The following is a 71,867-nucleotide window of genomic DNA, read 5'->3' as shown; positions in this document are numbered from 1 at the left end:
GAAGGAAGGACGACGCCCAGAGCCGGAACCCCTCACACTTCAGCCGACTCCCTGAGTCCGAGGACAGGGGAGGAGAACTGCACCCCACACCCCGCCTGGACACCCTCGGAGGTGATGGTGGTTACCCTCAGTCGTTTCTCAGGTTCGCAACGTGACTCCTGGCTGAGCCGGGCCGTCCTGCCGCACTCCTGAAGGCGCTCTCTTCACTTAGCTCTTGACCTCTGCAGTCCGCCCCCTCGAGCCGGAAGTCAGTCGAGATCACTTCCAGTTGGGACCCCAGGACTTTCGGGCGAATTGAGATGATTTCTGAGGGGCCTCCCTGCTCTCTCTTGCCATCACCTTGACTCCGGAAGGGATGTTCCTGCCCACTGCCACTCAGTCTGCTCCTCTCCGAACCCAGTCTCTGAACCCCTGAGTTCAGAGGTTTTGAGGGAAGGGAATGTGAAACCCCAGAACCATACCTGAGCCCTTCGGGAAACAAATGGGCTCAGTATCTCTCATCTCTGTGGAACAGGTGCCCGTCACCTTCCCACACAGGAGACTCCCATCCAACCCTCGTGGAAAGGGCTGAGTCTCAGGAGGAGTCCTGAAAGAATTGCTACACCAATGATCAAAGTAGCTGAGAGAAGAAACAATCATCTTTTGGACGGAGGAGGGGGAGGGGGGAAGACTTGCATTTATCAGGGAACACAGGTTGGACACATCCTGTTCTAAGGATCTGAAGAAGCAACAGTCTGACCTCTTAAGCCTTGTATCTTCTTGTTCCATCCATGTTCTGGCAAACTTCATGATTTCCTTCTTAGAGCTGCATCATATATACCATGCTTTCTTATGGGTGTGCTGTTGGAATTATGTATGTGGGAAATCATCACTAGCAATATGGCAAATGACAATCCACAAAAAATGTAAAACTTAAAAGATTTTATTGTGCTTAATTGTCTTTGATGGGGCCTGGAATCACATATATCAAGGCTGTCAAGTTCAAACAGCATAACTGACAGAATCACATTCTGTGCACATGTGAGCCCAGCAGTTTGAATTCAGGACTGTAAGTCTGCAGGGTAGCAAGGCAGGCTCTTTATGCCACCGCTGTTTCTCTGGACTCGTATTGTATTCTTAATGAAATTTCAAGGCAAAGTGTTTAATAATTCAAACTGTACTTTCTTTTGTAGTTCCCCTTATGCATTTTATTCATTACTTTTGTATATTCAAAATTATTTGTTGAGTGTATATATTGCTAGAATTAAAATGACAGTACTTTTTCAGATCATTAGTTTTATTTTTTAATTTACTTTAAAATTTAAATTTATTTTTTAATTGAATCACAGTGAGATACACAGTTACAAAGTTTTTCATGGCTGAGTTTCAGTCTCATAATGTTCCAACACCTATCCCTTTACCAGTGTACATTTCCTGCCACCAATGTCCCTTGATTCCCTCCCACCCCCCACCCCCCACTCCCGCTGCCTCCGTGGCAGGCAATTTCCTTCTCTCTCTCCTTTTGGACATTATCGTTTGCAATACATATAGTGAAAGGTTATCAGGTATTGCCTTTTACCTACTGTCAACACTCAGCAGTTCCTGTCCAATGTGATCATATCCAGCTTAAAATGAGATTTCTAAAGGCAGACAAATTTGATCCCTTCATGATCTCAAAAACACACCAAACCTTTGAACTTGTGAATTTGAACCATTACAATTTAGGACCATTATTGAAATACCCATTTTTTTGTTAAAGTTTGCTATTTCAGTACCATGGTTTGCAAAATTCTTAATAAGCTTTCAGGCATACAGTGTTCGAACACTACATCCCCTATCAAAGTGCCAGCTTCCCTCCGCTGATATCTCACTTTGTTTTTCTTCCATTCTGTATAAAGGCTTTCAGATTGGCGCCATGAATCCCCATTCAGTGGTGGCTGGTCACAGAGAATGAGACGCATCATAAGGAGACAGGCAAACACACATGGCCTATCCAAGCTTTCTGTTGCATGGGCAGCCATGAGTGGTCTCACAGAAGCCATTTATACAGAACAATGCTACATACCCACCCAGATGACATTGTTTAAATAGACAGAGACATTAACATAAAATAGGTACATAAAGAGCAGAGGCTAGAGTATTACACTTGGCAAATGAGCATGCAAAGTATAAAAACAGGCCAATTTCCTATTCTGTGTTTCCTTTGAAATGCCTACATCTAGATGTATTTTATATTTGTGTGGTACTTTTTTGTTGCAGGTAGCTTCTTTAATATATTCTCTCTATTCCTGCTTTATTATTCTTCCCCGGATGCATTTTTTGCAGGCTTTTAGCATTCTGATACTCAACCTAAAGGTGTATCCTATCCCTAGGAGGTTTTGTTGTCTCATTTGTATCACTTGTCATCCCGTTGCTCATTGATTTGCTTGAGCAGATGCCAGTAAACTCTCCATTTGTCCTAGCCCTGAGATTATAGCAGCCTCTCTTTACTCATCCTCCCAACAATGCCGCATTGGAGGCTCTTTCAGGGTCAAGGAAATGAGACCCATCATTGTTACTGTTTTTGGCATATCGAATATGCCACAGGGAGCTTGCCAGGCTCTGCCGTGCGGGCAGGATACTCTCCATAGCTTGCTGGGTTCTCTGAGAAGGAGAACTAGACAAAAAGAGGTCTTCCAGGAGCTTTGTTTTATACTGTCTGTATCTTGGCTTCAGCCCTGTTAAGTCCAGAGACTTATAACCAAGCTCCTGGAAGAGAGCGATGCAGAGTCTCTTGCCAAGCACCTGGATGTCTTCCCCGGGGCCCCTTCCCTTCCTGTCCCAAGCAGAGCTCCCAAGGCTGAAGACCTCCGGAGCCTAGCCACAGCCATGCTCAAGGCCCCTCTCCACACATTTGGATGAGCCTCACGCATGAAGGTACCGGCAGAGGAACCCAGGTGTGTGGGACTCAGGGCTGAGAACTCCAAGCCTCCTCAGTTTGGGCATCTTCCACCCAGATTTCGCATTTTCCAGTAGTTAGGTGGTCACACCCAGGGACTGGCCCTGGCGCCGTGTAATCCCACCAATAGCCAACATCCAGAGACTTAAAACCAAACTCCCAGGAGCACACGGCCGATTTGTGACAGTGCGACATCTATAGCCTACTTCTCAATCTGGGAGAACTTAGCAAATTACCAAGAGTTTTCTGCCCACATGGGAGAGCCTCGCAAACTTCCCATGGTGTATTAATATGCCAAAACCAGTAACAATGCTGGGTCTCATTCCCCTGACCCTGAAAGAGCCTCCAATGTGGCCTTGTTGGGAAGGACGAGTAAAGAGAGGCTTCTAAAATCTCAGGGCTAGGATGAATGGAGACATTACAGAGACCACTCGAGAAATTCGACGATCAACGGGATGATGATGATGATGATGATGATGATGATGATGATGATGATGATGATGATGATGATGATGATGATGATGATGATGGATCTTGGCCATTGATGGGATTACACGGCCAGGGACAGTTTGTGGGTGTGGCTGCCTAGCTACTGGAAAAAGGGGAATCTGGGTGGAGAAGGCCCAGTCCCGATCTGAGCAGGCTTGGAAATCTCAGCTCCGGATCCTGCACACTTGGGTTCTTCTGCAGGTTCCTTCATGGGTGAGGCTTGTCTGAGCATGTGGAGAGTGGCCTTGAGCATGGCTGTGGCTGGATTCTGGAGGCCTTCCGCTGCCAAGGTTCTGCTCGGGGTGGGGAGGGAAACTCCACCCGCCCTCCTACGAGGGGCCCCTGTGAAGACAACCAGGTGTGGGGGCAGAATACATATATATGTATATGTACATATATATATTTTTTCATAACCCCTGCTCCTTCTTACCACTGTTGCAAACACTAGTACCAGATCAAACATGCTCCACTCTTGCAGGGATCTCATTTTCACATTTTAGATATTGGTATTTATTGTATTTGCTGTGTATTTCATATTTGAGAGAATTAATTTGTTTCCCAGAACATTGTAGAAGCTCCACAGGCATCTAGCTCCTGCCCCCACCTATTACTGTGACCCATTATGAACAATCTCTGTAATAGTGGTACTTTGTTTACAATTGATGACTCTACATTGCTGCATCATACCCTTTCAAATGTCATACAAATGGAGACGTTACTGGTGCTCGTTGAAGCAATCGATGAGCAATAGCGATGACAGTGATACAGTTATACTCTATTTTGATCTGGGTCTTGCTTTTGTTTCTGGTTTTGTATTTTGGGCCATAGCTGGTGGTGTTATTGCCTAAATCCTGGGCCTGCATTCAGGGATCGCTGTGCTGGTACACAGTGAACCCTATGATTTTATGGGCCTCAAGACAGGGTGGGTCACATGAAAGCAAGTAATTTAACATTTGTAATAGTTCTACAGCCCACATTATGTATTAATGCATTAAATAATACTTTGTACTTATGTATTAATACAAATTATTACATTTTTATCAATTGTTTGGGCTGGACTGGAGCAATAGCATAGCAGGTGGGGCATTTGCCTTGCACACGGCTAACCCAGGATTGATTCCTTCGTCCTTCTTGGAGAGCACGGCAAGCTACCAAGAGTATCCCGCCCGCATAGCAGAGCCTGGCAAGCTACCCATGACGTATTCAATATTCCAAAAACAGTAACAACAAGTCTCACAATGGAGACGTTACTGGTACCCGCTTGAGCAAATCAATGAACAACAGGATGACAGTGCTACAGTGCTACAGTTTGGCCCCCAAATCTATAATAGTTTTTTAGGGATCACACTGATGGTGTAATTTTATTAGTTTTGACTAGTGTAGTATGACATGAGCCCATCCCTGTAGATTGTATGGACTATTTTCATTGCACTAAGAATTTTGCCCTTTGCCTATCTTCTCTTTACCCACAAATCCTGCCAGCCACTGAACATCATACATTGGACATGGATTAGCCTTTAACACTCTTATGATTTCATGATCCTGCAGTAAGAGTATGTTCAGTTTTATGGGAAACTGGAAAACTGCTCTGCAAAGTGGCCATATTTTTGGGCCTTCCCACCAACAGTGAGGGAGATTTTCAGAGTTTCATGCCAGCTTATGGTGTTGTCAGTGAACCTGACTTTGGTCTTTCACCTAAGAGGGTGGTTTTGTATGTTTTCATTTAATTTTGCTCTCAATTTTCTAATTTTACATTGTTGAATGTATAATTGAAAGTGGAAGGCTGAAAATCCAGGTTTGAACGTCACTAGGTAGCTCCGGGAAGAGTGAACTCCTTGAGGTGCATTCCTGAGGATCTTGTAGAGTTTGGTCTGCTTCTTCTATGTTAATATTTTGAGTTTCTTAGGGAAATTGATTATTTTTTTAGATTTTGGATTTGCTTTACAAGCCTCTTTGTTTTATTCTGGTGCTTGTGGATGTTATCTATTTTAAAAAAATGATTGAGGTTCTGGGATAAATAATGCTGATATAGTACACAATTACTGCACCTCAGCCATAAGCAACTATAATCTTCTAGAATCACATTTGATGTATATGGTACATGGGGTATTTAAGTTTATGATTCTATGCTTAGAAGGTTGCAAGAGTACAGGAACTCTAGACATGACCTATTATTCTGGGTCCTCAGGGGATCCCTAATGAAGTCATTATAACAAAAAGTTTTATGGGGCGCGGAGTAATAGTACAGCCCATAGGGTATTTGCCTTACATGTTGCCAACCCTGGTTCTAGCACCCCACACCGTCCCCCAAGTAGGACTAGGAATAATTCCTGAGTGCAGAGCTAGGAGTGTGGCCCTCAATTTTTTTAAATTTCTTTTTATTTTATAAATTAATTCACAATATTTGATTACATTTGATATTCAGACACCAATCACACCACCATACACTTTTCCACTACCATATCTTTGGTGTTTCCATCCCGTATCCCAATCCTTGCCCCAAAGCAGAACCGAAATAATGTGATATTTCCCTCTAAGTTTGGCTGTCTCCTACTTTGAATCCCATTAAATGTGGTTTGGTACTCTTGGAGTATGGGTAGGGTGTATCCTATGAAGTGGTATGGCTGTAAAAAAATTACAAGGTCGCATGCGCGCTCGGGAGGGGGAGATGTGTGTGTTGTGTTCTGTTGTCAGCGGGCACTCCTGGGCGGTTCTTTCTCACGCGCAACGCTCTCTGTAGTCTCTCCTCTAGACTAGTCCAACCTCTCTCTGTCTCTGTCTCTGCTTCTGTGTCTTCTCTTTTGCTTCTGTGTCTTCTCACGTGCTTCTGTCTTGCCTCTGTCCTCTCCTTGCTGTGTCTTCTTCTGTCTGTTTCCTGCTGCTTTTTCTTCTGTCTCTGCTGTCTCCTTCACTTCTGTGTCTTCTGCCCTCGCTTCTGTGTCTTCTCTGTGTCCGTGTCTCTCCGTGTCCATGTCTCTTGTGTCCGTGTCTCTCCTGTTACTGTCTTAGTTTATATGGCAATCACATAGGGCGGTAACACAAACAACATTAACAAACCAACAAAGAAGGGTAAGACCATTGCTCCAGGAGGTTAACAAAATCTCACCTAAGGAGATTACTCCAGATCACTAGAAGATCCGCTCAAGGGTGGGGTCCAAATAAGGGTGTGTCCCTTTCTTCCTTCCTCAGCAAGTAATCCGCTTAGTTATAGTATATTTACTTCAAATATTTCTAGCAACATCATTCTGTATGAGCACAGTAAGAGATGTATCAAACTTAAAGTTTGGTTCTTTCTGAGGACATCTCACTAAATTTTCTAGACCACACTCCTCAGGTCAGGTTATCTTCCCAATGCCAGCAGGGTCCTAGTCTCATTGTTACTTTTGGATCATGACAGCATTTGTCTATAACTATGCTCTCAACTTATAGTTGAGTAATGTGGCTCTTTGGCCTGGCCCATTTCGATGCCAGGGTAGCTCACAGCTTGCCCTGGGTCCATTGTGTCCCTCGTCGGGACCCTGCTTTTGGGGTGCTAGGAATGAAGGGCAACTGAGTTGAGAAAGCAGATGCCCAGGAGTAAATATTATTGGAGTCAATAAGCTCCCAAGTTACAAAGCATAATATTAACTGTCTTCCTATATCCATACAGAAAGGCCATTGCTCTAAGGTAAACTAAGTTTCCTGAAGCAAAGCTAAAAGAACAAAACCGATGTTATCCTACATACAGCCACACTTTTGAATGTACGGTCCAGGAAAACGTTCACTTGTGGGTGAAGCTTGGCTTGAGTGTGTGGAGAGTGGCTGTGAACAAGGCAGTGGTTGAGTTCTGTAGGTTTTCGGCTGCTGGGGATGAGTCCCTTGGGGTGGGGACCGCATTTTTTTAAACTTTTCTATAATGCTAAGTTGCATTTCCTTGTGTTCACCACATCCTGCTCATTTTATTCAATATTCTGCTGAAATTGTGTCATTTACTTAAGATGTTTGATGGTAGAATTTAAATGAGGATTCGGAGGACAACAGAAAATTTAATCTCTTTAGGATCCACTCAAAAACGCTGAATTATTTTTCGTAGTTGAAATTTGACCTGTCCCAGCTTTCTCTCTGGTGGTCCCATGATCCCACAGCATGCTCAAAGCAAATGCCTATTATAGAACTTTCACCTCAGAAACACTCATGACTGACCCTAAATCCTCCGATTCAATTTAATCACCAATCACTGAAATTGTGGAAGAGTCCAGGGCCCCCAACTAGCCTGACATAGGCATTTTAACCCAATTTGCTCATGGAGCCCCAATATTTACCACTTCTCTCATTTTTTGTGTGGGTTTAAGGGAACTACTAATCATGTCCGTTGAAATGATAGGCCTCTGCACTGCTGCTGAGTTTGCTGGGCTGCATCATCACTGTCACTATCATCACTGTCATCCCATTGTTCATCGATTTGCTCGAGCGGACACCAGTAACGTCTCCATTGTGAGACTTGTTGTTTCTGTTTTTGGCATATAAAATATGCCACGGGTAGCTTGCCAGGCTCTGCCGGGTGGCAGGATACTCTCGGTAGCTTGCCGGACTCTCTGAGAGGGATGGAGGAATCGAACCTGGGTCGGCCGCATGCAAGGCAAACGCCCTATCCGCTGTGCTATTGCTCCAGTCCAGTAGCAGGACTCAAACCTAGGGCTTCCACATGAGGCATGTGCCCCAGTCCTCTGAACCAACTCCCTCACCCAAAGAGCATCCTTACATCTTCTCTAAGAGTGTGTAAGTCTAATGTGCAATGTCTAAGGTTACATTAGTAACCCTTGGAACCTACCCAGAAGTATGTGTTAGATATCTGGGTTTTGGCTCCATCTTCAAGCCCGTACTCTTCCCCTGAACATGTATTCCACTTGCTTGTCTCTCCATCTCTTTGCTTATTTCCACTCTGGAGTAGCCCGTATCTTTTATTGACTACATTTCTTTTCACTCCTCTCACATTTTTGCAAGCAAGTTTTGTTCATCTCATTTTGGGGTGACATTTTTAGCCAATCTGACTGCTTTCACCTGGTCGAGCTGCTCAGGGAACAAAGTGATGCTGGCAACTGAACCCAGCCTCCTGCAAGCAAAGTATGTGCACTAGTTCTCTGAACCATCTCTCCTGTCTTAGTTTTCTTGCTTTATTAATATGGCAAGATGAGATCATTCTTATTCCAGTTTATCTATTTAGTAATTTGATACTTAAGCATTACCCATCTGTTACTCAATTATTCTTATTTAGTACTTCTCTTTTTACTGTTTTTTTTTTTAGTTTCGGAAAACTGCAACAAGTCAGAGTAATTGCCACTTATATGGTTCTGCTCTTTCTTGGTTTGCTACTTGTTAAAGTAAGTCCACATGTAGAGAAAAAACACTAAAGTGCAGGGGAGCCAGAGACAGTCCTGCAGAGTAGGTGCTTGACTTGCAGGCAGCCAAACAGAGTTAATCCCCAGCACTGCACATGGTCCCTTAAGCACCTCTTGAAGTGTTTAAGCAGGAGTAAATGTGAACATAGTGAGTATGCATCACTCCTCCCACCCCCCACCAATAAAAAAAGAAAAACAAGGTGCAAATTTTAAAAAAACTTAAGCTGCATAATATTCATCTTAATATTACCACAAGTAGCTCAGGTCCTTCCAGACATCATTAATGCCTGGGAAATGAGCTCTTCATTGAAGGCTTCTTCATGAAGATTGAATTGTTCCTCCTCATGTGCATGAGAAACCAATATTAATAACATTGTAAACTAAAGGGTCTCAAACAATGGCAAATTATTTAAAAGAAAAATTAATTTTTCTTCTTAAATAACACAAGCATGACCAAATGCACATATACAGTACTGTTATTAAAGGGCACAAGAAGTGAAAATGATGACATTGTTTACTTTTATTTTTCCATTTGTGATACCATCCACTGGAATGCTCACTTCCATTACATTTTCAAGAAAATTTCTAATGCAATACCATGTTGTCAAATTCTCTGTCCCCAAGGAAAATGACTTTATCAAAATCTATTAAAACAAAGTGTCCAAAAATCTCCCCTTGCATATCAAAATACAAACACAGGAGTGAACACAGTCATAAAAAACTTCAGAGGCTACAGTCATTTCACCTTCTACTAATAGGGAAAAAATGCAAAACCCGGGAAAGCAAGAGCAATTCCCAAGACACCACAGAGAAGTGGAAGCCAAGGACACCCTGGATGGGACACCTGCTCCCCAGGCATCAGCTGCTAATCCCGCCCTGCTCTCTCAACGCTCTGCAACCCCAGCTCAGGCGACTCCTCCTGCTCAGTCTCATCGAGCAGGTGGAAAGAGTCCTGAGCCCTGCTCCTGGCACTAATCAAGAACTCTAGGACTTTCACCTTGTGTGTGGCAGCATGGGCGCTGGGGCCCAACAGAAACACAGAGCGTGGGGGATCACTGCCCAGCACCTGCCTGCACTCCAGGTACTGCTCCTGCACCCATACTTTGCTGAGGAGCTCCCTGGGATCCCCAAAGATGGCGTGCTGCTCCCCAGCCTGCAAGCCAAGCATACTGAGTGCACTCCAGATGGCCTCCTCCGAGGCGCAGTCACCCTCCTGAATGATGACGCCCAAAATGAAAAGCAGCAGGCAGCTCTGCAGCAGGCCAGAGTCGGAGCATGCAGCCTCGGCGTGGCGAAAGCCCACGGCAGTGACCAGGACATAGGTGTGCTGCTGGGGATCCACTTCCACCACCTCAATGCCAAAGGTGAGCTGCAAACACTCACGGGCCTGCGGGAAGAGGACGGGCAAGAGCTCGGGCTCATCAGGGCACACGACACTCAGCATGTCTGCCTCGGAGAGGAGCTCCTGAGAGATATACTTGAGCATCAGGAGCCCCACCATCTCAGCCACCTTCCCATACAACACCTCAAGGCCACATGGCTCAGAGACTTCTGCCCCCTGCACGCTACTCGGCCCCTCTCCAGCGTGGCTGGAGCTCTCCCCCTGGGCCTGCATCTCTGCAGTGTTGTCCCCAGAGCAGGGAGAGGGGACTGGACTGGAGATGTTTGGGGGAACGATGAGTTCCCCAGAAACCTCCTCTTCAGTAACTTCCAGATCCGAGAGAGAGGAGGGAGAGAGCGAGGAATAGAACAAGGAGAGGTTAGAGGAGGAGGATGACAAGACATCCGATGAGGACCAGGAGGAGCAGGAGCAGGATGAGGACAAGGAGCTGGAGTCTTCCTCATCATTCCAGTTCAGCTGTCCAAATTCCGGGACAGGTTCATCTCTTTCATCTCTTGGTGCCTGATGTTCTTCCTCAGGCTTCATCAAGCCACTGATGTGACAGCCAGGCATGATGACACGTTTCACAGGAAACAAGTGAGTGGATGATACTGCAGGCCTGGGGGAGAGAGGAGGTGTGAATGGCCTCAGTTTACAGAGGTGCCCTTGGCGACAATGACCAAGGTGACTCACCTAGATCCTCGAAAGGGGTGCTCTTACTCTCACACACTCTGTTCTCTTGGGCAGACCTGTCCCGCAAAAACCTGAAGGAGGAAGATGATTGTCAGAGTAGCAGCAACCACAGCCTAAATCTGAGTCCTAGCAGCATGCTGGATACCATTGGTGCTGTGGGGATCCCTCTGCCCTTTGGTGGAAGACTCCTGGCTATGCATTCAGGTGGCCCATTCAGGTAGCCCCCTCACCTTGACCTGCTTCATCGTACTGGGCAACCTATACTCTCACCTGATATGGGGCTTAGAGTAGGTGTCTCCATGCAGTTCCTATAGTCGCTCTACCAGAAAAGCACACCAAGCACCTCTGCACTGCTGACGCCGGGAGGCTGTGCTGACCCACGCCAGTCACTCCCAGGTGACGGCAGTGCAGAGCAGGGCTCCATGCAGACCCACTGTGTGCTGGGGGTCCCCTCCTGCTTCAAGCTGCCATACTTAGTCCCAGCACGGAATATTCTCAGGCCTATGTACTCCCCAGAGGGAGGATCCTACAGAGCAAGGCCACTCCTGCACTAATCTTAGGAGGCAGGGAGGCCTCCCTTCCTGACAGCTCGCCTCGCCTCCAAAAGTTCATGCGTGGGTTTTTCTGTCAACGCCTCTGCCAGGGCTCAAGGCCTTTTTAGTCTCCTTCCATGGCCCAGAACTTTACCCGCTACTGAGCTGAGCAACTTTCCTCACAGCAGAACCCTCACCACTCCATGGCCCCAGGGGCAGAAGTCAGGACACATTTCACCTCACCCTCATGGCGAAACAAAGACACAATACGGTGGCACAAGTCCCACCCTTGAGGGGCTCAAAATCCCAGTCACCTTACCTCAGTTGGGCTTCCACAGAGCTCCAAGTGCTCCCCTGTGTACCACAGGGTCCATATTATAAATGGAATCCCAGTTCCCCAGACTCTCCAGGCCCACATCATGACTTGTCTCCTGCGAACTGCTGTCCACTGTCCCTAGGTCTGTGTTTTCGGGTCCGGGATGCTCCTGCCCTCCCTCACAGCCTCACTTGTGTGCCAGCATGACCTGGGCCCTTCTTCTGCAGACGTCCGCTGAGCTCCTAGAGCAGTTACAGAGCTGCCTTGCAAGCTGGGCTCATCCCTTTCTGGGGACTCCACCACAGGACAGTAGGTTGTGCTTCTACTGTCCCTCCATTGCTCTGAGGATCTAGATCATTGAAGTTCCCTCGGTCGCTCTCTGGGTCCTTTTCGAGTTCCTTTAAAAGCAGTGTCCTCCCTCTGCTGACCTGACTTCCGCGTCCTTACACTGCTGCATCTCTGCGGACTCCCAGATGTAGAAACCAGGAACGCACGTGGTCCGGCACTGCCTCTAAGTCCCGAAGCATCAGCAGGCTCTGATCCTGCTCCTCCTTTGGGGTCAGACTCTGTCCTTCCTCCCTCAACACCTCCCTTTGACTGCAGTGAGGCTTGTGCGACCCTCTCTGATCACATGCGTTCCTGCTCCTTGCAGGGAATACCCAGACTCTCAGCCCTGAAATCAAAAAACGTCCCCTGAGCTTATCCCCGACTGAGATCACCCAGAACTGACAGAATGGGTAGGTTTTGGGATTTTGCATGTCTCTGGGGCTTCAGAGACCCTCTAATTTGCCTTTGAGTCGCCAATTTGCTGCTCCTAGCCTCTGAGTCCTCCCCAGGCCGACCTGTAGACCTGATCTCAGGCCCCAGCTCAGAGCCAGGTGCAGAAGGCAGGACACCACGGGGATCAGCGTGCCTGCGGCTCCCTGGAGTAGCTCTGATAAGGATCCAGGAACTTTCAGTTCTCCCTTAAAATCTGCCTTCGGCACAGCACTCGGTCTAAAACTTGATTCCCCACTTCCACACGGGGTGTGCGGAGAGGAGGGCATATCCCACAAGCCTGTGACTGTTCCCGATATTGCAGAGGGCAGGGGGAATCTGCAGGCCTGGCTGTGCTCACTGGATTCAGCACCTTAACTCTAGCCAGAGTGGACCCTCCCGCTGCCAGCCTGTAGCTGCCCACCCTCAACGCCCGCCCCACGCTCAGACCCCAGACTCTCATGCTGGGCAGTCCCGGACCGGCTTGTTTGGGCACGGCCCACATACCAGGCAGCACTGGGTGGGTTTTGGGTTTTCTTTTTTTTTTTTTTTTGCTTTTTGGGTCACACCCAGCGATGCTCAGGGGTTACTCCTGGCTTTGCACTCAGGAATTACTCCTGGCGGTGCTTGGGGGACCATATGGGATGCCGGGGATCAAACCCGGGTCGGCCGCGTGCAAGGCAAACGCCCTACCCGCTGTGCTATCGCTCCGGCCCCTGGCTGGGTTTTCTGAGGCGTCTCAGTGCCCCTCTGGTCTTACCTTGGCCCGGGAGAGACTTTGGCGACCCTCTGACCTCTGACCTGCTCCAGTACGACCCAGCTTCACACCAGAGTTCCACTGAGGCAGGTAGGGAAGCGCGCAACCCCCCCACCCGCCCCCCAAACTGTGCCCCGGGTTCCTTGGCAACCTCAACAGGACACAGCTGCTTTCTGTGGGTCCCCTCCGGCCTCCCTCGGGGTCCTTCGCCTTTGCTCAGGACAGGCTGTGCCCACCCCCTGCCCGCCTGAGCCTCCCCCTGCCCCCAGAGCTCTGCCTCCCGGTCTCAGGGAGGTGTGGAGCCTGGACACTCACAGTCCCGCAGGCCTCAGCCTCGGGGTCTCGGCAGCTCCCCGCCGGCCTCTGTGGGTCCCCTCTGGTGGGACAGAAGCCCCTCGTGGTCTCCGGCAATGGCTTCCTCTCCAGCCCTTGACGAAATGGCGGAGCCCCAGGAGAAGGGGCGGACGGGAGTTGCAGCCCCGGTGTCTGATGGGAGGCCAGAAAAGAAACTCTGTTTCCAGGGCCGGGTCTTTCCAGAGAACTGAGACTGCAGGCACATCGTGTTCTCAGGACGTTGCGGATGATGAGTCCGGGCCGCAGCTGGGGGTGGGCAGACCCGCTGGCTGCAATCGGAGATGAGCTGCTCTGCCTCTGCATCCTGGTGCGCAGAGCTCTGCCTTCTCCACCTTCTTTCCAGGCCAGAGCCCTTCTCCCGACCTGAGCACTGGGTATCGTGCGCGGATACACGTGCATGCACCATCCACGTATATAGATAATGTGTGAGCACAGGTAGTGGATGTGAGCATACTTTTAAGACTGTCTCACAAAAATGCCACTTCCTTTTTCAGTTTAAGAGTTTCTAATGATTTTTTTTGAAAAACTTTTTCCCATCAACTTGTAGTGAATGTTTTCAAAGGTTTTTGATTTGGACCCAAAGTCAGATATGGTGATTTTATTGTAGTCGGGTTTGTTTGTTTGTTTGTTTGTTTGTTTGGAATATATTTTGCTCAGTTTTCTTTCATTTCTCTTTATATTGTTGTTGCCTAAGATCATCCACAGAAGGGCTGCCAGGCTCAAACAACAGTGATCCCAGGAGTACTGGGTACATGTGGGATCCAGGAGACTTGAACGCATGGCCATACCTTGCAAATTTGCAAGATTGGCACTCTACATCACTGTTCTATTCCTCCCGACCCTCAGTCAATTTTTTTTTGCTTTTTGGGTCACACTCAGCAATGCTCAGGGGTTACTCCTAGCTCTGCACTCAGGAATTACTCCTGCCGGTGCTTGGGAGACCATATGGGATGTTGGGAACCAAGCCAGGGTTGACTGCATGCAAGGCAAACACCCTACCTGCTGTGCTCATGCCCTCCTCAGTACATTTTTTTTAAATTTTTTTAGAGAATCATTGTGATGTACAGTTACAAACTTATGAACTTTTGTGTTTGCATTTTACTCATACAATGATCGTTTACCCATCCCTCCACCAGTGCTCATTCACCTCCATCAATGATCCCAGTATCTCTCTTACCACCCCCACCCCATCCCCCACCACCCCATCCTGCCTCTGTGGCAGGGCATTCCCCTTTGTTCTCTCTCCTTTTGGGTGTTATAATTTGCAATAGAGGTATTGAGTGGCCATCATGTTCAGTCTATAGTCTACTTTAAGCTCGCATCTTCCAACCCGAATGGGTCCTCCCGACATCCTCTACTTGGTGTTCCCTTCTCTCCTCAGTACATACTTAACTGGAAACTGTCATGGCAATTATTGTATAATGCAAAATTTCATTTTCTTTAGTTGAACTTAATGAATTTATACAGTATTCTGTTGAAAATCTTTAAATTTGATGTAGTGTATTTGTTGCTTAAATTAAAGAATTTTCTGCAGGTTTCAGAAAACTCGATTAGTTCATGAACCCACAAACACAGTAACGTGACTCCCCCTGGTACTCTAGGTAATGCTCCTGCACCCACATATAGTGAAGAGCTCCCTGGGCTCCCCATAAATGAAGTGATTCCTCCCTGGATAACCCCCATTAAACCCAATTGTTCACAGTTATCCTCAGAGTCACAATCATCCTCCATAAGGGTATCCCAGGACCATCACCAACAGGCCAGCCAGACACCTGGCTTAGGATGAAAGAGAAGTTTTTCATTGTTGAAAGGTGGTTCTCAACATTCCTTCCTTAATGGTCAGCTGCTTAGTGCAGTATTAGAGGTACAGGAACCCTACCAGATCAGATATCTTGTCATGCAATGCATGCTGGAGGCAGGCCCCAACTTGTGCTGGCTCCTTCTTACCGTTTAGCCCTTTCTCTTCTTGGCTGCTTGCAGTGCCCTTCTCAGGAAGGCTCTCTAGAGTGATAGACAAGTCTCCCAGAAGTGATGGGCCCTGAGAGGACTATAGTGAGGACCTTTGGGATCACTGAAGACTCCAGCAGCTGCTACCTCCCCTGTAGTGTCCGCAAAGAGGACAGAGACAGTGGTATAGGAGGGAGATTTAGCATTCCCTTTCTTGGCCTTGAACAGCTGGCCATTTTCCAGATGTGTTTCGTCTTGTGGGTCCTGAATTTCTTCCTCAACCTTGAAGGTCACAAACTTATCACAGTGTGACAAGGCAATATGTGTCATACAGACAGCAGGTGTGTGCTAGTTGGTGCTTGACGGATTGCAGGACACAGAGAGGAAGTATCAGAGCTTCACCATACATGTATAATCTTTGAGGTTCTTACAAATATGGCTTAAATTCTTGGCAAAGATAAACATGAAATGATCTTTCACATATAAAAGTGCAGAGGAGAAAAGTACAGCAACAAAAAAAGCCAACTTAAATGAAACTGGATAAGTGTTAGATAACATTTGATTGTCTTTGCTCCTCCCCAGAGAGCTTAAGTTTATTGAGCTACTCCCACAACAGTGCCCCTGAGGCACACCCAATTCCATCAAGCACTAATAATCCTATATTGCTTTTCTCTTTCCTTTATGTCACCTGCAAGGCTTAGCAATGTCCTTTTTGTATAAACACAGAAAGACAGTTAATGCAAAGCTTTTGTAACATGGGAGTTAATTGACTCCAAATAATATTTACTCCTGGGCATCCATCATATTTACCTGACTTAAGACTCAGTTGTCCTTACTTTCTAACACCCCCAAAGGAGGGTCCCGACGAAAGGATTGGATGGACCCAGGGCAAGTTGTAAGCTACCTTGGCATTGAAAGGGGACAAGCGAAGCACTATAAGTGGTCATGGAACAACTTATGTTTATGTCATGACCAAAAAAAGAAGTAACTGAATGAGGACCCTGCTGGGGTTAGGATAGACTAACTTGGCCTGAGAACTATAGTCTAGGATATATCACAAGATGTCCCTAGGAAGAACCAACCTTTAAACTTAATATATCTCTTACTGTGTTCTACAAAATAGACTATAAATATTATAAGAAGTAAATTCACTATGATTGTTTAAATGGATTAGTAGCTGAGGAAAAGAGAAAGCAATAAACCCTAGGTGGAATCCTGCCCTTGAGCAGATCTTCTAGTAATCTAGAGTGATGAACCCTCAGATGAGATTTTGTCCTTGAGTTAATCTCCTAGAACTTCCCCTGGAGTGGCTTTACCTCTGCTTGCTGTTATGACAATGTTCAATCCCACTTATGTGTACCCTTACCTTCTTGATTTCTACATAACTATGCTGTAAGGGGAGAGTGGAGACTATGATGAAGATAAGGACTAGGATGAGAACTAAGAGGACTTTGAGGTCTACAAGGAGACTAGGATTATGGAACTATGATGACTGGGACTATGACCAAAACTATGACTACGATTGTTTTTTAAGGGGAGAGATTGGACTATGCTGAGGAGGAGAGAGAAATTAACTATCAACCAGCCTGGGGCCCTGTTTCTCTGTCCCCCCGGTCCTTTGCCTGTCCATCACTGTGGGACAGTCCTGGGAGGCATCTCTAAGCCACCGAACGCTCTCGTCCCCTGAGCCCCCATGCCGGTTATTTTTTTTTTGAAACACAAAGATAAGGACCACAGAGTTGAGCTCTGTTGTCAGAGGCAGATGAGATAAGGCATCCAGAGTATCTGGGAGAGTTCAGTTCACTGTGTTACAGGAATGTGAAGACACTGGTGGTGGTTTTAGACAGTTACATATAACTTTCAAGGTATATATTGAGTCTCAAAGGCACACCGTCATGAAATCTAATGGTACCTCAATAAGACCTTTGGACATTTTGAAACAAAGTGAACTTACCTAGGTTAAATTAAGAGATGTAATCAGTCTCACTGGCTCTGTTCTTCTGGGTAGATGTCGCCTAAAATGGGAAGGAAAGGATTATATATCCTGGGGCAGAGGTGGAATAGCTTCAGTTCTTATCTGATATTGGGGTCGGGTCACTGAACAAACCTCCTCTGTTTGTCTGTGAGGATCATCTCTGTGTTACGGTCTTCCCAGGATCACCCATAATCCTAAATAAGGAGATTGTTGGCTTTGACAGCCTCTGGAATTCCTGCAGCTGACAGGAATTCTGAGAAGTCAAGTCTCTCAGAACAAGTTCCTCCCATCCTGACACCTACATCTGTAAGTTCCAAGGGACCAGCCATATAGCACAAATAGGTAACATCCTCTTTTGTTCTGGATTTTGGGGTATATTCCATCATCTCTTGGCTCTCACTGGACTCATCAATACCTTGGACTGTCCTCTGCGTAGTCTACGTTCCTTCAACAGTCAGATGTCTTCTGAGATTCAGCCCTGTTTCTCCTGTGACCTGAAAAAAACCATAAAGATGTTGCACATGCACCTCCTCTACCCTGCCCACAAACACCCTGTTCCCCTTGATCAAAAAGGCTGGGGATTATGATTCTAGCCTAACTGTTTCCCTATATCCATCGCAGTGGTTTTTGTTGGTTGCATATACCTATCGAGGCATGTACTGAAGCTGTGGGTAATTCTTCACCTCTTCCACACATGACCTTATTCTGCCCATTAGTATCAGATTCTATACCCTTAAGACCCTCACATCACCTGTAGGACTCCTCACAGATGTGACTGTGTCACTCAGGGCCATTGCAGGACAGATAATGTAATGGCATCAAGAATCTATATGAACCTTGTTTTCTTTATTATTATTTTTTCTTTTTGGGTCACACCCGGCAATGCACAGGGGTCACTCATGGCTCTGCACTCAGGAATTACCCCTGGCGGTGCTCAGGGGACCATATGGGATGCTGGGAATCGTACCCGGGTCGGCCGTGTGCAACACAAATGCCCTACCCGCTGTGCTATCACTCCAGCCCCTGAACCTTGTTTTCTTATGTGAAGAAACATTCTGTCCACAGAAAGTCCCTAAACTGGCATTCTGGAAGGTTCTGGCACTATTACTCCTGTCCAAAAGTGTTGCCCTCTGCTTAACAAATACCACCTCTCAGACAAGTTCTCCCAAATACACAGTATAGAAATAAAGACCATTTGTCTTTATCCAGTTTATCCAGTCAGTGACCATTGCTGACTAGATTTCAGTCATCACCATGAGCCAGCCAGGTAGAATTCTGTGGGCATACTATATTGGTAGCAGTCCCATCAGGAGTATGTCAGGAGTATTTCTGCTAATCGAAGGCCCAGCTCTGCTATTAATTCTGAGTTTTCATTCTCAGATTCAGGAGAACTGAAAAAAGGATTCTACTGGAAATAGGTTTGAGGGGCTGGAGAGATAATACAGCGAGTAAGGTGCTTGCTTTGCACGCAGTCGACCTGGGTTTGAACCCTGGCATCCCATATGGTCCTCATATCATGCTATGTGTGATTCCTGAGAGCAGAGTCAGGAGATACTCCTGAGCAACCGCTGGATATGGCCTCAAAACAAAACAAACAGTTTTGATGTAGGGGTGATTAGGGCCACACTCAACAGTGCTTACTCTTGTCTGGCCCTCCATGGTCGATGCAGTGACATTTATTGAACTGGAGTGGCAGGCAGGTACAGACACTGGTCCAGACACAGGCAGTCCGGCAGGTCCACGGTACTCTCTCTGTTATCCCAAGAAATCCTTCCTTTTGGGACTGCCAGATCAGACACCAGAGGTGTCCTGTGTTTTAATATCTCGTTTTCGATGGGTCCCTCTCCCTCTGCCGGGGTCCTCATCAGAACTCTGATATCTTTTGATCTGAGGCCCTTCACCTTATATCAACTCCACAGCTTTCATATCCCCATAAAAGGAAGTCAGGAGAGATCTACACAGGTAATCTGCCTTGAGACCTCCCAGCATGTACTCTATGCTGGCCTCGAGGTTTCCTCAGTCATCTCTCAGTCATCTCTGAGTCCTAACAGGACAGGAATACTGCTACTCTCTGATACCTTAAAATCTGTATTCAGAGAGCACGACTCTAACTACTTCTCTATCCACTCTTATGTACCCAGCCCAATTCAGATAGCAGCAATGGGCAGCAACATTCTTTCTAGGAGATTAAAGACAGAAGAATATTAACTCAGATCCTCACAATAATGATAGATGCAGTCTGTATACACTCTCAATTAGCCTGATGCTCTTTTCCTTACACCAAATCCTGAAGCTCTCCTATATAGAGATGTGAAAATCAGAAGACCCTAGGGGCTGGAGAGCTAGTACAGAAGGTAAGGTGTTTGCCTTGCATGCAGCCGACCAGGGTTGAATCCCCAACATACCACATGGTCCTCTGTGCACTGCCAGGAATAATTCCTGTGTGCAGAAGCAGGAGTCAACCCTGAGCATCGCAAAATGTGGTGCAAAAAAAAAAACAAAAAAAAATAAGAAAGGAAATCAGAAGACCCAAAGGTGATGATGCAGCCCTATTGCTTAGTCCGACCCTCCACTACCCCACTCCCAACTCGTAGGCATTTTGTGGTTCAATCCTTTATAGTTGTCAAGATACCTCAATCCTGCCAGAGAGATCACATTTCAATTCTCATGGAAATGAGCACCTTCTGAAAATCAGAGTTATACCTATATAAAATAGGAAATAAAATAAATCTCAGATCAGCAACTTAATCAAAGAACTTGAAAATCTAGGAAAAGAACACAAATGAATCCCAAACTTAGTAAAAAGGAAATAATAATAATGAGCATAAATATTAATGATACAGAATTTAAACAAACAACCAAGTTCAACAAGTACAGCACCAGGTTTTTAACGCTTAAATAAATATGACAACCCAGCCCTAAGTGTGACCCACAGGAAAGAAGAGAGAAAGCCCAAATATATTGGCTATTACCCAAAGAGAAAGAAATTAAGACTCAGAATGGTAAACAATATTTTAAAATTAATTTTCTAAGTGGTCATTACAAACAATTCTATACCACAGATCTGGTAAACTTAGAAGAAATGGACGAACTCTTAAACTCAAACCTCCTAAAACTGAATGAGAAGAAAATAGAAAATGCAAGCAGAAAAATTGTGAGCAACAAAACTCAAACAGTAATTTAAAATCTCCCCAGGAGAAGCCCTGGTACATACATGTTCACTGATGAGACTTATCAAGACTTCAAAAAAAGGCTTAGTACCTATAGTCCTCAAGCACTTCCAAATGTATTAAGCCATTATTATTCTAGTACCCATAGCAGATATAGATATTACTAAAATAAAAAAAATAAGAAGGGCCAAGAAGATAACGCCAAAGATAAAGCTCTTATCTTGCATTTGGCGGAAATATTTTGATATTTATCACCTCATATAACCCCGAGGCAATACCAGGATTGTTCCCTAAGCATAGAGTTGGAAGTATAGAAAGCTGTGATTTGTCCCCACCCCACAACACACACACAGAAAAGGGAAAATTACAAACCAATATCCCTGATAAGCATCAAAGAGAGAAGAGCAGCAGTGCTGCCCAATGCGGCGGAAGCCGGGAAAAGTATTCGCAGTGCTCGCCTGTCCTTCACCAACTACAAGATCAAGATGACTGCCCCACCCCACAACACACAAACAGAAAAGGGAAAATTATAAACCAATATCCCTTATGAGCATAAGTGCAAAAACTCCTCAATATATCCTAGCATATTGAACTGTACAACATATAAAAAAGATTATTCCTCATGATCAAGTGCAACATCGACGAGGAATACCATCGACTGGTTCAGCACCTCCATGATTGCGTGAAAAATGCCGAGAGTGAAAAAGCCACAAACAGACACCTGTTTTCGGAAACTCTCGAGCTCATTTGCCAACGTGGTCTGGCATGAGCCTCAGGCAACCACAAGCTAACGTCTGAGCTCACAAAGCTGTGCAGAAAAGCGATAAAGGAAGACCTCAAAGAGAGAAGAGCAGCAGTGTTGGCCGATGCAGCAGAAGGCGAGACAAGTATTCGCAATATTCTCCTGTCTTTCGCCAACTACAAGACCAAGATGACTGCCCTTAGACATCCTGATGGATCTATCACATCTTCCAGAAGGGCAATGGAGAGGATTATTCACGACTTCTACTCAGATCTCTTCGACAGCCATGTCCACCTACCCAAATACCCAATTCCGCAAGATGGATATGTCGTTCTCAACGTCCTCCCTTCCGAAATCCGACATTATTTCATCGGTAAAGATGCGTACAGCACCCAGTCCAGACAAGGTCAGACCCGAATATCTGAAGAATCTGCCGCCACTATTCGTCAATACACTGGCTCGGCTCTTCACATGCTACCAGTCCATATGCAAGGTTCCATCCCAATGGAAAACCAGCAGGACCATTCTGTTGTACAAGAAGGGAGACATCCACAACATTGGCAATTATCGCCCAATCTGTCTTTTGTTCGTATTCTACAAGTTGTTCACCCGAATCATCCTGAATAAAATAAGCAGACAACTAGACAAAGAAAACCATGCGAGCAAGCCAGGATCCAAAAAGGATTTAGCACAATCAACAATATTCACACAGTGACCAAGCTCATTGAACTTTCACAAGAGTTCAAGATGCCACTCTGTCTAACGTTTATCGATTTAAAGAAGGCCTTCAATTCTGTTGAGACTGAAGCTGTCATCGAAGCCCTAGCCAAACAGTGTTCAAACTCAGTACATCAAGATCCTCTGAGAGCTGTATTACGGATTCACCACCAGGATCTCACCATTCTACAAGGAAGTGATCATTAACGTAAAGAGAGGGGTTCAGCAGGGTGATACCATTTCACCAAAACTCTTCAGTGCTACCCTTGAGAACGTCATGCGACAACTGGAATGGGAAGGAATGGGAGTGAAGATAGACAGTTGGCAACTACACCACCTCCAAGTCGCTGATGACATCGTTCTCATAGCGCCAAACATTAGCCAAGCAGCACAAATGCTGGCCAACTTCGACAGCGAGTGTGGAAAGGTCAGACTGCAGCTGAATCTCACCAAAACAATGTTCATGGAAAACCAACTAGTCTCTGATGTTCCATTTGCTCTCAATGGAACAAACATCGCCGAATGCAGCAGCCCTGTGTACCTGGGTCGAAAACTCAACATGAGGAATAACTTGGCGCCAAAACTGCGCAGGAGGAAAAGAGCACTGTGCAATGCCTTCAAGAGCATAGAAGAAGTGGTTAAGAGGACGAAGAACCTCCAGCTCCAGGCACATCTTTTCGTCTCCACCGTTCTTCGTGCACTAACATATGCCTCAGAGACCTGAGCCCTATGCAAACAGGATGAGAATGCTATTTGGATATCCCAAATAGGAATTGAAAGAGCCACGCTAGGAGTATCATGTTTCACTCAAGTGAGAGAAGGAATGCGGAGTTCTGACCTCTGTCGATAGTCAAGAATTAGGGAAGCTGTCTCGTTTGCCAAGGCATCAAAAATCCCATGGCCGGACACGTAATGTGATTCAGAGATGACCACTGGACTGACTAGAGCTGTTACAAACTGGATTCCACGGGACGTCAAAAAACCGCGTGGCTGCCCAACAAGGAAATGGTCTGACTTCTTCGTCAAAACCCTGAATGAACGATTTGAGGCTCTTTCTGTTCCTGGAGAGAGCAGATATCATTGGGCTACACGGACACGCAACAGGAACAAATGGAGATGTTACTGGTGCCCGCTCAAGCAAATCGAAGATCAACAGGATGACAAGTGACAAGTGTGACAAGTTATCAAGTGCAATTCATTTGTGGCATGCAAACCCATACAACATGGTCATTTCAAATGATATTATACACTATACTCAGCAAGAGAAAAGATAAAAGTAGTAGGGTTGTGGCAGAGAGATGTGGCAGTGGGTGAGTGGGTGAGTTGTATGCCTTGGACAAGGCTGAACTTGGTTCAGTCCTTGGCACTTGTTCTATAAACCCTGCCAGCAGTGATCCCTGAGCACAGAGCCAGGAGAAAACCCAACCACAGTCAGTTGTGGCACAAAACAGAAGAAAATTATATAATCATATCAATTGATAAAGTGAGAGCATTTGACAAACTCCAATACCTATTTAAGATAAAAAGCCTAAAACTTCAGGGCTAGAGAGATTTTGTAGGGAGTAGGGTGACTGTTTTGCATACAGCCCACCAGGCTTGATTCCCAGCAGTCTATAGGGTCTCTGAATCACTGAGCACAGAGCCTGGAGTAAGCCATGAGTACAGTCAAGTCTGATTCCCCAAAAAACAAAAGAAGGAGATAAAATCCCTCAACCAAGTAGGGAGATAAGGAACCATTCTCAGTATAATAATGGATACTTGTAACAAAATGATAGTGAGGATCATAGGAAAAGGTGAAAAATTCAAAGGCTTCCTTCTGAGATCATTCACGGGCCAGAGTGTACATTTTCTTTATTGTTTAAGATATTATTGGGAGTGATAGCACAGCAGTAGGGCATTCACCTTGTGCGCAGCCAACCTGTGTTCATTTCCTCCACCCCTCTTAGAGAGCCCAGCAAGCTACCGAGAGTATTGCGCCTGCACGGCAGAGCTTGGCAAGCTACCCATGGTGTACTCGATATGCCAAAACAGTAACAATAAGTCTCACAATGAGAGATATTACTGGTGCCCCCTCGATCAAATCGATGAGCAACGGGATGACAGTGACAGATTCTTGGGAGTACTAGTCACAACAATTTGACAAGGAAAAGAAATGATATGATTCAAACTAGAAAACAATTTAATTTCTTATTATTTTTAGATGGCATGATAATATACATTAGAGGTACCTAAAGTTACCACTAACATACTCTTTTAAAAGTGAAACAAAACAGAAAAATAGTAAGTTACAAAATAAATAGTAATATGTATATAATATGAGATAAAGATATTTGTTTTTTAAAAGAAAACTGTGTCCAGGAACCTCAAGTACCTATGAATTTATTTTTTAAATATCTGATGGATCAATACCTTGAAAACAAATAGTCACTTAACAAAATAAATAAAAGAGAACACCAGGAAATATAAAATCACTACATTGTTATGGACTGGAGATTTATCACTGTTAAGAGGACAACCCTACCCCAAGTATTGTATCTATTCAGTGCAACCCCCACAAAAATTCCCCCACAATAATTCAATGACATTCTTCAAGGACTTAGAAGGAAAACTAAAGGAATATATATGGAACCATAAAACTCCCTGAATAGACAAAGTCATTCTGAGAAAAAAGAAGTTCAGGTGAATTGTAGTGAATTGTAGTTCCTGAATTTAAGTTAGACTCAAAAGCTACAGTGATCAAAATAGCATGGTGCTGCTATAAGGATAGACTGGTTGTACAAATGGATTAGAACAAAGAGCTCATAGATAAACCCTCAGACAAATGCACAGTTAATCTATGACAAAAGATCTTGGAGCATGAAGTGGAGTAAGGAAAATATCTTCAATAATTGGATCTAAGATAAATAAATAATCACATGTAAAAATGAAAATTTATCTTTATCTCAACTAGTACACAAAGTTAGTTCAGATTGTACTAACAATGTCAAGAACAGAGCTGAATATATAAAATAGAGTTTTTGGGGAAAGACAGAATAGTTAGGTGTATAGACTTAAAAGTTGTTTTCAATAATTTTATCTCAATGACAAAGATAACAGAAACAAAAGTAAACATGTAAGACAACTTGAAAACAAAAAGTTTTTATAAGAATTGGTGAGATATTTGAGACACAATACGTGGTTAAAGCTTTCTCTTGCCTAGCAGGTGACCAAACTAGGTTAATTGCCCACACTACATGTTCTCCTATGGGCACAGCCAAAAGGGATCCCTGAGCACAGAGTGAGGATTTATCCTGATGAACAGAGTCAGAAATAGGCACAAAACCAAAAGAAAAATAATGAGAGGAAATATAAGTGACATTTCCACAAAGAGAAAGGCCAAGAAGTAATATTAGGTAAAGAGTTTGTCATCACCTATTATCAGGAAAAAAATAAATTGATAAGAATGATCTCAAATCAGTGAGCATAGCAAAAACAAAGAAAGTGGGACAGACCCAGTGCCAGTTGGGATGTGATGTGATAAAAAATATCTCTAGTGAAATATTTTCTGGTTCAGTCCCTATGGAAAACAGTGTTAAGAATTCTCCAAAAACTAAGACTAGCGCTCCCCTAAGACACACCTATTCCACTTCTTGGCATCCACCCTCAAACACAAAAACATAAATTAGCAAAATTACATGCATAACAATATTCAGTTGCGCACTTAGTACAATATTCCGGTTATGGATAGAACTCAGTCTTGTTGAAGACATACAAAATGGAAGACTATGCAGCCATAACAGATGATGAGTTCATGCACTCAAGTGAAACCTGAACGAAAAGGAGGGAATCGCAGTAAGGAAGAAGGACAGATACCAGATATTTTCACTAAGCTGTGATAGAGAAACAAGGGAGTAGGAAGTATGAAATGAAGGCAAACCCTTACTATTTTACTAAATAAATGAGAATGCTAAAGCAGGAGAATTTGGGTAGTGGTGAAGACAGTGATGGTATTTGAAGATGCTGATTTGGGATATTTGGTATATAAAGGCAGTTTACAAGGCCCTGGATTTTTTTGTGGTTTAGAGGTTAGGTAATTGCTCACATCAAAACCATGAGACATCAATATTATAAACACGTGAAAAACAGTCACCAAGGAGGACCAGGAAGGTCTAGAGAAGGAAACTTGGGTAATTGGTTGAGCAACAAAGACCCTACAGGTAGGTTTGGAGATAGAACAATGAATGTGTGAAATTTTTATGGAAGGCTGTGTAAATCATGGTGCTTAAATTTTTAAAAATTGCGATCAGTCCCTGCGAATAGAAACGAGCCACCTCTCAGCAGACCTGAGACTCTACTCCTTGACAACTAATCTCCAGTCACTGAACATGAGGACCAAAGCTCATCACTAGCTTGAGGTCTTCCAGAAATGATAGAAGACGGGCATCTGTGGGGCCCAGGTTAACTCGGTCTTTAGGGGGAACTGCGGCCTTTCTCCTTACACAGAGATGCAGGAGCCCCCTACCCTGACAAAATGACTTGGGATTCCTCCTGTGGGGCCACCAGGTGGAGTCGAGAGTCTGTTCCTCAGGGCTCCCTCTGGAGCTTTGCTCTGATTGGGAGAAAGATCCATGAAGCCCAGTGCCTGGAGTCCTCAGACCCTATCGGATTCCCTGAGCTCTGAGGAAGTAGGGCAGTGAGAACTGTGCACCCCACATCCCCATCTGGACTTTCTCAGTTGTGATAATGAGTCCCTTCTGTCCTCCCTTGCGGTACATACCTTGACTCCTCAGCGAGCTGGACCCTCCTGCCTCACTCCTGAATCCAACTCCCCACACGGAGCTCCTGGCTGCAACTTTCACGTGGAAGTGAGGCAAGGTCACTTCCGGTTGGCAGTCGTTTGGGATCCCAGGACTTCCGGGAGAACAGAAATGGGTTCCAAGGGATTTCGCTGTCCTCTCTCACCTTCACCTTGACTCCAGCAGGGCTACTCCTGCCCACCAACACCTCAGCCTGCTCCCCTCGTCCAAGGCTCTGAATCCCTGAGTTCAGAGGAGGTGAGGGATGGGAACGTGAAACTCCAGAACCATACCTGGGCCCTTCGCGTAGTAGCTGGGCTCAGTGTCTCCTGTCTCCGTGGAACAGGTGCCCGTCACCTTCCCACATAGGAGACTCCCATCCAACCGGCGCACAAAGGGCTGAGTCCCAGGAGGAGGCGCTGAAAGAGCTGCTGCACTAAGGGAGGTCCTAGAACAAACTATCCTATTTCCAGGAGTTCTCCTTAGCGGGAAACACAGACTTTGGACACACTGTGTTCTAAGGCTCTGAAGACTGAACTGTCTGAGCAGCATCTGGGGCTTGGGCAAAAGTTGGATTCAGAGGTGACATTCCACTGCGAGTGCACTGATTCTACCTTTTCCACGTTCCTTCTCCCCCAGAATTATTCCACTCCCCTACCTGTTGCTAGAGGGTTAATTACAGGAGTATTACTTGTGCAAAGATGCACATGACTATTCATACCACATATATTGACTAAAATGCTTTATAAACTTATACATTTATGTAAGTTATTAATTTATATACTTTAGGTTTACTTTGATACGCAGTGCCTACCTTGAGAAAGCATAACATTCTGATGCTCAATATTTTTATTCTAAACTTTTAAAATGTATTTTACTCATAACATTTTTTGGTAGACTAGTCCTCTCCCAGGAGGTTCCAGGTGGTCATTGACAATCATTTGGAGTAAAATGCATCAGTGGTCTTTGTGCGATTGTGTTGGAAATAGGTTTTTGGTGAACTGTCACTGAAAATCTTCCACTCTAATGTAGTCAAATGCTTATTTTTTCTTTGCAGTCATTATTTAAAATATTTTTTCTTTTCTTTGATTTCATTTTATCTGGTGGTGCTTAGAATCACAGAGCTAAAAGGAGTGAACTGCCATGATCAAAGTTTGTGTATGTGGATTGATAAAATTATTTAAACTCATGACCATATGCTTGCAAGCTTGCAAGTCAGGCACCCTATACTACTGATTTATTTTTCTGGACCCTCATTGCATTCTTAATAAAGGGAATTGGAATGGAAAGAATTGGATAATGCTAAGTTGTATGTCCCTCTGTTGGCCACAGTCTATTCATTTAATTCATTATTCTGTTGAAGAATCTAAAGATTAATTGATATATTCCTTGCTAGAATTAAAATGAGCTTTCTGTAGGCAGTGGAAAGTTGGATCGCTTCTTGATGCAGACACACATGCCAAAGCTTTTAATTGGTAAACTCAGAAGATTAACATTTAGGATTATTATGTCAACAGCAATTTTAAAAATCTTTTTCTTTCAGCACCATAATTTACAATAATGCTAATAATGAAACTTATAATTATTTAATTACAATTAATTATTATAATTATATAATATATCATTATATGTGATCTATATAATTATTGTGATTAATTATGAATAATGTTAATTATAAAATTTAAGGAATACAATGTTCTAACTACACACCCCCCGCTAATTTCTCATGGTCATTTCATTCCAATCCCACACCCTGCCCCTCGGGGTTTACTCAGTTCTGTAGGCCAACTTTCACAATCTGATCCCATTGGAAATTTAGCAGTCTCTTAACATGTTTCTTTATACTTTATATCAGAGGAATCCTCTCAAATACTTTCAGTCAGAAGGAGGGGGTAGTTTGTGGTTCTTTGTTCTTTTGTCCTTCCCTGATTCTCCTCTCTCCAATTTCTAGTTTCTCCTGCTCTCATGTTTTAATTCGCTATTATGTTTGAATTGCCATTCCAATGTCTTATCTTTATCACCTCTAGATAATTGTAATGATGTTATTGTGACCATTAAATATAGAATTTTAACTCTGACACATCCCCCCAAATATATGACCATCTAATCTTTGATAAGGGAGCAAGAAATGTGAAGTGGAGCAAGGAAAGCATGTTTACCAAATTGTGCTGGCAAAACTGGACAGCTACATGCAAAAAAATGTGCTTAGACCTCCACCTATCACCATGTACAAAAGTCAGATGAAAATGGATTAAAGACCTCAACATCAGACCAGAATCCCTAAGGTACATTGAAGACAAGGTCGGCAAAACCCTCCACGACATTGAAGACACTAGTATCTTCAAAGCTGACATGCCACTGGCCAAGCAAGTGAGAACAGAGATAAATAAATGGGACTATCTCAAACTAAGAAACTTCTGCACCTCAAAAGAAACAGGGACTAAAGTACAAAGACAATCTACAGAATGGGAAAGGATATTTACACAGTACCCATCCGATAAAGGGTTGATATCAAGGATATACAAGGCACTGGTTGAACTCCACAAGAAGAAAACTGCCAACCCGATCAAAAAATGGGGTGATGAAACGAACAGAAACTTTCCCAAAGAAGAAATCCGAATGGCTCAGAGGCACATGAGAAAATGTTCCACATCACTAATCATCAGGGAGATGGAGATCAAAACAACAATGAGATATCATCTCACACCACAGAGACTGGTCCACATTCCCCCCCTCCAAAAAAAAAAACAACCGGTGTTGGCTTGGATGTGAGGAGAAAGGGACTCTTCTTCACTGCTGGTGGGAATGCCGACTGGTTCAGCCCTTTCAGAAAACAATATGGACGATTCTCAAAAAATTAGAAATTGAGCTTCCATTTCACTCAGCAATACTACTCCTGGGAATACATCCCGGATAGGCAAAAAGGTATAGTAGAGATGGCATCTGCATTTCTATGTTCATTGCAGCACTGTTTACAATAGCCAGAATCTGGAAAAAACCAGAGTGCCCCAAAACAGATGACTGGTTAAAGAAACTCTGGTACATCTACACAATGGAATACTATGTAGCTGTCAGAAAACATGAAGTCATGAAATTTGCATATAAATGGATCAACATGGAAAGTATCATGTTGAGTGAAATGAGTCAGAAAGAAAGAGACAGACATAGAAAGATTGCACTCATATGTGGAATATAATATAACTGAGAAGTACAAGTTGGCAGTGATGCAATTTCTGGCAGATATTTCTCTGGACTTAGTTACTAAAATAATAAAATACAGAAACCCAAAACCGTGAGGCCGCTAAGTGCAGTCACTCGGCCTCATACCTCTTCATTCTCAGCAATGGAAAACAAATTATCAAATGCTTCATTTTCAGCAGGTTCGACTTTAGGGGGGGAGACTCTCCAAACAATAATAGTGAGTTTTGTTGAAATATTGAATGCAATCAAAGTGAAAGTAAAGCGAAATTTATCAGTTACACAGGCGGGGGTGGCTAAGGGTGTGGGGGGACAGGGTGGAGCTATACTGTGATTCTTGGTGGTGGAATATGTGCACTGGTGAAGGAATGGGTGTTCAAGCATTGTATAACTGAGACTTAAACCTGAAAACTTTGTAACTTTCCACAATGTGACTCAATAATTTTTTTTTAAAAAGTCAGATTGTGAAAAATATGTATATAGGATTTTATAATTATTGCCCATGGGACAGATTTTTACTCTCCCCCCACACCTACTTGCTTGTTTTTGGTGTCTGATTGCCTTTCTACACTTTTTAATTCATTACTTTTTCATTTTAAAGACATCCCTTTAGATTTATTGCAATGTCAGTTTAATGCCTATGGTTTTCTTTAATTTTTATTTGTTAAGTCCCTTATCTCTCATATTCTTAATGATAACATAGGATAAAGTGCCACAATTAAAATTCCTTTGTATCAGCACTTTAAATATATTCTGTCATTCCCTTTTGGCCTGGAAGGATTTCACTAAGAAATCTGTAGATTTTTCTGTAGGAAGTTCCTTGTCAATTACAGTTTTTTCTACAGAGTATTTTAAATATCTCTTTTGCCACTGTAATTTTACTGTGGCTCAATGGGTAACTGTATTTAATTTGAATGGACCTCTTTGGAGATTTTTGGGTATGTGTGTTTTCTCCCACAATGTTGGTAAAATTTAATCTATAATTTCTTCAAATAATATTTCTATTACTTTTTTTTAAATTTATTTATTTATTTTATTGAATCACCATGTGGAAAGTTACAAAGCTTTCAGGCTTAAGTCTCAGTTATACAATGCACGAACACCCATCCCTTCACCAGTGCACATATTTCACCACCAAGAACGACAGTAAACCTACCCCCCACCCCCCTACCCCCCAGCCCCTCACCCTGCCTGTGTAGCTGATAAATTTCACTTTACTTTTTCTTTACTTTGATTACATTAAATATTTCAACAAAAACTCACTATTATTGTTTGGAGTTTCCACCCCCAAAGTCGGACCTGCTGGAAAAGAAGCATTTGATAATTTTTTTCCATTGCTGAGAATGAAGAGACATGAGGTCAGTTTTGGATTTCTGTATTTTAGTATTTTAATATTTAATTCCAGAGAAATTTCTGACAGAAGTTACCTCATTGCAAGCTCGTACCTCTCTGCTACTTTTTATTCCACAGATGAGTGAAATCTTTCTATGTTTGTCTCTTTCTTTCTGACTCATTTCACTCAACATGATACTTTCCATGTTGATCCATTTATATGCAAATTTCATTACTTCATATATCCTAACAGCTGCATAGTATTCCATTGTGTAGATGTACCAAAGTTCTTTAACCAGTCATCTGTTTTGGGGCACTCTGTTTTTTTCCAGATCGTGGCTATTGTAAACAGTGTGCAATGAACATAGAAATGCAGATATCATTTCTACTATACTTTTTTGCCTATCCTGGATATAGTCCCAGGAGTGATATTGCTGGGCCAAATGGGAGCTCAATTTCTAAAATTTCTAATGTTTTGAGAATTGTCCATATTGTTTTGCAAAAAGGCTGAACAAGTTGGCATTCCCACCAGCAGTGTAGAAGAGTCCCTTTCTCCCCACATCCACACCAACACCAGTTGCTTTTTTTTTTACTATTCAAACGCTTTATTCCAACTTTTGTTAAGCAAACCAAATCCAAGACTTTCAGTGCCTTACTGGGGTTTCCTGAACTGTCATTTCTGGAGAGAAAGAAACTTGACTTCAGGCACATGACTGACGTTTGGTCATGTTCCATCATAGATGCTCCAACACCACCAGAACAGAAAGCTCATTCGCGAGGGCGTCCCTACGGGAGGTGCTTCTTCAGTCCACCACAAGCTCCTGCGGCTCCGGGAACTTGAGTTTGCGCGGGGCCCCTTCTTAATCCCAGTCCAGAGCTGCGCACGGCTGCCGTCCGGGCACAGCAGTGTCACCTCGAAGCTGCCCCACCGGGGCTTGGCGGGGTTCACCTTAACGGGCAGCTCTGGGGCCGCCTGGCGCAGCGCCTGGCTCAGGGCTGCGGCGTTGCACCTGTTGACGCGTCAGCTGGTGCAGCGCTCGATGACGACCACCGTCTCCTCCACCTCCAGCAGCTTGCTGCCCACCTTCTCCCGCTTCTCGGCCATCGCCACCAGCGCCGCCGCCTCGGCTTTGCACTTCTTCTCGCACGGGGCCGTGGCGCCCTGGCGTGGACAGAGGGCGGCGGGAGGGTCGGCTGCTGGCGTTGGGCACACGCGGTCTGGGGGCCACCACTTGCTTTTTTTATTTTTTGAATGTGGGCCAGTCTCTGTGGTGGGAGATGATATCTCATTGTTGTTTCGATCTGCATCTCCCTGATGATTAGTGATGTGGAACATTTTCTCATGTGCCTCACAGCCATTCGGATTTCTTCTTTGGGGAAGTTTCTGTTCATTTCATCACACAATTTTTTGATTGAGTCGGCAGTTTTCTTCTTGTGGAGTTCAACCAGTACTTTGTATATCCTTGATATCAACCCCTTATCGGATGGGTATTGGGTAAATTTCTTTTCCCATTCTGTAGGCTATCTTTGTCCTTTGTTCCCTGTATCTTTTGAGGTGCAGTAGTTTCTTGGTTAAAGGTAGTCCCATTTATTTATCTCTGTTTTCACTTGCTTGGCCAGTGGCATGTCATCTTTGAAGATACCGTTGGCTACAATGTTGTAGAGGGTTTTGCCCACCTTGTCTTCAATATACCTTAGGAATTATGGTCTGATGTTGAGGTCTTTAATCCATTTTTATCTGACTTTTGTACTTGGTGATAGGTGGAGATCTGAGTCCATTTTTTTTCATGTTGCTGTCCAGTTTTGCCAGCACAATTTGGTAAACAAGCTTTCCTTACTCCACTTCACATTTCTTTCTCCCTTATCAAAGATTAGATGATCATATATTTGGGGGGGTGTCAGAATATTAAAAACTTTTCCATTGGTCTGCGGCTCTGCCTTTTTTGTAGTACCATGCTGTTTTAATTACAACCGCTTTGTAGTAGAGTTTGAAGTTGGGGAGGTTGATTCCTCCCATTTTCTTTTTCCCAAGAATTGCTTTAGCTATTCGTGGGGGCTTATTGTTCCATATGAATTTCAAGAGTGCTTGCTCCATTTCTTTGAAGAGTGTCAATGGTATCCTTATATGGATCTTATTGAATTTGTACAATGCTTTGGGGAGTATTGCCATTTTGATAATATTAATTCTTCCAATCCATGAGCAGGGGATATCTTTCCATTTTCTCGTGTCTTCTTATTTCCTGAAGTAACGTTTTGTAGTTTGCTTTATACAAGTCATTTATTTGATCGTTTGAGGCACAATTGTGAATTTGATTGCTTTTATCATGTCGTTTTCTTCTCTCTTATTATTTGCGTATAGGAAAGCCACGGAATTTTGGGTGTTCATTCTCATTTTTGAGATAACATCAGGTCACATGACTTTATCTGGCATTTTTGGGGGGTGGGGGAGGATCGGCCTCACACTTCCTCAAAGCAAAGCAGGTTGATTAACTTCCTAGACAATGATTTAAACCAATAAACTGGACAGGCTCCTCCGGCTCTTGAATGACCATGATCCCAGAGGCACACAAACCAATCTCGTAACCCAGCTGTTTTTGGCAGAAATGCATCTGGACTGTGCATTAAACTATGGCATCATGCCACCCGGGTTGGGGAAAGGTGTTGTCCCTTCTGCCTTTTCGCCCTGGCGATACAATGGCCGCCACCTTTCAGAGCCTATTGGACAGCCAGGTACAAGACTGCAGTGACAAGGCATGCGGGGCCTCACAGGATGGTAAGTGGAAACAGCCTTTCTCCCCACCCCAACAAAGCCCCTAGTTGCCACCCACGAAAAGCTCCTCGGCTCCTGAACAGCCATAATCCCAGAGGCATACAAACCAATCTCAGAACCTAGCAACTTTTGGCAGAAATCCTTCCAGAGTTATTACCAAAATATCAGAAATCCAAAATTGCAAGGTCACTATTGTGACGATGAGACATCATATACTTTTCATAATCATCAATAGAAAACAAATTATCTAATGATGCCTTATTGGCAGGTCTGATTGTTGGGGAAAATTCCAAATAATAATGGTGGGTCTTTTCTGCAGAGAAGCAATAAAGGAAGACCTCAAAGAGAGAAGAGCAGCAGTGTTGGCCGATGCAGCAGAAGGTGAGAAAAGTATTCGAAATGCTCGCCTGTCCTTTGCCAACTACAAAACTAAGGTGACTGCCCTCTGACATCCTGATGGATCTATCACATCTTCCAGAAGGGCAATGGAGAGGATTATTCATGACTTGTACTCGGATCTCTTAGACAGCCACGTCCACCTGCCTACATACCAAATTCTGCAGAATGGATATGTCGTTCCCAACATCCTCCCTTCTGAAATCCGACGTGCCATATCATCGGTAAAGACACATATAGCACTGAGTCCAGAAAAAGTCAGACCCGAACACCTTAGGAATCTGCCGCCACTGGGGCTGGAGCGATAGCATAGCTGGTAGGGCGTTTGCCTTGCACGCGGCCAACCCAAGTTCGAATCCCAGCATCCCATATGGTCCCCTGAGCACTGCCAGGAGTAATTTCTGAGTGCAGAGCCAGGACCCTGTGCATTGCCAGGTGTGGCCCAAAAAGCAAAAAAAAAAAAAAAAAAAAAAAGAATCTGCCGCCACTACTCATCAATACACTGGCTCGGCTCTTCACACGCTACCAGTCCATATGCAAGGTTCCGTCCCAATGGAAAACCAGCAGGACCATTCTGTTGTACAAGAAGGGAGACATCCACAACATTAGCAACTATCGCCCAATCTGACTTTTGTCCGCTGTCTACAAGTTGTTCACTCAAATCATCCTGAATAGAATAGGCAGAACACTAGACGAAGGACAATTATGTGAGCAAGCTGGGTTCCGAAAAGGATTCAGCACAACTGACCATATCCACACAGTGACCAAGCTCACTGAAGTTTCAAGATGCCACTCTGTCTAATGTTCATCGATTTAAAGAAGGCCTTTGATTCTGTTGAGACTGAAGTGGTCATCGAAGCCCTAGCCAAACACGGCGTTCAAACTCAATACATAAGGATCTTCCACGAGCTGTATTACAGATTCACCACCAGGATCTCATCATTCTATAAGGAAGTGATCATTGACTTAAAGAGAGGGGTTCAGCAGGGTGATACCATTTCACCGAAACTCTTCAGTGCCACCCTCGAGAACGTCATGTGATGATTGGAATGGGAAGTTATGGGAGTGAAGATAGATGGTCGGCAATTACACCACCTCTGCTTCGCTGATGACATCATACTAATAACAACAAACATTAGCCAAGTGGCACAAATGCTGGCCGACTTCGACATCGAGTGTGGAAAGGTCGGACTGCAGCTGAATCTCACCAAAACAATGTTCATGAAAGATGAACTCGTCCCTGATGTTCCATTTACTCTCAATGGAGCGAACATCTCAGAGTGCAGCAGCTATGTGTACCTGGGTCGAGAACTCAACATGAGGAATGACTTGGTGGTAGAACTGCACAGGAGGAAGAGAGCAGCATGGTATACCTTCAAGAGCATCGAAGAAGTGGTTAAGAGGACGAAGAAACTCTAGCTCCAGGAACATCTTTACCTCTCCACTGTTCTTCTTGCATTAACATATGCCTCAGAGACCTGGGCCCTACGAAAACAGGATGAGAATGCTATTCGGGTATACCAAAGAGGAATTAAAAGAACTGCACTTGGAGTATCATGTTTCACTCAAGTGAGAGAAGGAATCCGGAGTTCCGACCTCCGTCGATGGTCAAGAATCAGGGACGCTGTCTCATTTGCCAAGGCGTCAAAAATCAGATGGGCCGGACAATGCGATTCAGAGACGGCTGGTGGACTAGAGCTGTTACGGACTGGATTTCATGGGATGACAAAAGACCGCGTTGCCGCCCACCTACAAGATGGTCAGACTTCTTCGTCAAAACCCTGAATGAGAGCCATGTCTCCAGACTGTGAAATAAGCTTTTGCCCCATGCTGGCTTAGGGGGCAAATATCCTTCTCCCTTGGTTTTTCTTCCCTCCGGGAGGAAGCGGTGTGGCGTCCGCCATTTTATGGAACTTTTAAACAGGTATGGACTTGGTGGCGCAGGAAAAAAAATGTGTTTTGAAATTGAAACAGCAGGACACTTGTGCAGTCTCGGGCCGGGGCCAGTGCCGCCTCGAGCTCTGCCGAGATTCGACCCGGGTGGCCATGCCTTTGCACAGCCGCTTTGCTGCTGAACAACCAGGATCCAGATACAGCTATATTACTTGGGGTCCCAGCGAGTGCTTTCAGCCATGTCTCCAGACTGTGAACTAAGCTTTTGCTCCATGCTGCTCCAGGAAGGGAAATGATGCAATTTCGAACTTAAATCTCCCTGGACTTAATTACTAAAATACAGAAATCCTAAATCACGCGGTAGTGGCCGTGCGACTTTATATCTCTTCATTCTCATTAGTGGAAAACTAATTATCAAATGTTTCCTTGTCAATAGGGTCGTATTCTTGGGGGATAAACTCCAACAAGAATAGTGAGTTCTGTGTTGAAACTCCAACAACAATAGTGAGTTTTGTGTTGAAATATGGAATGTAATCAAGGTAAAGAGAAAAGGAAGTGAAATTTATCAGTTATGCAAGGGGGGTAGGGGGTTGAGGGGGTGGGAGGTATACTGGGTTTTTTTTGGGGGGTGGTGGAATATGGGCACTGGTGAAATGATGGGTGTTTAAGCATTGTATAACTGAGACATAAGCCTTAGAACTTTGTAACTTTCCACATGGTGATTCAATAAAATAAATAAAAAAAAATAAAAACCCTGAACGAGAGGGCTGGAGGGATAGCACAGAGGGTAGAGGATTTGCCTTGCACGAGGCCAACCCGGGTTCCATTCCCAGCATCCCATATGGTCCACTGAGCACCGCCAGGAGTAATTCCTGAGTGCAAAGCCAGGACATGCAAAGCCCCTGAGCATCGCCGGGTGTGACCCGAAAAGCAAAAAAAGAAAGAAAGAAAGAAAGAAAGAAAGAAAGAAAGATAGAAAGAAAGAAAGAAAGAAAGAAAGAAAGAAAGAAAGAAAGAAAGAAAGAAAGAAAGAAAGAAAGAAAGAAAGAAAGAAAGAAAGAAAGAAAGAACAAAACCTGAATGAATACTTTAAGCTTCTCCATGTTCCTAGAGTGAGCAGAGATACCATTGGACTATAGTAGCACGCAACAGAGACAAATGGAGATGTTACTGGTGCCCACTCAAGCAAATAGAAGATCAGTGGGATGACAAGTGATACAAGTGATACAATGGTGGGTCTTTTGTCGAAATATTGAATATAATCAAAGTAGAGACAGTAAAATGGAAATCATCTGCCACACGGACAGGAGGAGGGGTGGGATGAGGGGTATACTTGGATTCATGGTGGTGGATAATGTGCACTGGTGAAGGAATGGGTGTTCGATCATTGTATGACCAGGACTTAAACTTTAAACCTTTGTAATTGGGCTTGGGCTCCGGCTGAGATTCGACCCGGGTGGCCATGCCTCTGCACAGCCGCGTGAATGCCGAACGAGCAAGAACCAGAGACAGCTATAAGACTTGGGGTTCTGGCGAGTGCTTGCAACCATGTATGCGGACTGTTAACTAAGTTTTTGCCCCACGCCGGCTAACGGAGGAAATATCCTTCTCCCTTGGTCTCTCCTCCCTCCCGGGGGAGAAGACGTGGTTTCCGACACTTTATGGGTCCTTTGAGCAGGTATGAACTTTGTGGTGTGGAAAAAAAAATGTGTGCTTTGAACTTGAAACCGGGACACCTGAGCAGGCTCGGTCCGGGGCCGGAGCTCGGGCTCCGGCCGAGATTCGACCCGGGTGGCCATGCCTCTGCACAGCCGTGTGAATGCCGAACGAGCAGGAACCAGAGGCAGCTATAAGACTTGGGGTTCCAGAGAGTGCTTACAACCATGTATCCAGACTGTGAACTAAGCTTTTGCTCCATGCTGCTCCAGGAAGGGAAATGATTCAATTTCCAACTTTAATCTCCCTGGATTTAATTACTAAAATACAGAAATTGCAAACCGCGTGGGCGCTACCGCAGCCACGCGACTTTTTATCTCTTCATTCTCATCAGTGGAAAACTCAATATCAAATATTTCCTTGTCAATAGGGCTGTATTCTTGGGGGATAAAATCCAACAAAAAGAGTGAGTCTGTGTTGAAACTCCAACAACAATAGTGAGTTTTGTGTTGAAATATGGAATGTAATCAAGGTAAAGAGAAGAGTGAAATTTATCAGTTACCCAGGCGGGGGGGGTGAGGGTGGGAGGCATACTGGGGTTTTTGGTGGTGGAATATGGGCACTGGTGAAGGGACGGGTGTTTGAACATTGTATAACTGAGACATAAGCCTGAGAACTTTGTAACTTTTCACATGGTGATTCAATAAAATAAATTAAAAAAAGCTTTGCAATTGTTCTCACGGTGATTCAATAAATAATATAAATAAATAAATAAATAAATAAATAAATAAATAAATAAATAAAATAAACCAACTTCTATTGAATTCTGATTGGAAGCATCTCCTGGAATAATCCCTCTGGTGGCCACTTTCTAGAATGCACTAGTGAAAATTTCAATACAATAGTTTTACTGTGGGGAAATTAAAAGCCCTAGGTCTTCTCACACCTTGATAAACTTTGTATGGGCAAGAATGGTTTCATAGTCAGCACATGGAGAACCCATGGTTAGTGGTGGGTCCTGATGGATCAGTTGTGTCCAGCTAGGGAGGCGGGGCACATAATCAAGGTTATCCTCATGGGAACAGCAGTGGGCAGCTGGGCAGCTTGCTACGTTCCAGTAGTGGACAGCAGGAAACTCTGGAGAAGGGTAATAGACTTTTGGAAAGTTCTTGGAGTGTACAGAAATACCCACAAAGGGCAATCAGTTGTCAGAAAGCTCTGCCTCAGGTCAACATCCAGTCAGGATTGGTTTCGTTTTTCTGGTGACCTTATGCTTTCTTACATTTTACTACTTTGTAAACAGTCTGACTTTTTGATTTTGGGAGACATGATTGAATGGGAAGGAGAGAGAAGAATGAGAGCACAGAAGATGTTCTGAGACAGGGACAGTGAGAACCTAAATGGTGCAGAGGAGTTCCCAGCAGTCTGTTTCAGTCCTCGCGCTCTATAATCTCAGGACTCTCACGAGCCCATGAGCTTCAAGTTGTTCATCTGTGAGGAAGCTTTGTTGTTTATGAGACTGTACATGATGGCCTGATAAAAGTGGCACAAAAGTAATTTTTTTTGTTTTCTGGGGAGGTGGGGGCTTGCTATACACAGTTGCATTCCAAGGTCTGTCATCTTAAATCACTAGTTGCAGTGGTTCTTGGTGCCAGTAATTATATATGAGCATCTAATATGTAAAAATTAAGCTCACCCATTAATAGGTCTCTCTGGGTATGCAGAAAAAATTCTTGATGAGTAGTAGTAATTCTAAACATCATAAGACACTCCCTACTCATTTTCCATAATTACCACACCATATTTGATTGGAGGCAAAATGGCACCGATGCCACCCGAACCCCTTGTGCTCTTCCAAACCCAGTTCATCATCTCACCTTAGACAATGTGCGTGCTGAGGCACGCCAGGCATGGATTGCTCTACATGTAATCCCTGCTGGAACTCTATGCGTGATTCCTGATGTGTTGACATTGACAGCTGTTTTGCAAGATTCCGACAGAATGGCGTCGGCAAGGCACGGAGGAACTGTGATGGCAGCCGCAGCGTCGCTGCCTGCCCCAGCTGGGCCGAGTCACAGTGCCGTCGGACATTGAGCCATAATAGCAGTGCATGCAGTAGCTCATCCACCGTGGGGTGCTGTCAGCCAACCACCAGGTGACCTGGGACTTGGCGCAGGTGTTCGACCTGGCACAGACCCTTTGCGATAGGGTCCTGCTCTGCCAGCTGCTCAACAAACTCCGGGTGCACTCCATCAACCTCAAGATCAATCTGAGGCCGCAGATGTCCCAGGTGCTGCCCAGAGGTGCAGGCAGGTGCGTGTTTGTCAGTGTGCAGATCGTTACAATATGCCAGTTGACAAAAAGCTTACATTCAGTAGACTGAGAACACATGTAAAGGCAATTTAGAGGCCACCCCAAAAGCCTCCATCCCTCTTGGAGAGCCCAGCAAGCTACCAAGAATATCCCGCCCGCACAGTAGAGCATGGAAAGCTACCCATGGTGTACTCAACATGCCAGAAACAGTAACAACAACAGCCCTCATTCCCTCATCCTGAAAGATAACTAGTGTGCCATAAGGCTACACTAGCACGTGACAGGGACGAATGGAGACATTACTGGCACCCGCTCGAGCAAATCAATGAACAACGGGATGACAGTAACAGTGACAGTCCCTCCCGCACAACAGAGCCTGGCAAGCAACCTGTGGCATATTCAATATGCCAAAAGCACTAACAAGTCTCACAATGGAGACGTTACTGGTGCCCACTCGAGCAAAATCGATGAACAACAGGATGACAGTGCTACAGTGCAGTACTTAAAAGTTAGTTTTGCGTTGGGGCTGGAGTGATAGCACAGAGGGTAGAGCATTTGTCTTGCACGCGGCTGACCAGAGTTCAATTCCCAGCATCCCATATGGTACCCCCAGCACAGCCAGAAGTAAGTCCTGAGTGCATGAGCCAGGAGTAACCCCTGTGCATCACCGGGTGAGACCCAACAAGCAAAAATATATAGTTTTGCCCTAATTTCCAGGACATGTAAGAGATTTTGCAGGCCTGTGGTAAACTGACATGAACACACATGAAATTTGGTTTTACACGTGAGAATTCATCATCTGCAGGGAACCCTTCCCCCAAATTTAGAGATCAGCTCCTCTCCTGCTTAGCAGCTTCTCTTGCAGGTGAGCCACCATTTTCATCGTTTCTTTACTAGGCAAATCTAGTCCATACTTACAGTTGATCAAGGCAGAGACTAGGTCACATAGTTCACTGTCATTTCTCTGTAGACATTCTGGCACTGCTAACCAGGGAGAACAGGCCTTTCCAGTGACTAGTGTCAAGGAGGAAGAGCCTACTTGTGTGCCTGTGAGGAAATCCTGACTGATGATGGGGACAAACGCCCCTCACCAAAGATAGTACGGCATGTAAGGCATTTACCTTGCTCTCACTGACCCAGGTTTGATCCCCGGCATCACATATGGCCCTTCAATCGACCACTGCCAGGAATCATTCCTGAAGGCAGTAACCGCTGAACATCTCCAGGTGTGACCAACAAAATGAAAACAAACCCCAAACACCCTACACCTCACCTTGTATCAGAACAGGGGGAAAGATTACACACACCTTCACACATTCCCTATGAGATTTCTCTTAGTTGTCTCCATGAACTCCCAGGACGCTCTGAGCACATGTGTATAACTGTCCCCTGATAGCACATAGCTCTGTGTCCACTGCCTCCTTCTGAAAGTTCTCCAAGTTCTAGGGTCTAAAACAAATCAAATTCAGGCAGTCACACTCGATTCCTCTATCATAGATCCTCAATGTTCATCCCCTCTCTCACTTATTGAGTCTTAGAAACCTCTCATCTTCGTCCTTAAATGAGCAGGGTCCAACAATGTCACTCTTACTTTAAAATGCTTTTTTATTGAATGGCTGTGAGATACACAATTGTAAGGTTGTTCATGATTAACTTTCAGTTACATAATGTTCCAACACCCATCCCTTCACCAGTCTACATATCCCATCACCCCTGTCTCCAGTTTCCCTTCCTACCCCCACCTCCCCTTCTGCCTCAGTGTCAGGCACTTTTCTTCTATCTCTCTCTCTCATTTTCTGTCTCTTTCCTTTTGGACATTTATGATTTGCAATACAGATACTTAAAGATTATCATCTATATCACTTTAACTACTTTCAACACTCATTTCTTGTCCAGAGTGATGATTTCCAACTTCTATTGTCATTGTCATAATGGTCTCTTCTTTATCCTCACTGCCCTTTGCCAAACATACACTTGTGGCAAGCTTCTAACATTTAACCAGTCATCCTGGCCCCTGTTTAACCTGGCCTTGGATATTAGTATCATACTATACTGGTCCCGCCTTTTTGGAAAACACTATGGACATTCCTCAAAAAACTAGATATTGATCTCCCAGTTGACTCAGCAATGGGGGCCCAAAAACACACAGAAGGAACATCATCTGCACTTCTATGTTCATTGAAGCACTAATCACAATGCCAGAATCTGGAAACAACCTGAATGCCCAAGAACAGATAAGCGGATAAAGAAAGTTTAGTACAAATACACAATGGAATGGACTGGAGCAATAGCACAGCGGTAGGGCATTCGCCTTTCACGCGGCCAACCCGTGTTCGATTCCTCCGCCCCTCTCGGAGAGCCCAGCAAGCTACTGAGAGTATCACCCCGCACGGCAGAGCTTGGCAAGATACCTGTAGCATATTGGATATGCCAAAAACAGTAACAATAAGTCTCACAATGAGATACGTTACTGGTGCCCGCTCGAACAAATCGATCAGCAACGGGATGACAGTGACAGTGACACAATGTAATACTATTCAACTGTAAGGATAAATGAAGTCATCAAATTTGCTTATAAATGTATGGACATGGAGAGTATCATGCACTGTGTTTGGAACAGTTCAGGCAACTGATCCTTGTATCCCCACTCAAAACAAATGGCCCTAAGAAGAGCAAACACTCTGTAAATATCTGAGAAAGAGGGCACTATTATGTATAATCCAGTGACTCCAGGCAACTCACATATTTTCTTTCACAGAGAAATTTAATTTTATTTAGTATGAAATTAACTCTCCTTTTTTTTTCTTTTTTAGACTGGATTTAATTCAACACTGGTTACAATTTTCATGACAATTTCCATTAAAATGCAAATTTATCATAAAAGTTCACAAAATGACAGGAATGTTTCCATTTGTTTAACAATTTCTAAAGACAAATTCTTACAGTTCATTGTATTCACAATTTCACATAAAATTCACATTTCCTTCTAGTACAAAGAACAAATAAAATATTTCTAAGAAAACCAAGACAATTGTCAAATCATCACAGAGAACACGAACCCAAAATGCACTCCAGTGTTGTCCACTGGACCTAGCCAAAACCAACTGGAAATCCAACTGCCCTCTGGATCTCTGGATCACTGCCCCAAGCCACCTCCTTCTCCTTCAGCTGGAGATGTTTCAGGCATAGTGAAGAAAGACTTGCGTTCACTATTATACAGCCTGAGTAAAAATTTCAAGACCTTCTCCCTGTTGGTTTCAGTGAGGGTCCTGGGGCCCCAGAGGAAGTGGTAGACAGCAGGGTCACTTCCAGGCACCTGCCGGTACTCCAGATACTGCTGCTCTACCCATACTTTGGTGAGGAGCTCCCTGGGCTCCCCATAGATGAAATGCTCCACCCCGGGGTACACTCCCACCAAACTCAATGCCCCCCACATGTCATCCTCGGAGGCACAGTCATCCTCCAGCAGGATGATTCCCAAGACCATTGCCAGCAAGCCGCTGTTGGGCATGGCTTGCTCTGGGCCCACCATCCCATCATAACTGAGGCCCAGGGTGGTGATCATGGTAAAGCTCTGGACCTGTGGGTCTACTTGCTTCACATCAACACCAAAGACCAGCTGCAAGCACTCACAGACCTGGTTGAAAATGAGATGGAAGTGCTCCTCATCATTATTCAGGACAGTGCTCAGCATTTCTTCCTTAGTGGTCAGCTCCTTACTGCAGAACTTGAGGAGCAGGAACCCCGCAAGATTAGCCATCTTGTCATACAATTCCTCTCTGAGGGCGGCCCAGGCTTCATCTTCATCCATCTGATGGTCTGGCCCTTCATTTCCTTGGCTGGGGGCTCTGTCATTAGGCTGGGATCTCAGAGAGACAGCCTGGTACCCTGGGGAAGGTAAGACATTGAAAGGACTTTCACAAGGACCTTTATGAGCACTGATGAATACAGGAGGTACCATGTCCTCTGGGCTGTCCTGAACAGGACAGAGTAGAAGGTGAAGGATAGGAATTCAGCCTTCCCCTTCCCAGCCTGGAACAGATGTCCATGCTTCTGACTCTGGGCCTCTTGTGGGTACTGACCTTGTGCCTCAACCTTGCAGACCGCACACTTATATCCATAAGGCATGGCTTCACATATGGCACAGACAACAGGCATGTTCACAGGTGGAACTTGATAGGCTGAAGATCTGAGGGAAAGAGGGAGTGTGAGGAGCCACGGTGACACATGCACCCTTGGGGCCCTCACAAAGGTATCTTACCTGAAGGAGAAAGAAAACTATTAGATTATCCCACTCATATGTGGGCTTCAGAGGAGAAAAGCTCAGTAAGAAACAACCAACAGCAAACACAGTGGATGGAGACCACAGAGCTTTGAGTTGCAGAGGGTTAACAAGGCAGGGGGATCACAAGGGAGGGAGACTCAGCACACTGTGGTTCAGTACATCTGGTGCTGGATTTGGTTGTAGATACATATTTCTTGGGCCGGTGCCCTGGAAAGGCAGAGTCATGTGCCTCTCCGGCGTGCCAGCAGACAGAGAAGCTCATGGTCCTTCAATGAGAACACTGAACGTTTGAACCAATGTAAACTTACCCAACTCAAATAAAGAGATGCAAACAGCCACAGGCTCTGTCCTTCTGGACTGATGTCACTTAAGCCTGGAAGAAACAATAAGGCACAAAGGTCAAAGCCTCGGTTCGTGGCTGATTTTGGGCTGGGGTAAGTGGGGACACTGAGCAGATGGCCAGTATCCACTGGTGGGGATCATCTCTGTGCTCATAGTCTTCCGGGGTCTCCCAGGATCCTGCATGGGGAGACTGCTGGCTCCTCCTCTGGAGCCCCTTCAGCCCCTGGGATCCCCTCAAGATAGCCTGTGTGCAGACCACTGAGCAAGGCCCTCCCATCCTGAGAATTTGTGCAAGTGAGCAGGGCCCAGCCAGAGAGCAGAGGAAGGTCAGATTTCTGTGCTATTCCATTCGTCAGGGCTTTGAGACATAGTCACTGACCACTCAGGTCCTCACCTGAACTAGACAGTTACTGGGGCTGTGCAGAGCAGAGGCTCCCACAACGCTCAGATGTCCTCTAAGAACCAGGTCTTGTTTTCTGAGGGACACAGATATCCACACCTGCATCTCCCTTCCACCCCAACTACTTTTCCCTCCTGTGATCAAAAGGCCAGGGGCTTCCATACTGAGGTGGGTTCCCTATGTCCTCCTAGGGTTTTAATCTTCAGGCTGACAAAGCATGTTCTTCCTCCACACCTCAGAACCAGAAACCCCACCTTGAGTACAGCCCACATCAGTCTGTAGGACTCCCGAAAAACAGAAGACAGCTTGCACTCAGGGACTCTGCTGCCTGGAGCTAGCCAGGGCTGAGAATGGAACAACATTAAGAAACCATGTGAACATAATAAACAAAACACCGTCTAAATTACGAACTGAGGGATGCAAACATCAAGTACCTAAGAATCAACTTAGCAATCAGTGTGAAAGAATGATAGCTTGAAAAGAAATTACAATGACACAAACAGTAGAAGACACCTTAGATAAGAAAAACATTCCATCTTCATTTGTTCTGGGAATCAACATTTTTAGATGACCATCCTACCCAAAATACTATACATAATCAATGCGGTCCCCATCAAAATTCCCATGACAATCCAAAGGGCTTATAGCTTTAAGTGTTTGCTATGCTAGGAGAATGTGTCTGAAACTTTGAAAGTCCCTGAATAACCAAGGTCTTTCTGAGACAAAAGAATTTGGAAGATATTGCACTTCCTGATTTTAAATCAAACAGTATCCCAAACTGTATGGTTCTGGAATGTGGCTACACTGTTTGTTTGACCAGGAGATTAGAACTGAGACCCCAGAGAGAAACCACTAATAAAGGACAGTCTGCGAGAAAGGAACTATGCGCTTGAAATGCAGGAAGAAAAGCGCCTCAATAATGGAGCTGAGTAGAACTGATGAGCTGATGACCACAGGTCCCCAGAATTCAGTAAGGGATGGGCCGGAAGCGGTGGATGAGCCCCCGACTCGGTGGGTGAGCCTCCGACTCGTAGAAGCCTAGGGGATGCGCACACAGACCAGACATTCTCATTAATGAAGACAAGTCCACTTACTTTCAGTGGTGCTTCACACAGGTGCAAAGCTGCCCCCTCCCTCCATCAAGTGTCCTGCCACATATTAGATGCCACTGTGGCAGGGCTCAGACATTCCCCCTAGGGCCCGATTTTCAAAAGCAGTATTGTTTATTGAATCACCATAGATTACAAAGTTATTCCTGAGGGACTCTTATCTTATCCGGCTCTTGGACTCACTCCCCACAGGGCACAACGCATTTGTTTCCATCAACTATGCACAGAGTCCCTCCCTTTGTTTGATCAGGGACCTCTGAGGCTCCTGCCCACCCCCCCACCCCCCACCCCACCCTCCACCCATCCTCAGCCATTTCTTCTGCTTGCTCCTTCAGCTCTCCTGCGTTTTTGCACCTTCCCTTCCATCCTCCCTGGAGAGTGTAAACTTCCTTTGTGTGGACTAAGGAGTGGGAGCTGTCTCCATACACAGGCATGAAACTAACTCCTACTCCTGAAGCTTCTGTGAGTGAGGGTTTGAGACTTCCCAGTCTGACAGTGGCTGCCCCTAACGCCATCTGCTGGAATCAGCATCAGGGCTAATTTTGGGTGATTCTGCAAATCCCAGGACATGCTGCTTTCATGCCACACACCCAACTGCACCTGTGATCAAAGGAGCTTCAGAAACAGGACAACATGCAAGGATGCGGGAGCGTGATCTGGGCCCTGCCTCTGCGGCCCTCTGCTCGGTTCCTAGGTCATGTGCCCAGTCCTGCCAGATGCGGAGCTGCGCATGCCTCAAGGTTCAGCCCTTTCTGGGCTTTCACCATGACAGAGCATGTGTGTGCTTTTAAGGGGTCTTCACTGGTCTGGGGACCTAAGCCCCTAAGTTGCCTCTTTGAATTCTGAGTAGCATCCCTGTTCTGCTGACTTGAGTCCCTCGTCCTTATCCCCACTGCATCTCATGGAGACCGGAATGTAGAAATCAAGAACCCACGAGATCCGGCACTGCCTCTGGGTCCAGAAGCATCAGCAGGCCAGCAGGCCGTGATCCTGCTCCTCCCTTGGGGACAAGCTCAGTCCTTCCTCCCTCAGCCCCTCCCTTTGACTGCAGTGAGGCTTGTACATCCCTCTCTGGTCATATGAGTTGCTGGTCCTTGTAGTGATTCCCCAGACTCTCAGCCCTGAATGCAAACAACTGTCCCCTGAACTCATCCCCAACTGGGGTCTCCCAGAACTGACAGCAGGGGAAGGTTTGGGGACTTTGCAAGTCTCTGGGGCTTTGGGGACCCTCTAATCTGCCTCTGAGTACTCAATTTTAATGTTCACAACCTCTGAGCCCTCTCCAGGCCAACCTAGAGACCTGATCTTATGGTCATCCCAGCTCAGAGCCAGATACAGACGGCAGGACACCATGGGAGGTCAGCGCGCCTGCCGCTCCCCAGAGTAACTCTGATTAGGGCCCAGGAACCCTCAGTCCCTCGTTAAAATCCCCGCTTGGACCACCCCTCAAACTAAGCATTGATTCCCCACTTTTAGGAGTGATGTGGGGGAGAGGAGGGCATATCCCACTAGCCTGTGAGTGTTCCCGATATTGCAGAGGGGAGGGGGTGCTGAAGGTCCAGCCTGTGCTCACAGGCTTCAGCACCTTAACTCCAGTCAGAGTGGACCCTCCCGCTGCCAGCCTGCAGCTGCGCACCCCCAACGCCCGCCCCACGCTCATACCCAAGGCACTAGTGCTGGGCAGTCCTGGGCCAGCATGTTTGGGCACCGCCCACATACCAGGTGGCACTGGCTGTGTTCCCTGGGGCGTCTCAGTGCCCCTCTGGTCTTACCTTGGCTCAGGAGAGACTGTGGCCGCCCTCTGCCCTCTGACCTACTCCAGTATGACCTAGCTTCACTCCCAGATTTCTGCAGAGGTAGGGTGGGAAGCGTGCAGCTCCCACAAGTGCGAGTGGTTCCTTGGCAGTCTCAGCAGGACACAGCTGCATTCTGTGGGTCCCCTCCGCCCCTCCCTTGGGGTCCTTTGCTTTTTCCTGTCAGGAGACGCTGTGCCCACTCCCTGCCCGCCGGAGCCTCCCCCTCCCCCCAGAGCTCTGCCTCCCGGTCTCAGGGAGGTGTGGAGCCTGGACACTCACAGTCCCGCAGGCCCCCACCTCGGGGTCTCGTGGCGCCCCGCTGGCCTCTGCGGGTCCCCTCTGGTAGGACAGAAGCCCCTCGTGGTCTCCGGCAATGGCTTCCTCTTCAGCCCTTGACGAAATGGCTGAGCCTCAGGAGAAGGGGTGGACGGGAGCTGCAGCCCCGGTGGCTGATGGGAGGCCAGAAGAGAAACATTGTTTCCAGGGGCCTATCATTAGGGGCAGCTCAGCCTTCAGGCACATCGTGTTCTCAGGACGTTGCGGATGAAGAGTCTGGGCCGCAGCTGGGGGTGGGCAGACCCGCTGGCTGCAATCGTAGATGAGCTGTTGCTGCATCCCGGTGCGCAGAGCTCTGCCCCCTCCACCTTCCTTTCAGGCCAGAAGCAGACTCCACATAGCCATCTGAGCACGGGGCATTGTGCACGGATATAGGTGCATGCCCCGTCCACGTATACAGATGAGCATGTGTTTGATCTGTATTTTACCTATTAAAATACTTTCTGTTTATTACTATAACAGATACGTATTTTTCCAGTGCCTACTCTTAGTAAGTTTGACATCACTCTGTTACTCACTATTCTTATTCTACACTACATTCTTATTCTAATCAAATTATATGTTTTGAAAAGCAATTCCTCTCGCACTAAAGAGATTCCAGGTGGTCATTGAAACATATTTTGCGCTAAGAGCTTAACTGCCCCGTCTCCTTCAATGATGTCCCTTTGTTCTCTCTAGGCTCCTATCATGTGCCTCCTGAGGGCCTGCCTCACTTTTGTGCAGATAATGAGGGTAGGAGGAGGTTTTAAAATGCTTCTCCTCCATTCGTTTCTTCTGCACTCAGGCTGTGCAGCCTACATCTCCCTCATCTCCCTCCCCTGACTCCTCAGAGTGCTGTGAAAACGTACTCTGAGATCACACACACATACACATCACGGCCATGCCTATTTAGGTCTGGTTGGATATCAGAGTCCATTCAGGTGTCTGTTTCCTATTTTATTTCCCAGAACCTTGGAGAAGGTCCAGAGATATCCCATCTACCCCGCGCATGCACCCACCTATTACTTTCTTCCCATTATGAACATACTCTGTTCTAGTGGTACTTTGTCTATAATTGACGAATCTACAGGGTCTCATCATGCCCTTTCAAAAGTCATACTTTATTTTGATTTGGACTTTGAGTATGTTTTGGTTTTGGATTTTGGTCCACAAATGGTGGTGTTCTTGGCTGACTCCTAGCTCTGTGTTCATGTATCATTCTGGTTGTGCGATTGGACCATAAGCTTTTGTGGGCATCAAACCAAAGTGCGCCGCACAAAAGCAAGAGCTTAACATTTGCAATATCTGGCCTCCAATTCTATACTTGTCTCTTAGAAATCACTCTTCTTTTTTTTTTTCTTTTGGTTCACACCCGGTGATGCACAGGGGTTACTCCTGGCTCATGCACTCAGGAATTACTCCTGGCGGTGCTCAGGGGACCATATGGGATGCTGGGAATCGAACCCGGGCCAACCACGTGCAAGGCAAATGCTCTACCTCTTGTGCTATCCCTCCAGCCCCAGAAATCACTCTTGATGGTGTATATTTTATGAGTTTTGATGCGTGTGTAATGATTACATGAACCCATCACTGTGTGTTATATGGGCTATTTCATTGCACTAAGAATCCTATCAACAGCTGATCTCCTTTCTGTAGTCATAGTGCAGACTTTAATACTCTTATGATTGCGTGCTCCTGAAGTATGTTTATTTTTATGGGAATCTCATCTGCCTTATAAAGTGGCCATACTTTCAGGCCTTCCCACCAGCAGTGAGGGTGATTTGCAGAGTTCCATGCCAGCTTCTGGTTTTGTCACTGGATCTGATTTGGATCTTTCATGTAATTGTGTTGTTATGTGTGTTTGCATTTAATATTACTCTCGATTTTCTAATTTTACATTGCTGATGACCTAGTTGGGAAAGACAGAATCCCTGGCTTTCATGTCACTAAGTAGCTCCAGAAAAGAGTCAATGTCTGTAAATTCCTTGAGGTGCTTTCCTGAGGATCTTGTCTATTTTGATCTATTTCTACTATGTTAACATTTTGAGTTTCCCATGTAGGTGAATGGATTATTCAGTCTTTTCTGAAATATATTTTGACTTATATATTGTGTTCTTTAAGTGTCATTTGAATATTTCACATGCCTATTCTTTTATGTCTAACAAGAATAATCACCACAATTCAGTGTAGGAATTACCTCAATGTTTCAATAGTCACACTTGGGAATTTTTTTCTATAACAGTATTCAGTACCCTAGCTTTGTATTAGAATGCAGTGCTAAATAGTAGAGGATGACAGAATATTTTTATGACTGACCCCTCACAAATTATCTCTAGCAATTCCCAAAATTACTTCTAGCTATTTATGTTTTAGTTGGTTTAGCATGTTGAAGGTTTTTGAAAATGCAAAGTCCTTTCTAACATTATATTAGGAAGTTTTTTCAGGGATGTGTATAAATGTCTGTCAAATTTTTTCCCCATTGTTGTCAAATGACCCACTTCCTTTATATTCTTCAAGTTTGAATACATTTTACTGTTTTAATTAACTTCATTCAGTATTTTCATGGTGCCCAGAATAACAGAGAGCAGTTCTGCCAGGCTCAAACAACAGATCTCTCAGGATCACACTTGGGCATTTGGCACCCCAAAGGTTTGTATCTTTGAAGTTTTTTGGGTGGACTCACACTTAGCGATGCTCACTTCTGGCTCTACACTCAGGAATTACTCCTGAAGGGGCTCAGGGGACCATATGAGATGATAGGGATCGAACAAGGGTAGACCACATGCAGGCAAGCCTCTACCTGTTGTTCTATTGCTCTAGTCCAGCAACCCATGGATTTGCGTTTATAACCATATGCTTGCAAGGCAGGAGCTCTAGGACATTGCCATATTCCTCTTGTAACTACTGGCATGGAGGGAATTACAACAAAAAAGAGTTTTATATTGCACTTTATTTTGTAGACCATAGTCTATTAGTCACAGCAGAACCTGTCAAGCTACCCTTGATGTATTCAATATGCCAAAAACAGTAACAATAGGTCTCATTCCCCTAACCCTGCAAGAGCCTCCAATCTTTGGGAAAGACGAGTAAGGAGAGGCTGCTAAAATCTCAAGGCTGAGTGTAATAGAGACATTACTGGTGCTCGCTCAAGTAAATCGATGAACAATGGGATGACAGTGATACAGTGATAGTCTATTAGTACTCTGCTACTGAATATTCGAATGGGTTTTTATAGGATATTTGCTGCTAGAATTAAAATGAGGTTTCTGTGGGCAGCATAAAGTTGTATCTCTTTATGATCCAAGCACACCTGTCAAATCTTGTAATTATTCAATTTGAACTATTAACATTTTGGAACATTATTGAAATGCCTGTTTCAAAATGTTCTTTCTTCCATAACCTTGATTTATAATGCTATTAATAAGTTTCTAGGTATTCAGTGTTCCAACATCACACCAAAGACTGAAGTATCAGCTTTCCTTCACCAAAGAACACCTCATGGTCTCCTCTCTCCCATCCCATCCCATATTCTCTTGGTTAACTCAATTCTTCAGACAGAGGTCAAGGGTCTGATGTTATTTACCATATGGTATTCCCTTACAATATCCATTTATATTCCAATAAGAAAGACTCTTTTCATTCCCTTTCAGTCAGAATGAGAATAATCAGTATTGCATTATCAGTTTTCATTGGTTGTGTCCTAGCTATTAGGTATCAAGAAACTTTTTGGCTTATGAGTCTCAGTTTCTTCATCTCTGATATGGGTTTGTTGTTTATGGGACCGTAGGAAATGTATTAATAAACCTGGCACAATTTCTGGTCTGTCTCTGGCACAGTCTCTGGCCTAAAGATTTTAATCTTTAAATTAAAAACCTTTTATTTTAAAAATAAATAAAAATAGGTTACCTAGTTCAATGTCATTTCCCTTGAGACCCTCTGGCTCAGCTGAGCAGGAAGAACAAGTCTGTCTAGTTACTTGTGGGTTTTCCTTCAAGGAGGAAGACCCTGCATATGAAGTTATACAGAATGCTTCACTCAAGCTGGGATATTCTAGGCTCTGTCTGTGCCAGAAGGTTGTTCCCAGTGGGTCTCAGGGCCCATATGGTGTCAGGAATAGAACCATGGCCACTTATATACAAAGACTGCCCTCATTCCATGAGCAATCTCCCTGGCACCCTGGAGATAGCACGGCGGTTGGGCGTTCGCCTTTCACGCGGCCAACCCATGTTTGATTCCTCCGCCCCTCTCGGAAAGCCCAGCAAGCTACCGAGAGTATCGAGCCCTCGCAGCAGAGCCTGGCAAGCTACCCATGCATATTGGTTATGCCAAAAACAGTAACAATAAGTCTCTCAATGAGAAACGTTACTGGTGCCCTCTCGAACAAATCGATGAGCAATGGTATGACAGTGACAGTGTAGATACATCAATATTCGTTCCTGGGGGGGTGGAGTGATAGTACAGTGGGTAGGGCATTTGCCTTGCATGCGGCCAACCTAGGTTCAACCCTGACATCCCATATGGTCCGTCCAAGCACTGCCAGGAGTAACACCTGAGCATTGCTGGGTGTGACCCAAAAAGCAAAAAAAAAAAAGTTCCAACCCCCATTCCAATCTTTTTATTTGCTTGGGGGCCACATCAGGCAGTTCTCAGGGCATACGCCTGATCTGGTGCTCAGGAATAACTCCCGAAGGGGGTGGAGGACCATATAGAGTGCTGGATATTGACCTGGATTGGCCAAATGCGAACCAAGTGCCTTACAGGCTGTACCATCGCTATTCCTCCCACCATCTTCTTTTAATTTTCTTTTCATGGAATTTAAAATTTTTCAGTTATGTGGGGAACTGACAGGAAAATCAATAAAACTTGTAAGTCTTCCTAGATGATACCTTATTCATGGGAATTCACCAGTTTCAGGAACTACACAATTCACAGAACATTTCCTCTCTTTTGTAGCTTCTCTTGCATTTGAAACACTATATTTTTCATTTCATCACCAGGACAAATTAGCCCTGCTTACAATAGGACAAGGGACACTCTAGGTTACATACTTCAATGTCATTGCCTTGGAGTCCATCTGTTGTCTCAGCTAAATAGGCAGAACAAGGCTGTCCAGTGACTCTCCTGGGTTTACCTAAGAGGAAGTCCCTGAATGTGAGGACATGTTCTCTCAAAATGGGATGACACCCAGTTCCTCGCTGTGTTGCATTGCAGGAGATGAGAGTCCATACACCTTCACACCTGCCCCAGGAGCTTTCTTTCCATTTTCCCCATGATCCCACAATACGCTCCAAAGACACACCTATTCTAGACCTTTCTCTCCCCTCATATCATCTTCTTATCACTGTCCCAACACCTACCACTTCTATGTTAATCAACTCTAATTAAAATTCAGTGTAGAGTGTCTTAAACTATGCTAGCACAGAAATTCCCAATCTATTCCTCGGCTGGAGCCCATAACTTCTGATATATTTAACTTGTTCTGTGTGCCTAAGGGAACAGCTAATCATATCCGTTGAAATAACAGGCCTCTGCATTATTGCTGTCTGAGCTGGGGTGCATCATACTTATTACCGCAAGTAGCCCAGGGCCTTCCAAAGAAGAGATCAATGACATCTGGGAAATAAGCCCTTCATTGGAGGTTTACTCATTGAGATTGAATGGCTCCTTCCTCTTGTGCATGAGAAAACAATATTAGTAGCATTGTAAACTACAGGGTTTCAATCAATGACAAAATTGCTTAAAAGAAAATTTAATTTCTCCTTGAATAATGCAAGCTTTACCAGGAGTGCACATACACAGTAGTTTTTTATTAAAGGGTACAGGAAGTGAAAATGATTAGTTTACTTTTATTTTTCCATTTGTGACTCCATCCACTGGAATGCTCACTTCCATTACATTTTCAAGAAAATTTCTACTGCAATACCATGTTAGCTAATTCTGCGTCACAAAACATGATGGACTTTATCACAGTCTATTAAGCAAAGTGTCCAAAACCTTTTGCATTTCAAAAATACAAACACAGGTGTGAACACAGTCATAAGAAACTTCAGAGGTGGGGCAGGAGAAATAGCACAGCGGGTAGGGCATTTGCCGACCCAGATTCGATTCCCAGCATCCCATATGGTCCCCTGATCAAAGCCAGGGGGTAATTCCTGAGTGCAGAGCCAGGAGTAACCCCTGTGTATCGCAGGGTGTGACCCAAAAAGCAAAGAAAAAAAGAAAAAAAAACCTTCAGAGGCTAAAGTCATTTGAGCTTCTAGTAACAGGGAAAATGCAAAACCTGAGAAATCAAGAGCAATGCCCAAGATATCACAGAGACGTGGAAGCCTAGGACACCCTGGATGGGACACCTGCTCCCCAGGCATCAGCTGCTAATCCCGCCCTGCTCTCTCAACGCTCTGCAACCCCAGCTCAGGCCGCTCCTCCCGCTTAGTCTCATCGAGCAGGTGGAAGGAATCCTGAGCCCTGCTCCTGGAGCTGAGCCAGAACTCTAGGACTTTAACCTTGCGGCTGGCAACATAGGCGCTGGGGCCCCACAGAAACGCAGAGCGTGGGGGATCACTGCCCAGCACCTGCCTGCACTCCAGGTACTGCTCCTGCACCCACACATTGCTGAGGAGCTCCCTGGGATCCCCAAAGATGGCGTGCTGCTCCCCAGCCTGCAAGCCAAGCATACTGAGTGCACTCCAGATGGCCTCCTCCGAGGCACAGTCTCCTTCCCGAATGATGATGCCCAAAATGAAAAGCAGCAGGCAGCTCTGCAGCAGGCCAGAGTCGGGGCACGCGGCCTCCGCATGGCGGAAGTCCAGGGCAGTGACCAGGACATAGGTGTGCTGCTGGGGATCCAATTCGACCACCTCAATGCCAAAGGTGAGCCGCAAACACTCACGGGCCTGCGGGAAGAGGACGGGCCAGAGCCCGGGCTCATCAGGGCACACGACACTCAGCATGTCGGCCTCAAAGAGGAGCTCCTGAGAGACATACTTGAGCAGCAGGAACCCCACCATCTCAGCCACCTTCCCATACAACACCTCTAGGCCGCATGGCTCAGAGGCTTCTGCCCCCTGCACGCTACTCGGCCCCTCTCCAGCGTGGCTGGAGCTCTCCCCCTGGGCCTGCATCTCTGCAGTGCTGTCCCCAGAGCAGGGAGAGGGGACTGGACTGGGGATGTTTGGGGGAACGATGAGTTCCTCAGAAACCTCCTCTTCAGTAACTTCCAGATCCGAGAGAGAGGTGGAAGAGAGGGAGGAAAAGGAGAGGTAAGAGGAGGAGGAAGACAAGAAGTCTGATGAGGACCAGGAAGAGCACAGGGAGAAAGACCAGGACGAGGACAAGGAGCTGGAGTCTTCTTGATCACTCCAGTTCAGCTGACCCAATTCCAGGACAGGTTCATCTCTTTCATCTCTTGGTGCCTGATGTTCTTCCTCAGGCTTCATCAAGCCACTGATGTGACAGCCAGGCATGATGACACGTTTCACAGGAACCAGGTGAGTGGATGATACTGCAGGCCTGGAGGAGAGAGGAGGTATGAATGGCCCCAGTGGACAGAGATGCCCTTGGGGACAATGACCAAGGTGACTCACCTGGATCCTCGAAAGGGGTGCTCTTACTCTCACACACTCTGTTCTCTTGGGCAGACCTGTCCCGCAAAAACCTGAAGGAGGAAGATGATTGTCAGAGTAGCAGCAACCACAGCCTAAATCTGAGTCCTAGCAGCATGCTGGATACCATTGGTGCTGTGGGGATCCCTCTGCCCTTTGGTGGAAGACTCCTGGCTATGCATTCAGGTGGCCCATTCAGGTAGCCCCCTCACCTTGACCTGCTTCATCGTACTGGTCAACCTATACTCTCACCTGATATGGGGCTTAGAGTAGGTGTCTCCATGCAGTTCCTATAGTCGCTCTACCAGAAAAGCACACCAAGCACCTCTGCACTGCTGACGCCGGGAGGCTGTGCTGACCCACGCCAGTCACTCCCAGGTGACGGCAGTGCAGAGCAGGGTTCCATGCAGACCCACTGTGTGCTGGGGGTCCTCTCCTGCCTCAAGCCACCATTCTTAGTCTCAGCACTAAATATTCTCAGGCCTATGTACTCCCCAGAGGGAGGATCCTACAGAGCAAGGCCACCCCTGCACTTATCTTAGGAGGCAGGGAGGCCTCCCTTCCTGACAGCTCGCCTGCCCTCCAGAAGTTCATGCGTGGGTTTTTCTGGCAGTGCTTCTGTCAGTGCTCAAGGCCTTTTTAGTCACTGAGCTGAGCAACGTTCCTCACAGCAGGACCCTCACCACTCCATGGCCCCAGGGGCACAAGTCAGGACACATTTCACCTCACCCTTCACAGCGCTTCAAAGACACAACATGATGGCATGAGTCCCATCCTTGAGGGGCTCAAAATCCCAGTCTCCTTCTTACCTCAGTTGGGCTTCCGCAGAGCTCCAAGTCCCCCCCCTGTGTATCACAGGGTCCATATTATAAATGGAACCCAAGTTCCCCAAGACTCTCCAGGCCCACATCATGACTTATCTCCTGAGAACTGCTGTCCACTGTCTCTAGGTCTGTGTTTTGGGGTCCAGAATGCCCCTGCCCTCCTTCACAGCCTCACTTTTATGCCAGCATGACCTGGGCCCTGCCTCTGCAGACCTCAGCCAGGCCTCTGGAGCAAGTTACCTTTCTCTGGCAGATACAGAGCTGGGGTGAACCCATGCTCATCCTTTTCTGGGACTCCACCATCGGATGTTGTGCTTCTAAGGTCACTCCATTGTTCTGAGGCCCTAGATGCTTGAAGATCTGTCAGATGCTCTCTTGGTCCTTTCTGAGCTCCTCTACAAGCATTGCCCTCCCTCTGCTGACCTGGATCCCTCATCCTTACACCCAATATAGAAACCGGAACCCCACGTGGTGTGGCACTGCCTCTGGGTCCCACAGCATCAGTAGGCTTTCATACTGCTCCTCTCTTGGGGTCAGGCTCTGTCTTTCCTCCCTCAGCCCCTCCATTTGACTGCAGTGAGGCTTGTGCATCCCTCTGTGGTCACCTGCTTTCTTGTTCCTTGTAGTGAATCCCTGAACTCTCAGCTTTGAATGCAAAAATTGTCCCCAGAGCTCATCCCTTACTGGTGTATCCCAGAATTGAGAGCAGGGAAGGTTTCAGGACTTTCCAAGTCTCAGGGGCTTCAGGAACAGTCTAATTTGCCTCCGAGTCCTCAAGTCTGCTGCTCCCAGCTGAAGAGATTTTCCAGGGCCGACCTGAAGATCTGACCTTATGCTCAGCCCCTAGCTAAGAGCCAGATGCATAAGGCAGGACTCTTCCCGGGATCATCACGCCTGCGGCTCCCAAGAGTAACTCTGATAAGGGCCCAGGAATTATCAGTTCTCCCTTAAAATCCGCTCTCAGCACACTCCTTGGTCTAAGACTTGATTCCCCACTTTCACGCGGGGTTTGCAGAGAGGAGGGCATAACCCACAAGGCTGTGAGTGTTCACGATATTGCAGAGGGGAGAGGGTATCTGCAGGCCCCACCTGTCCTCACTGGGTTCAGCACCTTAACTCCAGCCAGAGTGGACCTTCCCACTGCCAGCCTGTAGCTGCCCACCCCTAACGCATGCCCCACACTCAGACCCCAGCCTCTCATGCTGGGCAGTCCCAGACCGGCTTGTTTGGGCTCCACCCACATACCAGGCGGCACTGATTGGGTTCTCTGAGGCTTCTCAGTGCCCCTCTGGTCTTACCTTGGCTCAGGAGAGACTTCGGCGACTCTCTGCCCTCTGACCTGCTCCAACACGACCCAGAGTTCCACCGAGGCAGGTAGGGAAGCGCGCAACCCCCCCCCACCCCCCAAACTGTGCCCCGGGTTCCTTGGCAATCTCAGCAGGACACAGCTGCTTTCTATGGGTCCCCTCCGGCCTCCCTCGGGGTCCTTCGCCTTTGCTCAGGACAGGCTGTGCCCACCCCCTGCCCGCCTGAGCCTCCCCCTGCCCCCAGAGCTCTGCCTCCCGGTCTCAGGGAGGTGTGGAGCCTGGACACTCACAGTCCCGCAGGCCTCAGCCTCGGGGTCTCGGCAGCTCCCCGCCGGCCTCTGTGGGTCCCCTCTGGTAGGACAGAAGCCCCTCGTGGTCTCCGGCAATGGCTTCCTCTCCAGCCCTTGACGAAATGGCTGAGCCCCAGGAGAAGGGGCGGACGGGAGCTGCGGGCCCAGTGTCTGATGGGAGGCCAGAAAAGAAACTCTGTTTCCAGGGCCGGGTCTTTCCAGAGAACTGAGACTGCAGGCACATCGTGTTCTCAGGACGTTGCGGATGATGAGTCCGGGCCGCAGCTGGGGGTGGGAAGGCGTGAGTTTTCACGTGATCTCCTGATGCAATTTTGGAGTGTAACAACTTAAACTCTACCTTCCATTTTTCCTGCCTTCCTCATGTCCACCTCAAGTCTATGTGTATAGTTAAGTGATCTGTGCGTATAAACACATATATTTACATAGTACACATACATAGACATTAAAATGCATTTTATATGTGTAGCATTTGAGCTATGTATATATACATATATATGCATCCTACATATATTCTATTTTTTTCATAAACTTACTACTTTTCTGGTACAGTGAATCTATTTTATATTCAGTCTTTTCTTATATTCTATTATTTAATGACTTCTGGAATATCAGGACTCTCCCTGACAGAGGTTTCAATTGTTCATTAGCACACACTCAAAGTCAAGTTCCTCTATGCCTTCATCTTTCTTCATGTCCTTGTGTTACTCTTATCATGTGGAGTCTGACACCTGCCTCACATTTGTGCTGAGATGGAGTGAACTTTAAAACTTTCCTCGTCACATTCTGTTTGTGAGAAGGAATAAACATCTATTTCTGTTAAACCTGCTCTCTCCACTGCAAACCTAAGCACTAACTCACCCTTATATTCAGTTTTTCCTGGGACTGTTCTATTTTGTTGTTTAGATTTTGTGGTTTAAATTTGTGTTTTCTTAGGACTGTTTTGGGAGCACTTTAAGGTTCACATAAAAATGAAAATGGAGGTACAGAAAATTTTTACCACGTCCACTTGTACACTTACCGTTCTCCATTGCCAACATTTTTCAGTAGGGGAGCACATTTTAAAAAATGTTTTTATTAGTGCTCTACATCACTAATCATCAGAGAGATGCAGATCAAAACAACCATGAGATAGCACCTCACACCACAGAGGCTATCACACATCCAAAAGAATAAAAGCATCCACTGTTGGAGAGGATGTGGGGAGAAAGGGACCCTTCTACACTGCTGGTGGGAATGCCGACTGGTTCAGCCCCTTTGGAAAACAATATGGACGCTTCTCAAAAAACTAGAGGTTGAGCTCCCATTTGACCCAGCAATACCACTGCTGGGAATATATCCCAGAGGAGCAAAAAAGTATAGTCGAAATGACATCTGCACTTATATGTTCATCGCAGCACTGTTTACAATAGCCAGAATCTGGAAAAAACCTGAGTGCCCTAGAACAGATGACTGGTTGAAGAAACTTTGGTACATCTATACAATGGAATACTATGCAGCTGTTAGAAAAAAATGAGGTCATGAAGTTTGCATATAAGTGGATCAGCCTGGAAAGTATCATGCTAAGTGAAATGAGTCAGAAAGAGAGAGACAGACATAGAAAGATTACACTCATCTGTGGAATATAGAATAATAGACTAGGAGACTAACACCCAAGAATAGTATAAATATGTACCAGGAGGTTGACTCCATGGCTTGGAGGCTGATCTCTCATTCTGGGCAACTCAGAGAAGGGAACACCAAGTAAAATGTGGTTGGAGGTCATGCGGGGGAAGGGTGATGTGTGCCGAATGTAGACTAGAGACTGAACGCAATGGCCACGCAACACCTTTATTGCAAACCACAACACCTAATCAGAGAGAGAGAACAAAAGGGAATACCCTGCCATAGTGGCAGTGTGGGGGGTGGGGAGACGGGACTGGGGAGGGTGGGAGGGATGCTGGGTTTACTTGTGGTAGAGAATGGGCACTGGTGAAGGGATGGGTTCTCGAACTTTGTATGGGGAAAACATGAGTACAAAAATGTATAAATCTGTAACTGTACCCTCACGGTGATTCACTAATTAAAAATTAAAAAATGTTTTTATTTTATTTTTTTAAATTTTCATAAAGTTATTCACAATAATGGACTACATTCAATATTTCAACACTAGATATACCACTATTACACCTTTCCACCCCATTATTTTTAATTTACCACCACCAGTCAAACCTACCGAACTCAAAGATGCTAGGTAATTTATTTGTATTGCCTACTACAAATAAATAGGATGCTGCGTGGCCACTCTTGTGGTCGTGTGCTCCTAGAAATCTAAAATTTTAGATAATTAGGATCTGAAGGAATCTCTGCAGTGAGCTGCTCGGTTCTGAGATTCTTTTGTGTGTGTCTCTGGATCATGGCTGTTAATGAGCTTAAATAGTCCCCGGAAACAACTCATGGGCATGACATCCAGGGTCCCATGGGGGCAGGGAGTTGGGAGGAACAGGCCCATCCCTTATACCATGAGTTCTGGTGTTTGCTGAGGAGGAGCACATTTTTAACAAGAGATTAATCTATATTCAACATTTTATTATAAGTGAAGTATTTTCAATGCACCCAGCCCTGCTTTGTGTCTGTTCATTTGTGTCCTCACAGTATCCCTGTAACCACTGATCTTTTCTCAGTAGTTTTTGCCTTTATATAATGTCATATCATAGATATAAATGGAAATAGGTAATATTTTGCATTGACTTTTCACTTGAAAATATGAATTTTAGATTCTTCCATACCTCTTCTCTTGATTCCATGCTTCTTTTTTGGCATTAAGTAATATCGCATTCTCTAACATTTGATATCCTAATATCTCAGCCATTTCTGCAAGGGCTGTGGGGGACTGTTTTATTCTTTCACTTAGTAAAACACATATTGATCATCAACAATGTGGTATCGTCATGGAAAAGCTACTATAGTATTTTTGTGGGTGCAAGTTTCAATAATTTTGGTAAAATCTCATTTAATTGCTGCATTGTATGATTAGACTATGTTGAACTTTGCAAGAAACTGCCAAAGAGTCCTCCAAAGTGGTTGTAGTATTTTGTGTTACCTGTAACAAATACAAGGCCAGGTATGTTATTCCACATACTTAACAGCATTTTGATGGACCAAATTTTGTTCATTCTGATTGATATGCTCTATGTGTTAAATTTTGGTCTAAACACACTAAAACATTGAGAAGAATGAACTGGGATGCCACTTGGAAGCACAATTCACATATTTATAATTCTCTATGTAAACACAATTGTGTAGAGAGGATGAGAAGAATTTTAAATGTTCATAAAATAACAATTCATATTTTGACATAACATTTCTTATGTTAACGTAACATAGCATAAAGCGTTCACTTCATAACCCATCTTCTGCAGCTGTCCTGTCTAGAGAGCCCTTTCTTATCTACCCTGTTGGCACCTGGAGGCACTCTAGAACTTGAATTGATTAGTAAACTTCTATTTTCACATTCATATATCTATATATTAATTCATTTTATTCTAATTCCCTTTCTTTCTTTTTTCTTCCTCACTTCCTTCCTTCCTCTTTCTTTCTTCCTTTCTCCTTCCTTCCTTCCTTCCTTCCTTCCTTCCTTCCTTCCTGTCTTTCTTTCTTTCTTTCTTTCTTTCTTTCTTTCTTTCTTTCTTTCTTTCTTTCTTTCTTTCTTTCTTTCTTTCTTTCTTTCTTTCTTTTCTTCCTTTCTTCCTCCCTTTCATTCTTTCTTTCTCATTCTTTCTTCCTTTCTTTCTTTCATCACTGTGAGAGAGTTGCAAATGTTGGAACAGTTAATGTTCCAACACCCATTTTTATACCACTATATATCTCCTACCAGCAATGTCCCAAGTTTTTCCACCACCACCCTGCCTCAAGCCCCCAGCCTCTCTCTATGGAAGGCTCTTTCCTTCTCTCTCTCTCTATTTCCATTTGGGGTTAATCTTTTATATTTTTATATCTCTGTAAATACTTGGTTGTCTTGCATTTTTAATAAGTGTTTTCTATTACAACTTCTAAACAATTCCTGTTTTTTTCTTGTCAAGCTCTTGATTTTAGTCTTGATATTAAACGTTTCTTTCTGAAGACTTTTTATCTTACATTCAAGTATCCATTATTTTCAATTTTCTAAAGCTAAGCTACAGCCCTGTTTCTTTACAGTAAAAACCTTTTATTAAAATATCCAGTGCTCTTACATTATCTTTCAGAGCAGCTTTGAAAAGTAGAGTTATTAAAATAACTGTGACCTCCCTGATGATATTTTGTATTGAAATAGTTTTGTTATTAATTTCAGGAAAGAAATATTCCTTTCTAATTCTATATTGGTAACATGTTTTTCCTTTTGGGATGTCGTTAGTTTGGCCAGACCAGGCTGTGTTCAAGGGCTACTCAGGGCTCTCTCTTCAGGAGTAATATTTAGCAGTGCTTGGGGGGTTAGAACTGGGGCAGTCATGTGCAAGGTTAGAGCATTAGGCCCTGTACTGTCTGAACCTCATGTTTGTTTTCTTTCCAGTGATTTCAGTACCTATTGGTGAATCAAATGTCTCTTGTATTATTTTCTTCATAGCAGGAACTTAAATTTTAGGAATGTTCTGATGTTAAATTATATTTTTACTCATTAGCACTGTAGCACTGTTGTCCCGTTGTTCATCGATTTGCTCCAGCGAGCACCAGTCATGTCTCCACTGTGAGATTTGCTGTTACTGTTTTTGGCATATTAAATATGCCACATGTAGATTGCCAGGCTCTGACGTGCAGGTGGGATACTCTCGGTTGAGAGAGCTTGCTGGGCTCTCTGAGAGGGATGGAGGAATTGAACCGGGGTCTGCCACATGCAAGGCAAACAAACATCCTATCCACAGTGCTATAGCTCCAAAAATAACAAAATAAATTAATATTCTCTGCATAATACAAAAACAATCAAAAATGCACAAAGACAAACTTGAGAGCCAAGCTTACAGAAAATTCTAGAAAGACCATTAGAATATTTTACTCATTATTATATTTTTATTCATTGGACACAGACTGAGTCACTATTCTGTCAAAAATATTATAAATTTAATTAGGACATTTGTTGCTCTGGGAATAATTTTGGCTTAACTTTTCATGATTTCGTCCTCCTCTGGGATGTGTATCAAGGAACACCAGCTGGAAAAGTGAGTTGAATAATTACCCATCTTTTGCTGTGATTTGAAAGAGTTTATCTAAAATGGAAATGAGTTCTCCCAAAACATTTGGTCTCCAAAACTTGTCCTGAAACATTATGGGCTTACTTGAACATAATATATAATTTCACTTTGTATCACCCACTTAAAGTTTTAGTTTCTTTCAATTTATTTTCAGTGGTGGGATCAAAGCCAGGACTTCACACGTGAAGCCTGCACTCTACCGTTGAGCCACATACTCTGTACCAGGTTTGATTTATTTCTCAAACATTTTGTTCATATCCTTTTCTTTTGTATAAACATGGTACATTTTATTTGGGGGGGGTTAAAGCTTGTTGCCATGAAACTCAACAATGCAACATTTTTATTATACAAAAATCTCAAGCACACAAGCATTGTGGTACACAATTGTGGTACTCTCATACCCAATATCAACAATATCTTAGCTAATCTAGTCCCAAACACATCTTTTCTCAAGCCCTGTATCTCAGCCTCTAAAAGCTGTCAGAATCCACAAAATCATAATTTATCACCTCTCAGTATTCCAGTATTCATTTCTAAATATAAGGGTTCTTGGAAGGGGAACATAGCACAAAGATCTGTAGTGCCTTCTGAGCATGTTCCATCCCCTGTACCACAGAGACATCAAAGCACTGCCTAGAGAAACCCAGGAGTAGTCTTTGAGTACCACTGGTTGTGGCACCCCAAAACAAAAATTTAATAATCGTAAAGGAATGGGCTCTTCGAAAATATAAAACCAAGCTGTTTATCATTTAAATGAGTGAGTCATATACTGGTCTCTTCTTATTTTTCACACACTCTCAATAATCCTACACTTCCTTTTACCTGAATTTACATCAATATATGTTCTTTGCATTGTAACTATTATGTCCTGTATGTCTGTTAAACTCTACATATACTGCTATATTGCTGCATTTATTAGCAATCTGTTTGTTGAAAATAAAAACTCCCCTGATTCTGTCCAGTTTCTCAGCATCTGGGTTTAATTAAAAGCAACACCTATCTTGCCTGTTTCAGGGTGAATTTACCAAAGGTTAAATAAATAATTTACCAAAGTAGAATAAAAAAACCAGATTTATTGTATATATGGTGAGAGAGCTTCAGGTAGGAACAAAGAGAGCAGTCTATACAGGGGAGTGGAGATAAAAGACAATATACAGAGGGGTGTTGCATGTTGTCACAGAGGGATATTAGATGTTGCATGCAGGCATTATTATAATGATCTTGAATGACATTTATGTAATGTGATTTTCCTACAGTAGACAGTGTTCTCTATTCTGAGAACAGAATGTGCCAGCAGTAAGCCAAGCTGCAAAATTATTCTCAAAATATATTTTAAAACAAATTTTATTTTATTTTTATAAAGTTGTTTACAATGGACTGGAGCGATAGCACAGCAGGTAGGGTGTTTGCCTTGCATGCGGCCGACCCAGGTTCGATTCTTCCACCCCTCTCGGAAAGCCTGGCAAGCTACCGAGAGTATCCTGCCTGCACGGCAGAGCCTGGCAAGCTACCTGTGGCGTATTCAATATGTCAAAAACAGTAACAACAAGTCTCACAATGGAGATGTTACTGGTGCCCACTCGAGCAATTCGATGAAGAATGGGACAACAGTGCAGTGACAGTGCTACAGTTCACAATAGTTCATAACATTTAATTTTCAAACACCAATTCCCACCACTATGTACCTTCTCACCTCCATGAGAAGAAAGTGTGTGAAGATTGTTGTATTTCATCCTGGAGCCATTAAAGCCCTTGTATAAGAGATTGTAAGCATGTAAGTTACACCCAAACAAAATGTGTGCTACTTTTGGTACATCAGTGGGCTAGACTATAAGAGGTCAAGTAGCTGCGAATGCGGCCACGCTCCAAGATGATTTCTGTCGCTCTCTTCTGGGAGCTGTATTTCAGGGTCTCTGGGTCTTGGCCGTTAAAGAGATTGTATGGCGCTGGGGGCAGTTTGTGGGTGTGACTTCCAAGCTACTGGAATACTAGGGAGCTAGGGTGAGGAGGCCCAGTCCCGTTCTAAGCAAGCTTGGAGATCTCAGTCACAGATCCCGAATACCTGGGTTTTTTCTGCAGGTTCTCTCATAATTGAGTCTCATCAGAGCCTGTGGAAATTGGTCTTGAGCATGGCTGCGGCTGGGTTTTGGAGGTTTTCAGCTGCTGGGGTTCTGCTTGGGGCAGGAAGGGTTGGGGCAAACTCAACTTGCCCCCCTCCAAGTAGCCCCAATGAAGACAGCCTGTTGTGGGGTCAGGACATTCTACAAATTATTTTTTGTAGCTCACTTTGTAGTCTGCAGCATACCTTATTGTATTGTCTATCTCTTTGTCCATTTTCCCCAGTTGAACAAATCTCTTTGTATCTTAAATTGTAGCACTGTAGCACTGTTGTCCCATTGTTCATTGATTTGCTCAAGCAGGCATCAGTAACATCCCCATTGTGAGGCTTGTTCTTACTGTTTTGGGCATATCAAATACGCCATGGGGAGCTTGCCAGGCTCTGCCATGCGGGCGAGATACTCTCAGTGTATCTTAAACATAATTTAAAATTATCTGTGTCCGAAGATAGCAGCAGAGGAGAAGAAGGAGAATATGACACAGAGGAGAGTAGAGACTAAAGACTGAAAAGACAAACGTCACCACTGCATCCTACCCGCACACGGGCCCATCATTGCAAACCTTTCTTTCTACCCTTTATCTTCATTGTTCTTGTGGTGTTGTGAAAAATCACAGCTGGTCATCGACTACCATGGAAGCCAGGACTTCTCTCCGACTTGTGTGCTGCGGAGACTCAGATGTTGGCCTCAGCTCCTAGGCTGAACTCGGCAGATCGGCCCATGAAAACTAATGTATTGAGACAAAGGAAAGGAGCCGTGAGAAAGCAACATCTATTCTCCTGGGCTTGGCAACAAGGAAGAGGACAGGTAGTGCAGACCCTGCAATCTGAGAAGCAGACCGAAAGGTGACAAAAAACCTGAAGATGGGTGGTGGAGAGAGGTATAACATTCCAGTCCCTCAACCTAGAAATGTTACTAAGAACCAACAACAGCTCAGTAGACAGAAGACCGAGGATCAGAATTCCCAGATGAAGATTGTTCATAAGAAAAAGGAAAGAGGACATACTTACAACACATCAGCAGCTGCATGGCAGGCCATGCAAAATGGGGGGAAGAACAAAAACTTTTCAAATAATCAGAATTGGGACTCTAGCTTGTCAAGTCCCACCTTACTTTTTAAGTCTCAAACTAGCCAGAACTACGCTGGAGCCAAATTTAGTGAAGCACCATCACCAAGTGTTCTTCCTAAACCACCGAGCCACTGGGTTCCTGTTTCCTTTAATCCTTCTGATAAGGAAATAATGACATTTCAACTTAAAACTTTACTTAAAGTACAGGTATAATAGTACTAATGTTCAATGTTATATATTTAAGGGTAAGTTGGTTTAAAACATTCACTAGGGAATTAATTTGCAAAACTGATTAATGTAGAAAATAACTTCTTGTGCACTGTGATAATGGGAAGTAACAGTGCAAATTAAAATATTAATAATTGTATTTTGTATTAATTATTTTCAATTGAGTAACTTAAACCATTTATGTTTGTGAAATGGTGAAAGAATAAATTTTTTATTATTTTGGTGGCGAAATACTGAAGACTATCATTTATGAACCAGTAGATTTACTTGTTGAAAGCCAGTGGATGTTTTAAAAACGTCTACTAAGACTTAAGGACTGAAAATGAGCTTATTCCCAAAGCTTAATATCTTAGTCATACCCAGACCAGTTACAAGCCAACAACCTGATGCACTGCTGGAAGAAAATGTGAATTTTTCCTGAGAATAGCTGTATTTTAGTAAACTATGGTAGCAAGTGTGAAAGGGTGCATAGAAGCGATTTAGACTATACTCCGATGAGCCTGCTTCTTGGAGTGGAATTGGTGGGTGCTTGCCAACAGCACCAAAACCATTCTTCATAGAAACAGTATTTGGTGATCACTGAGTAGCTTTTGAAATACGTTGTTGTATTATAGCACTGCTCAAGTTATTCTCACAGTGATCTGACTTCAAATCATTCCTGTAAACGCTTGCTAAAAGCGAGGAACTGTGTAATGTGAAAATTAAAATAACTAGGAAAAAGCCATGTAAATATAGACTTGTGGCATATATAAAGGGTTTTTGGGGGGGCATTTAACCTACAAAAATTGAATATTTTAGTATAAAATGGCCGAATGTAAAGTGACCGACCGTGAACTCTTAAAATGCTATGGCCTAGTTTTAAAGGTCAATTGTTTTTAAAGTTTGCTCTGTCATAAAATAGTTCCAGTGTATGTAAATTGGTCTAGTTGTAAACTATTTCAAAGTTCCTAGTATAAAAATTTTATATAACTGAAAACGTTTCAAGCAGCTAAAACACTTTTTTAAAGAGGTGTGGAGTGCAGTATGAAACTATTTTAAATTTTCATAAACCCAAAGAGTAACAACTACAGGGTTCCTTCAGCCGTAGACAGAATCTTGGCTTTCACTAATTTTGTAACCTGATTATAGTAATATACTCATGTTTCTTTTCATCAGTTAAACAGGCAACCCAGAGGGCCACTAATGCAAAATATGTATTCTCTTGCATAATGTTAACCTTGATAATATGTCTTACTATAAATCCTAATTAACCCAGTAATATAATTTTAAAAGTGTATGGGGTCAAAAATAAAATATTCTGAGTTGTAAAAAAATAAAATTATCTGTATCCTAATTCCAACATTTGTGTTATATTTGTGTTTAGATCTAGTGTATAACTTTTAAAATGTGTTTATTAATACATTTTCTTATCATCCGATATTCTATATTGCACAAAATGTGTGATCATCCTGTGCTTGTCTTTTTTCTTCTGGCTTACTTCACTCACCATGTTATCTTCTAGTTCCAACCAGGTTGGAGCAAATTGCATGATTTCACTGATCCTTGCAGCTGCACAGTATTACATTGTCTATATACCACATCTTCATAATCCATTCATTCATCTATGATTGGACACCCAGGTTGATTCCACATCTTAGCTATTATACTGAGCAGCAATGAATAATCATGTACATATGTCCTTTTGAGAGTGTTTTTATGTCCTGGGTAGAGATGCCCAAAAGTGTAATTGCTGAGTCATGTGTAATTGCTGAGGCCTTTCAATTCTAAGTTTACCAAGAACTCTCCATACTGTTTTCTACAGGGGTTGTACAAGATTCCCTCCAGCAGTAGATAAGACTTCCTTTTTCACCACATCCCCGCCAACACACATTCTTCCTACTAATTTTGATATGTGCCATTATCATGGATGTGAGATGGTTTTTTTTGTTGTTTTTTTTTTGCTTTTTGGGTCACACACGGTGATGCACCGAGGTTACTCCTTGTTCTGCACTCAGGAATTACCCCTGGAGGTGCTCACGGGACCATATGGGATGCTGGGAATTGAACCTGGGTTGGCCGTGTGCAAGGCAAACGCCCTACCCGCTGTGCTATCACTCCAGCCCCGTGAGATGGTTTCTTATTGTAGTGTTTAGAGAGGAGAAAGACAGAGAAGGAAAGAAATCAAGACGGGGGATAAGATGGATGAACAGGCATCAGGGCATCAGTTATGCCAGTGATAGGAGTGAGGGATATAGCCATATACCAAAACACAGATTCAGCAGAACTGAAAACATGAGATTAACAACTGAAAATTTGTATTGTGCCTGTCAAGTTGGGGAGTGGATGTGGGAGGTAGGCGCGTGTGGAATGGGGGTTGGGATGAGGAGGGAATTTGGGAACACTGATGGAGAGAAGTTAACACTGGTGGAGGGATTGGTGTTGAATTATTATGTGCCTAAAACACAACTATCAGGAATTTTGTAAATCATGGCTCTTTAATTAAAAATGTGTTTAACAGAGCAATTCTTTTGTCCTTTTGTATGTTTTTATGCTTTTTTTTTGTTTAGAGCTGATACGTTGTGTTTTATTGTCAGAACAGGAATAATTAGGTCTCAGGTGTGAAGATTTTTATGCTAACCTGACTAGGAATTGAGATATTATTTTGTACCTATCAGTCTCAGAGGTTTCAAATTCTTTCTATCCTTGCATTTGTCTTCATTCTGATATTAATTGTGATAAACGCATATACTAATAAATTAAAATGTTGATAAGAGGAAATTTTATGTGGCACATATGCAGATTCTCTCTTGTATATTTGCAGTAACTCTATAAGTTGAAAAATATTCTAAAATAACAAAAAATGCTTAATAAAAATGACCGATCACAGGCCATAAGGTGGCTCGATGGTTGGGGGTATGTGTTGCATGTCTAAGATCCTGGATTTGATTCCTGACACTGCAAAAGTAGTGACTCATGAGTGGGGGTATACCCGGGATATTGGTGGTGGGGAATGTGCACTGGTGGAGAGATGGGTGTTTGATCATTGTGAGATTGTAACCCAAACATGAAGGCTTGTAACTATCTCACGGTGATTCAATAAAATTTAAAAAAAATTAAAAAGAATGGGCTCAGACCTCGACCTCACACCATGCACAAAAGTCAAATCAAAATGGATTAAAGACCTCAACATCAGACCAGAATCCATAAAGTACATTGAAGACAAGGTAGGTAAAACCCTCCACGATATTGAAGCTAAAGGTATCTTCAAAGATGACATGCAACTGATCAACCAAATGGAAACAGAAATAAACAAATAGGACTACGTTAAACTAAGAAGCTTCTGCACCGCAAAAGATACAGTGACCAGAATACAAAGACAATGTACAGAATGGGAAAGGATATTCACCCAATACCCATCTGATAAGGGGTTGATATCAAGGGTATGTAAGGCACTGGTTGAACTCTACAAGAAGAAAACATCCAACCCCATCAGAAAATGGAGCGAAGAAATGGATAGAAACTTTCTCAAGGAAAAGATACGAATGGACAAAAGGCACATGAAAAAAATTCTCTTCATTACAAATCATCAGAGAGATGCAGATCAAAACAACTATTAGAAAACACCTCACACCACAGAGATTGGCACACATCCAAAAGAACAAAAGCCACTGGTGTTGGCGTGGATGTGGGTAGAAAGGGTCTCTCCTTCACTGCTGGTGGAAATGCCAAAGTTAAGCCCTTTTGGAAAACAGAATGGATGCTTCTCAAAAAAATTAGAAATTGAGCTCCTATTTGACCCAGCAATACCACTTCTGGGAATATATCCCAGAGAATCAAAAAAGTGTAGTCGAAACGACATCTGCACTTATATGTTCATCGCGGCACTGTTTACAATAGCCAGAATCTGGAAAAAAACCCGAGTGCCTGAGATCAGAGGACTGGTTAAAAAAACTTTGGTACATCTACACAATGGAATACTATGCAGTGGTTAGAAAAGATGAAGTTGTGAAATTTGCATATAGGTGGATCAACATAGAAAGTATCATGTTAATTGAAATAAGTCAGAAAGAGAGGGACAGACATAAAAAGATTGCACTCATTTGTGGAATATAAAGTAACAGAATGGGAGATTAACTCCCAAGAATATTAGAAATAAGTACCAGGAGGTTTGCTCCATGGCTTGGAAGCCGGCCTCATATGCTGGGGGGAAGGGCAGCTGAGCTAGAGTAGGGAACAGCAAGTGAAATGTGGTTGGAAGACCCGCTCAGGAAGGGAGAAGCATGCTGAAAGTTTGCTTTCATGATGAATATGAAGGCCACCCAATACCCCTATTGCAAACCACAACACCCAAATGGAGAGAGAACAAAAGGGAATGCCCTGCCACAGAGGCGGGGTGGGGTTGGGGGGATGGGATTAGTGAGTGGGATGGATACCGGGTTGATCGGTGGTGAAGAATGGGCACTGGTGGAGGGATGGGTTCTCGAACATTGTATGATGGAAACACAAGCACGAAAATGTGTAAAT

General features: G+C 44.5%; 4 protein-coding genes and 1 pseudogene across 4 annotated transcripts; 1 reads left to right on the top strand and 4 right to left on the bottom strand.

Moving 5' to 3' along the window:
- Nucleotides 1-9,649: 9,649 nt before the first annotated feature.
- LOC129399735 (melanoma-associated antigen 8-like) lies at nt 9,650-10,738 on the bottom strand. Its single transcript, XM_055121096.1, has one exon. The coding sequence runs from the start codon at nt 10,736-10,738 to the stop codon at nt 9,650-9,652; it is 1,089 nt and encodes a 362-aa protein (XP_054977071.1).
- A 21,495-nt stretch (nt 10,739-32,233) lies between these two features.
- Nucleotides 32,234-39,672, bottom strand: LOC129399734 (selenoprotein H-like; annotated as a pseudogene).
- A 3,922-nt stretch (nt 39,673-43,594) lies between these two features.
- Nucleotides 43,595-49,005, bottom strand: LOC101557145 (melanoma-associated antigen 4-like). The gene is made up of 3 exons (XM_012932253.2): nt 48,911-49,005; nt 44,541-44,647; nt 43,595-44,346 (listed from the first exon to the last, which is right to left on the bottom strand). Exons 1-3 carry the CDS (start codon nt 49,003-49,005, stop codon nt 43,595-43,597), a joined length of 954 nt encoding a protein of 317 aa, XP_012787707.2.
- A 6,071-nt stretch (nt 49,006-55,076) lies between these two features.
- LOC129399733 (melanoma-associated antigen 11-like) lies at nt 55,077-55,826 on the bottom strand. The gene has a single exon (XM_055121095.1). The coding sequence runs from the start codon at nt 55,824-55,826 to the stop codon at nt 55,077-55,079; it is 750 nt and encodes a 249-aa protein (XP_054977070.1).
- A 10,913-nt stretch (nt 55,827-66,739) lies between these two features.
- Nucleotides 66,740-67,970, top strand: LOC101549986 (proline-rich nuclear receptor coactivator 2-like). The gene has a single exon (XM_055122868.1). It carries the CDS (start codon nt 66,930-66,932, stop codon nt 67,347-67,349), a length of 420 nt encoding a protein of 139 aa, XP_054978843.1. The 5' UTR covers nt 66,740-66,929; the 3' UTR covers nt 67,350-67,970.
- Nucleotides 67,971-71,867: the final 3,897 nt, after the last annotated feature.

Source organism: Sorex araneus, chromosome X (assembly GCF_027595985.1).
Source record: "Sorex araneus isolate mSorAra2 chromosome X, mSorAra2.pri, whole genome shotgun sequence".
Lineage (NCBI taxonomy): Eukaryota > Metazoa > Chordata > Mammalia > Eulipotyphla > Soricidae > Sorex > Sorex araneus.
This window is presented reverse-complemented; position numbering and strand designations above follow the sequence as displayed.

What these genes read in the sequence shown, in the direction of transcription:
- LOC101557145 (XM_012932253.2), bottom strand. Translation starts at nt 49,005, where the DNA reads ATGCAGCAACAGCTCATCTACGATTGCAGCCAGCGGGTCTGCCCACCC. An exon ending in CAACGTCCTGAGAACACGAT is followed by an intron (nt 44,648 to 48,910) that starts GTGCCTGAAGGC and finishes TCTTTCCCTCAG; the next exon opens with ATCTTCAGCCTATCAAGTTC. An exon ending in CTGCAAGGTTGAGGCACAAG is followed by an intron (nt 44,347 to 44,540) that starts GTCAGTACCCAC and finishes TACCTTCCCCAG; the next exon opens with GGTACCAGGCTGTCTCTCTG.
- LOC101549986 (XM_055122868.1), top strand. Translation starts at nt 66,930, where the DNA reads ATGGGTGGTGGAGAGAGGTATAACATTCCAGTCCCTCAACCTAGAAAT.
- LOC129399735 (XM_055121096.1), bottom strand. Translation starts at nt 10,738, where the DNA reads ATGCCTGGCTGTCACATCAGTGGCTTGATGAAGCCTGAGGAAGAACAT.
- LOC129399733 (XM_055121095.1), bottom strand. Translation starts at nt 55,826, where the DNA reads ATGCAGGCCCAGGGGGAGAGCTCCAGCCACGCTGGAGAGGGGCCGAGT.